The 71896-nt window shown below is 45.6% G+C and overlaps 2 protein-coding genes across 2 annotated transcripts; both read right to left on the minus strand.

Annotated features, from left to right (window-relative positions):
* Window positions 1–18043: 18043 nt before the first annotated feature.
* On the minus strand, window positions 18044–25838 carry LOC136653267 (vomeronasal type-2 receptor 26-like). The gene is made up of 5 exons (XM_066630176.1): window positions 25407–25838; window positions 24352–24579; window positions 20617–20691; window positions 20132–20258; window positions 18044–18942 (listed from the first exon to the last, which is right to left on the minus strand). The coding sequence occupies exons 1-5, from the start codon at window positions 25836–25838 to the stop codon at window positions 18044–18046; spliced, it is 1761 nt and encodes a 586-aa protein (XP_066486273.1).
* Window positions 25839–32313: 6475 nt separating this feature from the next.
* On the minus strand, window positions 32314–39049 carry LOC136653268 (vomeronasal type-2 receptor 26-like). The gene is made up of 5 exons (XM_066630178.1): window positions 39030–39049; window positions 37838–38129; window positions 34603–34830; window positions 33886–33949; window positions 32314–33212 (listed from the first exon to the last, which is right to left on the minus strand). Exons 1-5 carry the CDS (start codon window positions 39047–39049, stop codon window positions 32314–32316), a joined length of 1503 nt encoding a protein of 500 aa, XP_066486275.1.
* Between the last annotated feature and the right edge of the window lie 32847 nt (window positions 39050–71896).

Here is a 71896-nt window from a genome sequence, read left to right on the forward strand (position 1 = left end):
TCTATCACATGTGTCTTATCTCCTATTGTCTAAATAGGGTATGTAAACTTCTCTAATTCCTCTAGTTGCAATTAGTGCTTCTAGTTGACTAGTGAAGTCAGCTAACGGCAGTGATTTTTTTTACAGTGGAGTGAAGTCACTCCAGTTTTCAGCCTGGCCAGGCGAGGGAAATCTGAGTTTCCCTAGTTTATATATGTGTTTAGGACTTTAAAAGTCACTTTCCTTTACAGTTTCTTTTACAGTTTCCTTAAAACTTTCCTGAGTTTTTTCAGTTTAAATGTTAAAAGAAAGAAATTCCTGCTTGTGCTTGTGCTTGTGGTAAAATTGTCTGTCTGGGAGTTCACCAGTTGTTTAGCAATTTCCCAGACTAGTTGCGTAAGCTCCCTGTTGCAGCTATTTTTAACTATGGTCTGCTCAGTTCGGGTAAGAATTTTTCTTTTCTGCGCAGTCTATAATTTATTCAATGTTTAATCTTGAATGTACGCCAGTGTGCGTGTCATAAGTAATGCTGTCCAGCCATAACTTTGTACTCAAAAAATTGAAAGGATTTTACTTGCAAGTAAAATAATGCTTGAAATGATTTTTTAAAGGCTGCACCTCAAGTTGCTAGTCCACAAAGAGGATTTTAGTAGCTTGCTGAACAGCAAGGCAAGAGTCTGAACTTTTGTTCCCAATAGACAATGAACCAACATGGTAAAGGGATTTTTACTTGTTGAGTACCTGAGTTGCAAGAAGTTGTAAGAGCAGCAGATGATAGGGGTGTCTGAAACCTTTAAGAACAGAGTCTTGGGTGGGAAGTGTCAGTGTTACTTAGCTATGTTGCTAGGTGAGTACTGGTGCTGGTTTCCTTTCTTCCTATGCTAGATATATCTTTGTACCTTTGATGAGATTTAGAGCTGCAGTGCATGCCAGTGAGTCTGTATTCTGGGAGAGCCTGATGTGCAATTGCGCACCTCTCTGCAGTGAAGTATCTACATTTTGATGGGAGAAAAAATGCTAGTCCCCTAAAGTTGGTTGGCTTGGCTAGCTCAGCTGATGTTTCTCAGTCCCAACCTCTGCCCTGTTATTTCTGTGCCAGAACTGTCCCCTCATACCCCGGTCCTCAGACCCAGATTTTTCTACAGCGTCGCTGTTATGGGTGCAGCAGCAGCCAGAGCTGTGGTAGTGGATTGCTGGCAAGTTCTTGTAGAGGGCCTTGCTGTAAGGATGAGGCAGTAGCCCAGCTAGAGTGCGATTAATGTAACATTGTGCAAGTGGGCTGAACAGTAATATGCCTGAGTGTGCAGAAACTCGGAATGACATAGGAATCCAAAATCCCAACAAGATCCCTGCAAAGAGCAGGATGGCCCCAAAGGTGACCCCACCAAAAGGAGGTTGAAGAGTCCCACCAGTAGATTCTGGACTGGGACCATCATCGCACATGCCCAGCTGTCCAGAGACCCTTGTAGCTCCAAAGCCCTTTCTTAGCATAAGGAGGAAGTGGCAGCGAGGAGACCTCTGGAACGCCTTTGTGCTCCAGGAACCCTGAATCGATCCTTTCAGAGCGTGTGTCTAATTCCATGGCAGCTTCTTTTTTAGCTGCACTCCGAACCTGAGTTCTGTACCCAGTCCCCAAGGATAGTCCAACTTTCTTTCTTATCCCTTGGAATTTTTATCCCTTAATTTCTAGGCTGTGTCTCTATTGTGTGTATCCTTGTCAAATCAGCCCCACATCTAGTCTTTGCCAGTTTCGCAGGTGCTGATTTTGAGAAAGGGTGAATTAATTTGTGTGCATTTGAATGTGTAAAGCTAATGTTGCGAAAATGCAAGGCTCAAATAGTTTGTATGTTTAGTTACTACTATGGCAACCTTCAGTCTTGAAAGACTATGATATCTCATTCTGAAGGGTGGTTCTAGAACAGTGTCTAGTGTGACCAAGAAGCCAATTCGGGAGTGGCTGTCCCTTTCACACTAGGAGCAAGTGTAGTCTGTCCTTGGTCTGTCTCCCTGACTATAGGTCTTCCTTCTTTGTCTCTTTGCCTCAGTCTGTTGGCAAGGTGTCTCTTCAAACTGGGAAAGACCATGCTAGGTAGCCTGTCTCCAAGCGGGCCACTTGGAGGCCAGGGTTTCCCATGTATTAAGGTCTATTCCTAAAGTTTTAAATCCCTTTTGCAATTTCTATCAAAAGTTACCTTTGTGTTAAAAGTACACAACAGTATAAATATGTGTTAACAGTGTCTGTGTAAGCTAACTACAGGAAATTTTTTGAACCACATTCAAATTGTGAATTGAAATAATAATTGGAAAGGTGATAATCTCTTGAAGAAAAAATTTCCTTGCTATGCTACTTTATTGTCATCTTAAAGTTCAAATTGTAACCCCTTCCAGTTCTCTTCTGGTACCGGGGTGGCCTATTCTATTAGTGTGCCACTGTGCTGTTATGTTGTTCATGATGCTGCCATCAGAAGGACGCTTCTGCTGGCAGTATAGAGTTGATTAAGTATAAAGTTAATTAAGTATTACATGAAGTAATTAATTTTGCTGTGTTTTGCCATTTGGCATATGTGTGTTTTCGTTTGTATTTTCTTTTATTTTCTACCATGTATAGTAACCTGCTTATCAAGTATGTACAGGAAAGTTAAAGAAATTTGCAAATGCAGGAGCAAGGTGATTTAAGTGAATAATTTTTAAAATAATGGAAAAATAATAACCTCAATGTGCCAAAGTCAAACAAGCAGCACTATGCATTCACAAAGTACAAAAAGAATAAGTTTTGTTGAGTTTGTTTTAATTTGTATGTTTTATTTCTTATAAGTTCATTTTGTATGCTCGCAATAACAGATGCTTGAATGTAAAACAAAGTTTTATGATCTAAGTTCTGTGCTGAAGTTCTAGGAAATAAGCCAAAAGTTTCTAGGAAGTTGACCAAGATCATTCAAAGAAAAGAAAAAAAAATGAGTTCCTTTTCGTTTCAAGGTTTAAACTGAAGCCTGCAAAGCCAGCCATATGGAAAAGAGTGAAATGTTTTCAGTTTTTGATATCTTGTTAGAGTATTCTTTTTCAGGTAAACCAAGTGCTTATGTTTGAGGAAATAATCATAAAGCGTGGGAGCTATCCATTTGCAATGAACTACTACCTGCACACAAGGAAAAAAATAAAATGGACTTTGTGACTTTGTTTGGAAAGAAGAATTACTAAAACAGTTAATGTCCTATGGAGCATTACTTTGAACTTTTCTAACGGACTATTTCAAAACATGGACTTTTCCAAATGATTTCTTAATGGACTCTTTCTTTAATGATTACAACTGTGTTTGTAGTCTGTTGTGATGTGATGTTTTGAAATGTTTTTTACTGTTCCAACATTTTTCACATTTCATATTTCATAATTGTTCATTATGTTGATTTGTATTATGTTTTACAATGTTGTTGTTTTCTTATTGATAGATGAATGTGTAAGAATTAAGCTGTATGTAGAATGCCTGAAGTGTAACCAAACTGTTATTGTTTAATTCTAATCGCTCAAAAAAGCAATGAGAGGAAATAAGCGAAGAAGACATAAACGTGGTTAACCTATTGCACACCTATCACACCTAAGTTGAAAGAGGTGGTAAAATCCAAAGACACTGCAAGTGTGGGTAAATGTAGGTAAAGAAGAAGCTCTTAAGACGTGTTTCCCTATTTCCCAGAGAGAAGTGTTTTGCAGGACATTCCTTATTAGTTGAGTGTGAGTAAAGTAATAAAGGTCTAGCCGTAGTAAGACGTAACTAGTATAACCTAAGTTTTAAAAGGTTAAGCTATACAAAGGTATAAGTTTCTTTTCATAAAGTCCTATAAGGTTTTTTCTAAGGTTAGTAAACACAAAGTATCTCTACATAAGAAAGCATTTTCATATAGCTTTAGTTAGGTACACTATTCACAAATAAAGTGGTCTGTCCTTAGTATTATTTAAAGTTAAAAAATGGATTTGCAAAGTCTAAAGTACTTCTTTTACAGAATATTACTCTTTAAAGAGTTGTATAGTGTGCATTTGAACATTGTGTCGGCCATAAAATGAGCTAGCTTCTAACTAAGGCACTAGTCTAAAGACAACTTATGTCTGAAGAGACTTGGGTTGGCTTAGATAACAAGGCCTTTAAAGTATAAGCAGCCATAGATGCACAGCATCAGGTGACACGGATGCTCGTTGCATAAGCAAAATCTGCATAGTCTGACAAATGTAGAAGTACTACGAACTCAAATATTAAAATTACATATTGATTCACTAAGGATATTGCACTTTATGCAAGGAAACATGTGTTTAAACATATATCTCAGTTACTGCTATCAATAGCAGCTTTGCTGTTACAAGAGACTTCCTAAAAGTTGCGTTGTATTCTTTAAGTTACACCATTAATATAGCAACTCTCTTTCTTGCTATAGTTTCTGTCATCATGACCAGTTCTCTTTCACAGTTAGTCTCCCAAGTATCAAGAATATATCTTTCCAAGGCAATGCAAGACACTAGAGTTAGTAAGGCTTCAATGCCAAGGAGTTAAGGTGTACTTAGGAAAGTGTAGTTAAAACTCATTGTTTTAGTTAAATATACATACAGCTGCATACAAAGGCCTAGCAAAGGAGTTCAACCAAACACGTATGTCCCTAAATCAGTAGTATAAAAGTGTGACCAAGATAAACACCGAGATGTTTATTTTGGTCAAGAAAAAAACGAAGGATTGTTAGAAATTTTAGGGGTTAACCTAACTTCTCTCAGAGGAGGAACATTAGGAAAAAACATGACTCATGTTTTCTGTTAAAAACAAGGTAGAAAATGTCAAGATGCCCTGCAGAGAAAAACATGTGTGTCATAGCTTTCCCAAAAGGAACATTCCAGGGTGTTGTGAAATCAAAGTTGCAGGCCAGAACTTCCATACATGGCTCCCAGTGAGGGCTAGAACCATGCACCAGTATGCCAAATAAGGAGAGGGAAGTGACATGTATATCACATGGGTCACTTGTTGTCCATAGAGTACAAGTACTGGAGTTTTAGGTGTGGTTCGGAGAGAAATCCAAGATCCACCATAGGATAACTTAGAACCTGTATCCCTCCAAATCTATTCTTAATCTGTAAACAGCATGTAAATAAATTTTCTATATGCTTATAAAGAAGTCTATGTCTGCTTAGCAATTTGACCCAGAGACCAAGTCCCAGGAATCTCTCTATCAATTTCCACTATGTCTTTTTTGAGATGCGGCGACCAGAACTGGACACAATTCTCCAGGTGTGGCCTTACCATCAATTTGTACAACCGCATTATAATATTAGCTGTTTTGTTCTCAATAACTTTTCTAATGATCCCAAGCATTGAATTGGCCTTCTTCACTGCCGCCACACACTGGGTCGACACTTTCATCGACCTGTCCACCACCACCCCAAGATCTCTCTCCTGATCTGTCACAGACAGCTTAGAACCCATCAGCCTATATCTAAAGTTTTGATTTTTTGCCCCAATGTGCATGACTTTACACTTACTGACATTGAAACACATCTGCCATTTTGCTGCCCATTCTGCCAGTCTGGAGAGATCCTTCTGGAGCTCCTCACAATCACTTCTGGTCTTCACCACTCAGAAAATTTTGGTGTCATTCACAAACTTAGCCACCTCACTGCTCAACCCTGTCTCCAGGTCATTTATGAAGAGGTTGAAGAGCACTAGTCCCTGGGCAGATGCTTGGGGCACACCACTTTTTACTTCTCTCCATTGTGAAAATTGTCCATTGACACCCACTCTCTGTTTCCTGGTCTTCAACCAGTTCTCAATCCATGAGAGGACCTGTCCTCTAATTCCCTGACTGTGGAGTTTTTTTAGTAGCCTTTGGTGAGGCTACTGAATGCCTTCTGAAAGTCCAGATATATAATGTCTACGGGTTCTCCCACATCCACATGCCTGTTGACCTTTTCAAAGAATTCTAAAAGGTTTGTGAGGCAAGACCTACCATTACAGAAGTCATGCTGATTCTCCCTCAGCAAGGCCTGTTCGTCTATGTGTTCTGAGATTCTATCTTTGATGAGGCATACCACCATCTTACCCAGTATAGATGTTACCGGGTGACATCTTTTGTAAGCTCACCTGGGAAGACCAGCCCCCCTTTCAATCAGCGAGGAGGGAGGGAGGAGGAGCCAGCTAGGAGTATAAAGGAGTATATAGGAGTATATAGGAGGAGCCAGCTAGGAGTATAAAGCTAGGGCCTGCCATCGCGTGAGCCTCTCTGCAGTAGCGCGTGGCCTCTGGGAACCCAAGTGCCTCTGGGAACTAAGTGCCAGGTAAGGCACCATGAGTTTAGCCTCAGTGCAAGTTCAGCAGCAGGGCGAGGAGGCCAGGGCCCCAGACACTGCTCTTTCTCTTCCCTTGAGAAGAGGGCTGCTAACCAGTGAAGGGTTTTTTATAGTACCCCTAAATAAAACAACAACAAAAAAGCTATGCAGTCAGACAGCCAGCAGCAGGGTGGGGGCTATCCAGTTTTTGGCATTGAGTGCCACATTTATGATTATTTGCCTCTGGGGCATAAGTCATGGGTGTGTCCTCGGTGCAAGGAGCTCCAGGGTCTCAGGGAACGTGTCCGCTCCCTTGAAGCCTTGCTGGGTGACCTGGAGAAGCAAAGGCAGGCAGAGAAGGACCATGGGGAGACTTCCGGGGACGATCAGGCTTCGTCCCAACCTCAGGCGTGCAGCTCCTCAGCTGCCCGGGTGGGATGTCTCAGGGCTGGAGGCAAGCCCATGGGCAGGCGATGGATAAAGGGGTAGTGCCATGATCCAGCACTTATACAGAATTCTATTCCCATTCCCAGGCAGCCTAACAACATAGGAACATAAGAACAGCCCCACTGGATCAGGCCGTAGGCCCATCTAGTCCAGCTTCCTGTGTCTCACAGCGGCCTTATAAGGGCATAAAAACATCACTTTTGGTTTCCCCCAAGAAACTTGAAATAACCTTTTTTGCCCGAAACGGGCATTCTGAGGATTGGAGGGGCCTCATTGGTGCCACAGCATTGCTACACAGGAAGTTAGGGTTGGGCTCCTCATGTGTCACTGTGAGGGTTAAAAACACCTTAGTTCATTACGATATATTCTTTGGATGAAGCTATCAGGGTAGTACGTGGCCGTGGCCTTGGCGCCCTCATGGCCAAGGCGGATATTGTGTCTACAGTCAGACTCTTGCCCGTCCACCCTGATTATTTTTGTTTGCTTGGTTTTCAGTTTAATGGTTAAGAACATAAGAACATAAGAACAGCCACACTGGATCAGCCCATAGGCCCATCTAGTCCAGCTTCCTGTATCTCACAGCGGCCCACCAAATGCCCCAGGGAGCACACCAGATAACAAGAGACCTCATCCTGGTGTCCTCCCTTGCATCTGGCATTCTGACATAATCCATTTCTAAAATCAGGAGGTTGCGCATACACATCATGGCTTGTACCCCATAATGGATTTTTCCTCCAGTAACTTGTCCAATCCCCTTTTAAAGGCGTCCAGGCCAGTTTCCATCACCACATCCTGCGGCAAAGAGTTCCACAGACCAACCACACGCTGAGTAAAGAAATATTTTCTTTTGTCTGTCCTAACCCGCCCAACACTCAATTTCAGTGGATGTCCCCTGGTTCTGGTGTTATGTGAGAGTGTAAAGAGCATCTCCCTATCCACTCTGTCCATCCCCTGCATAATTTTGTATGTGTCAATCATGTCCCCCCTCAGGCGTCTCTTTTCTATGCTGAAGAGGCCCAGGAGACCGCCGAGCCGTGAACCTGAGCTACCGCACGGCGCTAACCCGGCACCGGTAACGCGGGAGGCACAGGATCTGGCAGGAGCCCTCTGTGGAGCGACTGAGCCTGGGAGCTCTGGGCAACTCAGGATTGGGCTGCCAGTAAATTAGAAGTTTACAATGAATATAGGCTTAAAATGTATTTAAAATAAAGAAAGACCCTCCAAACTCTCCCAAACAGTTGATGATTTGTTTAAAAAAATGATAAGGCATATACTTACCCCTGCTAACTGGGAAAGAGGCACTTTTTCAAGTGGGTGCTCCTCTTTTTAGCAGGGGAGAGTAACTGGCCAGCCTCACCCCAGCAGTGTTTTTTCTAGTGGCTGTCCGCTGGTGTTGTTTTGCGGACATGTGATGATGTGATTTAGATCACTTTTTAGAATGTGATGATGATGATGATGATGATGATGATGATAATAACAATAATAATAAAGTAGTAGTAGTAGTAGTAGTAGTAGTAGTAGTAGTAGTCTGTTAAAAGAACTGATCTGTAACATTTCCCCAAATGCAATCACATACCATCCAGTCTAATATATTAAAAATAAAATACACATTGAAATGAGTGGGTCCCACCTGAATTGGTTCACGGCCCACCTAGTGGGTCATGACCGACAGTTTGAGATAAAGAAAGGCACCATTTGGAGTTGGTTAGTATACTTCTTTCATCACATGCTTAAATATAAAAGACTACCCAGGACAATACAAGTCTTCTTGATTTGAAATATTACCTGCCAAGATTGTAAATTCAGATGATCCCGTCTATGTTGATCACTAATTGTGTTGCGTTTTGAACTGGAAGTGAACGTCTTATGTAAAGTGTGTGCTATGGCATAGACTGCATTGTAGATGCTGTAGCTTTGACTCATTATACTCATTTCAAAAAGAGTCCCAGGGAGGCTCTCCAGCTTCTCTTGACCAGTGCAAGGAACAGTTTCTTCCTTGCCTTCATTGGTATCAGAAAATAAGCAGTCAAATGCCTTTTCCCAGAACACCTGGAGTAAACCATCTCCTTTTGGGGAGTTAGGATGCAGGCTTTGGAGGAATTGCATAAACCCAAGAATTTCATTGGAGTGAATTGCAAAAGACAAGGCGCCATCAAAGGGTTGTATTTCGAGTGCCCTCTGCAGCGTCATCACTGAGAAATCCCATTGGGCTGTCAAAATCAACACTTTACTAACATTCTTAGTGCCTTCAAGTAAGGAAAGCACATATATCAGCCATATCAAACATGATGTAGTCCGATAACTTGTGTTTACAACGTATACATTGATATTGTTGTTCATTAGTGAAGCGGACTGGGACTGGATGGATTCAAATGTAGTAGTCAAGTCTATCACTCGAAGTATGGCTGGTGTTTTTTCAATGAGAGCTGGACAGATGCCATTCTGGGCAAGCACGGACATCAGCGTCTGCAAGAAATTTTCTCCATTCTCATCATCTGCTGTTACGAGTCCAACCCAAGTCCAATAGAAATGCAGAAGTAAACGTACAATCCCTCGGTACTGATGTTTTTCATTGGGGACCTTCCGGTAGAAGGAAGGAAACTGGGTTTTAACATCCATCAGTGGTGCTAATATACAATAAGAAATCTTAGCAAAAAGGAACAAAAAATAAATAAAAGAGGATGCAAAATTAGTGCTAAATTACAATCATTTATGCCCCAAACCCACTGTTGAAATTCTGGTGAAATTTTGGAAGTGGAAAAACAGAATGTGTTTCTACCTGAAATGTACTTCATATGTTTTCTTACTGCCAAATATGTTGTGTTTTTTTTTTTTGTGTGTGTGTGTGGAAGGAACAATTTCTTTAGCTTCTTGCCACTGTAAGAGTTCATTTGTGCTGGCTTTAAAATTAAACAGTGAACAGTCAAATATGTCTTTTTTCCCCTCATTTTGTGTGCACATGAAAAATGATTCTTTAAATTATTTTGCAGAGAATTCCTTTTTCAATCATATGTGTTTTCTTCAGCCAGAAGCACTCAATCTCAACCTCAATGACCTTTTTTGGCAATCATTATGGAAAACTGTACCAAAATGCTCACATCTTAAGCATTTAAGGGCCTGATCCTGTGCTTCGCGCAGCAGCTGACCACCATGCACACTGTTGTGAGCTGTACCACGGGCCCAGCGCTGGAGCTAACCCAGCATGAGCCCAGCGCTGGGCCCACATTCTGCTGCCTAGTGCTCACCTGGACCACCAGGTGGTGGAGAGGTGAGTGGGGGTGCGGGGGAGTTAGGGGGAGGCACTCCAGGGCAGGGGGAGGACACACAGAGGCCTTCTGGGGGAAGGGAGTTTGGTGGGAGAGGGACGAGACTGGCAGAGCTCAGCTCTGCCAGATCCAGAGCCGTGTCAGGCCTTGTGGTGCAACATGAGGCTTCTTGATTCTGGGCCAGCTCCAAAGCCACCACAGAATTGAGTAGCTACTTCCCTTACTCAGGGAATCTACCTTCTCCCAAGGAGCCAGTGGCGGCTGCCCTGTGTACGCAGGATACTGCTGCAGCCATTTTTTGTGCCACAGCAGTCCTGCGCAACGGGCAGTTCAGGATTGGGCTGCCCAGCCCTTATATTCAACTATACATGATATAATGGATGGGAAAAAACACGACAACTCCCTAAGGATTTAACACACCACAGGTTCTGAACGTGTGGAGGTCTTCTGAGGCTTGCAGAGGCTTCAGAAGACCTCCAGGTGCGACAGGACAGCATCACTGATTGCATCCGGAAGTAATAATGGACCTGTTAAGGTTAAGGAGGATATAGTGGTGGTGGTGGAACCTTGGTTTCTTCCCAGTGTGAGCAGGGTGCACAAAACAGCATACACAGCTGAGTACTTTAAATGCAGCAGTTGTATTTTAGAGCATGACCAGTGTTTTCTTAAGGCTGATCGTCAGTCCAAAATCTTGGCAGGCCTTGCTAAAACGATCCATGAGCTGCTGGAGATCTTTGGCAGAGTGGTTAATGACAGCTGCATCGTCGGCAAAGAGGAAGTCACGCAAACATTTCAGCTGAACTTTGGACTTTGCTCTCAGTCTGGAGAGGTTGAAGAGCTTTCCGTCTGATCTGGTCCGGAGATAGATGCCTTCTGTTGCAGTTCCAAAGGCATGCTTCAGCAGGACAGCGAAGAAGATCCCAAACAAGGTTGGTGCAAGAACACAGCCCTGCTTCACTCCACTTCGGATGTCAAAGGGGTCTGATGTGGAGCCATTGAAGACAACAGTGCCTTTCATGTCCTTGTGGAAAGATCTGATGATGCTGAGGAGCCTGGGTGGACATCCAATCTTAAGGAGAATCTTGAAGAGGCCGTCCCTGCTGACCAGGTCAAAAGCTTTCGTGAGATCTATGAAGGCTACAAAGAGTGGCTGTCGTTGTTCCCTGCATTTCTCCTGCAGTTGTCTAAGGGAGAATACCATATCAGTGGTGGACCTGTTGGCTCGGAATCCGCACTGCGATTCTGGATAAACGCTCTCTGCAAGTACCTGGAGCCTCTTTAGTGCAACACGAGCAAACAGCTTTCCTACTACGCTAAGGAGAGAGATGCCGCAATAGTTGTTGCAGTCACCCCGTCGCCTTTGTTCTTGTACAGCGTGATGATGTTTGCATCCCTCATGTCTTGAGGTACTCCACCTTCTCTCCAGCAAAGACAGAGGATTTCATGCAGCTCAGTGACGATGATCTCTTTGCAGCACTTTAGGACTTCAGCAGGGCTGCTGTCTTTTCCAGGTGCCTTGCCAAAGGCAAGGGAGTCCAGGGCCACGTGAAGTTCTTCTAGAGTTGGTTCACTGTCAAGCTCCTCCAACACAGGCAGGCACTCAATGTTGTTCAGCGCTTCTTCAGTGACTACATTTTCTCTGGAATATAGCTCAGAGTAGTGCTGCACCCAGCGTTCCATCTGCTGTGCCTGATCCTGCATGACCTCGCCTGCTGCAGACTTCAGAGGGGCAATTTTCTTCTGTGTTGGACCTAGGGCCTGCTTGATACCGTCACACATCCCCTTGATGTTGCCTGTGTCAGCTGCTATCTGTATCTGGAAGCAGAGCTGAAGCCAAAGTCCTCTTTGCCGATGATGCACTACCCACTCTGTGGGTAGTGTCACTACCCACTCTGCCAAAGATCTCCAGCAGCTCATGGATCGTTTTAGCAAGGACTGCCAACATTTTGGACTGACAATCAGCCTGAAGAAAACACAGGTCTTGGTTCAAGATGTGGACTCACCTCCCTGCATTACAATCTCTTCACACGAACTGGAGGTTGTCCATGACTTTGTGTACCTTGGCTCAACGATCTCCAACACTCTTTCTCTCGATACCGAGCTAAACAAACGCATCGGTAAAGCAGCTACCATGTTTTCCAGACTCACAAAGAGAGTCTGGTCCAACAAGAAGCTGACGGAACATACCAAGATCCAGGTCTACAGAGCTTGCATCCTGAGTACACTTCTGTACTGCAGTGAGTCATGGACTCTTTGCACAACAGGAGAGGAAACTGAATGCATTCCACGTGCGCTGCCTCCGACGCATCGTCGGCATCACCTGGCAGGACAAAGTTCCAAACAACGCAGTCCTGGAACGAGCTGGAATCCCTAGCATGTATGCACTGCTGAAACAGAGACACCTGCATTGGCTCGGTCATGTCGTGAGAATGGATGATGGCTGGATCCCAAAGGATCTCCTCTATGGAGAACTTGTGTAAGGAAAGCGCCCTACAGGTAGACCACAGCTGCGATACAAGGACATCTGCAAGAGGGATCTGAAGGCCTTAGGAGTGGACCTCAACAAGTGGGAAACCCTGGCCTCTGAGCGGCCCGCTTGGAGGCAGGCTGTGCAGCATGGCCTTTCCCAGTTTGAAGAGACACTTTGCCAACAGTCTGAGGCAAAGAGGCAAAGAAGGAAGGCCCATAGCCAGGGAGACAGACCAGGGACAGACTGCACTTGCTCCCAGTGTAGAAGGGATTGTCACTCCCGAATCGGCCTTTTCAGCCACACTAGACGCTGTGCCAGAACAACCATCCAGAGCGCGATACCATAGTCTTTCGAGACTGAAGGTTGCCAACATTTTAGAGCAAGGGATATCACAAGTAGAGTAGTCATTAAACAGTCCAAGTCAGCATGATGAGCAAGCAGTCCAGTGATAACAAATCCAAATCAGCTTCCCACAATACACAGTCAAAGTTCAGTCCACGGTCAGTAACAACACATATACCTACATATATCCAGCCTCCGCAGTCTCTGGCAGCAGTTCCACAGTTGTCTCCAACTACACTCCTACTGCTCCACTGGAGGTTCAGCATACTAACCCTTAAGTAGTTTGGACAGCCAATCAGTGTAGTCTTGGTTACACCCAGGGTGTGGCAGTCACAGGTGCTGGTTGATTCAGCTGACTCAGCAGCCTGCACCTGTCCCTGAACCAATTCGTTAGCTGTGTTTCTGGCTCTCACAGAACACAGAGCTAACCCACAGATTTGCCAATCCAGGGGTCTCAGTATCTGAGGGAGTCTGTAAAAGGATCCCAAGCAGGTACTGAGGTCCGACTGTACTGGATACGGAAAAGCATTTGTGGTTTATTTTTTTAAAAACATGTTTATTTTTTCCCTGAGATTCTGTGTTTCCTTTTTTCTGTTCATTGCACATCCTCCCAAATTCCTTACCCTCATTCACAAAAAGGATAAAAATAAAGACACGCCAGGATCTCTGTGAAAAGGAGCAACACTGTATTTCTTGCCAAAGCTTTTTGTCCCAAACTCACATTCTACCTGAGGAATCTTGTAGATGTCTAAGATAGTAGCCATGTGAAGGGAAATTTCAGAGTCAATTCCTCCAATTACAGCTATCAAATTCTTTTGCTTGTCACATTTGAAGCTGGGGGTGATCCTTTCCTGGGTGGAAAGAAGCTTCAAGGTATCCTGATAAGTCATTCGTTCACTTGCGTAGCTGTCGTAAATATGGAAGCCCAGGCTGGCATTGGGCAAGATCTTGAGATTCTTATTGATCTCCTTCACAGCAAATACCATGGACAGAACATGCTGGTAGACCTTTGGCTTTGCACTAAAGGAAGAGTTATAATATGCATAAGATAGATACATGAAGGATATGTTGGAGAGTATGACACTGTGGGCAAAGGGCTTAGGTTTATATTCAGGGTTATGAGGTACAATGGGGGACAGTGTCTGTATCTTTTGCCAGTGTATAGAAGAGGAAATTTGGGCAGGTGCAGCTTTATAAACACTTCCATGTTGACCTGCTCTTGCCAAAATTCCTTCTTCTATACCATGATTAATACAACGGTTGAAGGTACAGGCATTTTGTCTGCTTTTTGTATCTGGTAACCCTATTTATATCCCTTCACACTTACAGAAATAAAGGAAGAGGCATTTTAAGTGGTGTAACAGAAGGATCTTTGCCAAAAAACGGTGACATCTCCTTGTCCAGGGTAAGCCCAGCAGCCACAACAGGTCAACTTGGACCTGTCATATCGCTGGTGCGAGTCTGGGTTGATCCATTTGGGAGATCAGGCCCAGGAAGGGGGTCGGATATGGTGGATTCTGGTGCTGCAGATCCTGCCCCCTTTGCTTAGCCCTGCCCAATGTGCCTGCCCCCGTCACTGCTGTAGCCCTTTCCCCACTCCATTTGACCCTTCCCTGCTCTCCCCACCCTACCTGCCTCTGTGCTGGGTTTACCTGCTGCAGCAGGCGTCCCTCCAGTCGTCCACCTGCACAGGAAGGCTCTGGCCTTCTTGCACACCTGGAGCGAACGTTTTGGCAAAGCACATTACAGTACTTTTGCAATTGCGTACACTGGAGGAATACACATTTTTGCGGAAGCTACTAGTCAATGAGTCAACAATCACATCGGTTATTTATGCTTTCCGAGCTCTTATCACATGGGAGTGCTTTGCAACTTTTCTATTCCGCACCCACACAGCATTTTTAAAAATCTAAATATTAAAATGTGTCTCATTCTGTTCTTCACCATTTTTTCAAATTCATAGGCATATTTCCATGTAAACCAGACCAATGTAATTAGCTTCAATGAGATAAGAAAGTAACTGGATTTTCCCTCACTCCACTGCCATTGAAATCAATTACTGTTTCTGGATTGTGTCCAATCACCCCCCCCCCCACACACACACACACATACATGGAGCTAAAAAACCTCTTCTTGGTTGGTGTAAAAATGTACATTTGCATAAAGTAACCATCCAATTACTAGGTCCAAGGTTGGAAAATGTGGCAACAGGGCGGTTAACGAAGGGAGTCAAAGTTTCCCACCCCCCACTTCCTGAATTGTGTGTTGCAGTTGTGATGGAACAGCTGTTATCCACTCCTTTTATTTCCTTCATCTTGACAAGCATAACACAAAGTGCACAATGAAAGGACATCGACTTTGAATATTTCTTTGGGAATTGCAAAAACAACTTGGAAGAGGGAAGGTGTGATGTTTCTACAGCACATTCGCGGAATCATCTTTGCGTGCTTCTATCCCAGCCCAGTGCATACCGAAAACAGGAAAAAGAAAATTTCTTACAGAAGTTCAATTAAAGCTTTTCCTATTGGATTTTAAGTGAAAGATATGTCATCAAATATGCAAGGAAACATATTGGTAATTGCTCCAACGATCAGGTCCCCTTCCTGATAATACTCATAAGGGATATCAAACAGATCAGTCATGGAACACATAGCATTGAGGACCTTGCCCTCCATTTGAGGTGGCCTTAGGACATGAAGAAGCACCAGTAGCAACCCTGCCATCTCAGGAGAAACCTTGACGCAAAATCTCTCATCCAGTATCAGACAGTTTGCACCGCCATTTGTTTAGCCAGCATGTAATCGGTCTGTGGAACTCCTAGTCACGGGATGTGGTGATGGTGTCTGACCGGGATGCCTTTAAAAGGGGATAGGACAAATTTCTGGAGGAAAAGTTCATCACAGGTTATAAGCCATGAAGGGTATGCACAACCTCCTGATTTTAGAAGTGGGTTACCTCAGAATGCAAGGTCTTCTGTTCTTGTGTGCTCCCTGGCTGGAGTAGATCCACCATGGTTTGTGGATAAGTGTTGATAATTATGCAAAATACATGTGGAATTTGTCAGGGGAAACAGGAGCTTGGGCAGCTTGCTGTAATTACAGGTTTCAAAATCATGTCATGTTCAAGACTCCACTTGAAGCAGAAAAGACAGTATATTTGTCAATTCTTTGCAAAGCTTAGTGGGAACACATTTGAAACATGTAAGCCCTAGAGGACCCAGAAGAAGAAATTTGAGGGGTCAAAAAGGGCAATGTGATGGAGGAAGAGCGTAAACTCAAACTTTGGGATAGAAATGGCACTGATATTGCAGTATCTCTTTAGTAGAGCAGTGGCATTGCTAGGAAGGTGCAGGGAGTGCAGGCCACACTGGGCGACACATACGGGGCAGTGTCACCACTACTGGCCAAAATTTTTGAAATTTTTGGTATTTTTGAATAATACAGTCATGTTATATATCATTCAATGCGTATTTCCATACAGAATGCAGTGGAACAAACTGTGTTGAAATATCTCTATTCTATCAAATGTTATAGACAGCACGGGGCAGGGTAGTGGTGCGTCCCCCTGCCTACCGCCCAGAGCATTGCCCCACGCACTGCTTGGGAGCAAGTCCATCATGGGGGTGATGTGCTGGTCTCCTGCACGGGGTGATGCAAACCCTAATGATGCCACTGCTGTAGAGTAAAGGAGTAACAGCCCAATCCTAATTAAACCCCTGCTGATACAGCTGCGTCAAAGGAGCATTTCTGTGTCTGCTAGACCTATGTCACTTGCTTAGGTCAGTTCGGCACTGGAAAGATGAATGAAAATGGCCAACGCCTGCTAGAGTTTTGCTGTCATCACGGTCTCTGTGTCAGCAACACGTTCTTCAACACGAAGCCCCAACATAGAGTCTCTTGGAGATACCCAAGATCTAAGCACTAGCACCAGCTCGACCTGATTCTCACCAGACGCTCCAGCCTTCCCAGCATCAAGATCACACGCAGCTATCAGGGTGCTGCCTGCGACACCGACCACTCCCTGGTGTGCAGCAGAGTGAAACTGCAAACAAAGCGACTGTACCACACGAAAAAGGAAGGAAGACCTCGCATTGATACCAGCAAGACCCGGGATCAGAGAAAAGTGGAGGAATTTGCACGAGCGCTTGAGGAATCTCTTCCAGGCCCAGTCGATTCAAACGCATCCAACAGATGGGAACATTTCAAGAATGCCGTTTACAACACCGCCTTGTCCATATTTGGCAAGAAGACCAACAAGACGGCAGACTGGTTTGAAGCCCACTCTGAGGAGTTGACACCAGTCATTGAGGAAAAGAGGAGAGCTCAAGCAGCATACAAGGCCTGTCCCAGTGAGCGCAACCTGCAGGTCCTCCGAGCTGCTCGCAGCAAAGTCCAGCAGATTGCCAGGAGATGTGCTAACGACTACTGGCTCCAGCTCTGTTCTGGGATACAGATAGCAGCTGACACGGGCAACATCAAGGGGATGTATGATGGTATCAAGCAGGCCCTAGGTCCAACACAGAAGAAAATTGCCCCTCTGAAGTCTGCCACAGGCGAGGTCATCCAGGATCGGACGCAGCAGATGGAACGCTGGGTGCAGCACTATTCTGAGCTATACTCCAGAGAAAATGTAGTCACCGAAGAAGCGCTGAACAACATTGAGTGCCTGCCTGTGTTGGAGGAGCTTGACAGTGAACCAACCCTAGAAGAACTTCACGTGGCCCTGGACTCCCTTGCCTTTGGCAAGGCACCTGGAAAAGACAGCATCCCTGCTGAAGTCCTAAAGTGCTGCAAAGAGATCATCGTCACTGAGCTGCATGAAATCCTCTGTCTCTGCTGGAGAGAAGGTGGAGTACCTCAAGACATGAGGGATGCAAACATCATCACGCTGTACAAGAACAAAGGCGACAGGGGTGACTGCAACAACTACCGTGGCATCTCTCTCCTTAGCGTTGTAGGAAAGTTGTTTGCCCGAGTTGCACTAAAGAGGCTCCAGGTACTTGCAGAGAGCGTCTATCCAGAATCACAGTGCGGATTCCGAGCCAACAGGTCCACCACTGATATGGTATTCTCCCTTAGACAACTGCAGGAGAAATGCAGGGAACAACGACAGCCACTCTTTATAGCCTTCATAGATCTCACGAAGGCCTTCGACCTGGTAAGCAGGGATGGCCTCTTCAAGATTCTCCCCAAGATTGGATGTCCACCCAGGCTCCTCAGCATCATCAGATCCTTCCACTTTCAGATCACTTTCTCTTAATTAGTTGGTCCTTGCTGTTCAGCTCTGGCCTCAATATAAGTATGTAGCACTTGGGGAAAAAGATAAAAACTAGCAATCCAGCACTAGAGGACAAAATGGAGAAGATCTCCACAGCCACTACATATTTTCCCTTTGTACTTAGGTAAGAGGGAACAAAAGACAACCAAACACTGCAAAAGACCAACATGCTGAAAGTGATGAACTTGGCTTCATTGAAACTGTCAGGTAGTTTCCTGGCGAGGAAAGCCACAGTGAAGCTGATAGCAGCAAGAAATCCCAGATAACCCAGAACACAATAGAACATGTTGAGCGACCCTTCATTGCATTCCACTATGATTGCTTCATCCAGAGAATGCATGTCCAAATCTGGGAATGGGGGAGCTGTAGCTAGCCACACAGCACACAGACCGGCTTGAATCATGGAGCAGGTAAGGACAATGGAGCTGGTCAGTTGTCTCCCCACCCATTTCCTCATCCTGGATCCTGGTTTGGTGGCCATGAAAGCCAGAACCACAGTGATGGTCTTGGCCAAGACACAAGAAACAGCCACCGCAAAGATGACACCAAAAGAAGTTTGTCTGAAATAACACACAGCTGTCTGAGGCTGGCCAATAAATAGCAAGGAGCAGAGGAAACAAAGCAATAGGGAAATGAGGAGAGAATATGTGAGTTCCCGATTGTTGGCTTTGACAATGGGAGTATTCTGACTCTTAATGAAAAGAGCCAGCACCAAAGCTGTGAGCAAAGAGAAAGAGAGAGCTAAGGAAGTCATAATCATTCCCAGGTTCTCTGAGAAGGAGAGGAAGGTGAGCTGCTTGGGAAGGCATTGGTCTTTGTGCTTGTTTGGAAATTGATCATCTGCACATTTGAAACAGTCATCCATATCTGAAAAAGAAAGCACATGGTATGTTAGTGTCTTAGGGCACATTCCTAACCAGGTCTACTCAGAAGTAAGTTATATTTTGTTCAATATGGCTTACTCTCAGGAAAGTGTGGTTAGGATTGCAGCCTTCTTTTTCCTTCATCTCTCATCTTGTACCCAAAGGAATCACAGTATCTCTTTTAGCTCTTGGTGTTCTCTCCAGAAAGTACGTGGCACTCCTATTTACCAAATCCAATCTAAGGTCCCAATCCTATTCAACTTTCCAGCACTGATATAGCTGCAATGCAGCCTGCAGATAAGGGAAAAGACATTCCTTTAACATGACTGCCCCTCCCCCACCACAGGATGCTGTGTGTACCCTATTGACATGGCTGCATCAGTGCTGGAATGGTGGATAGGATTGGGCCCTAAGTCATTATATAGTAGAAATAGAATTTTACAGGTAGCTGAAAACCAATGATCTCGGGGGCGTCGGAACTGTGCTTGGATCATCAATCATCCTATCCATTCTTTTTCATGACTTTTGACCCATGACCTATGTACGACAGCGGATTTTGTGATCCACTGTCATAAATGCTATAGGGGCATTATAAAACATGTGCCACTCTCATGCACTCTGGGGTCACCAGTGCAGATTTCTGGAGGCCCCACACATGTGCCAGTGGCTGCAGGACAATGATACTGGAAAGGTAAGGTGGAAGAGGGGTTCATTCTTTAGAGGATTGAGATGGTGCTATACCAGTGGGCAGGTTTAGTGTCGGTTGGAGTGGATCTCAGCAAGTATCACTCACTCTGGATCATATAATGTTTTCCTGGTCTGGACCCTCCCCCTTCCTCTCCACAAATGTACACCAGCAAAATAGTTGGTGTAGGTCCAAGGAGACCCCTTGGCAAACAATTCAACTTGACCATCTCACCTTTAACCAACTTTTGCCTGGAGCAATTGGAATATTGGGGTCAAGTGAAGTAATCTCTCTCTCTCTCTCTCTCTCTCTCTCTCTCTCTCTCTCTCTCTCTCTCTCTCTGGCCAACATTAAAGAAAACTTGTCCATGGTCATGAGAATCTGCAGCAGATTCAGTTGTCATGGACACAGGGTTTTGAGTTCTAGCTGCTAAGATCTCTTGTTAGCCTGTCAGCATTCATCATGGTACCTCCTTTAAGAATGCCTCAAAAGGACTTGTGTCTCCTACCCTTCTGATCTGAAATCTTCCCATGTGCACATGGAACACAATCATAGCAACAAAATGGTTGCCCCTCCTTGGCTTTCCTGATGTAACCTGGACGGCAGTAGTCATTGCACACAGCAAAAGGCAAGACCTATTCGCAGCAAGAAGAAAACAAACGGTTCAATTATAGATGGTTTGATTATAACCTACCAACAATTCTGTGATGGCTTAACAACAAAGTTCACACCACATTCCTTCTGATATACAAGATGGTAGGGTGATGGTTATAACTAGAGGTGTTTGTTTCCGGTAAGATAGGTTTACAGCCTAAGGGTGTGGTCCTAACCCTCTTTCCAGCACCGACATAAGGGCAATGCAGCTCCGAGGTAAAGGGAACGAACTGCAGGATGCAGCACTTGCCCCATTGGCACAGCTATGTCAGTGCTGGAAAGTTGGTTGGGATTTGGGCCGGGGGGGTGGAGCCAACACTCGGCGAAGTAGCTACGAACCTCGAGAGTTCCCGGGGGAATTGCTAAATAGACGTGTTTTTCATGTGCCTCAACAACTAAGGAATGCTTCGGTGCCTGGAAGACGGTACAAAGAGCTTAGAGCTCGACGGGGGAGTCTTTTGAAACAGGCAATTTCAAGGATTTTTCTCTGTTTGATCTGTAAGGTGAATCACATCTATCCCGGTCGCCATATTGGAGATACGGAAAGCCGAGAGCTTCCCCTCCCATGGCCTAGATACAACAACATAACAGCGAAAAAAGCTTTAAACTGTGTGTAAACTTGCTTATTAAAAGGCTTTAACGAGAACTGCAATCAAGGCATCAGAAGGAGGCAGAGCTAAATTTTAAGATTATTTACATTGGCCGGTAGCCACCCAGAGGGGAAAGAAGCAAATTTGGATTTCCCCTACTGGAGTAAGACAAGATTATTTTGATGGTATGCACTGAAGAGAAATAAATAAGAGGAAAAGAAATGACTAATTAATATTCAACGGGAAAAAAAGAAAAAAAAGGAAAGCACTTTTACTTTCACTTTCCCAGCAACAGGCTTGCAATCTGTTCTGCTGTCCTGCTCATTTAAAGGCATACTAACCTACTTTGACTCTGTTATTGTTCTGGATTATTGATATACCCTTTTTGGAAAAAGGCAGCCAAGATAAAGATTTGGATGACTCTTTAATGTTTTGACTGATTTGATATTGAGGATTTGGAATATTGACTTCTATTTTTGGGATATAAAAATTGGAAAGTAGCCCTATAACAAGCGGCTGGAGTTGATGCTGACAAAAATGGCATTTCAAAATCTAAAGGATGTTGGTAACAGCCAGAACATATTAAGGGATTTCTTGATGGACTTTAGAAGAGAAATGGAACAACAGGTCAGAAAATTATCTAAACAAATTAAGCAAACAAGCTCCTCTCTTATAAGCACACAGGAGGGTGAAATTAAAGAAGTGGATTATTTTGAAATCAGACAGGAGATGGAAGAAGTAATTGTTCCTATAACAATTAAGAGTCTTAAGGAAGAAAAAAGAGGAAATGTGCAGGGAGCAAGCTGTCTCAAGAAGAGGAAGAATTTATGGATCAAAAACAGAATGAACAACAGAATGAAGAAGAAGAAAGAAAAACAGGGAGGAGCCAAGAAATTTGAGAGATTCAGGAAGAAAAAGAAAAAGAAAAAGAAGTGGAAGAAACAGTGGGAGGAATAAAAAGGAGCACTGATAAGACAGAGAACAAAGCAAGCATTAAGACAGAAAGTTAAAATGGTTGAACAAGTAAAAAAAAATTTTTTTAATCATATTAAGTCAAAATAGATGTAAATGAAAATTTGAAATATTAATTTGGTTTAAATTAAGTGGTATTAAGATAAATAAGGGGTATTTTTAAAAAAAAAGAATTCTAGACAGAGAACAAAGTAAGCACTAAGACAGAAAGTTAAAATGGTTTAATAATAAGTAGAATTTTTTTTAACTATATTAAGTCAAAATAGATGTAATTGAAAATTGGAAATATAAATATTGTGAAAATTAAGTGGGATTAAGATAAATAAGGGATATTTTTTGAAAAAGAATTGTAATTGGAGATTTTTTTTTTTAGATGTGATTTTAGAAACTAAGAGTTTATTTTAGATGTTAGTTTAGTGGTAAGAAGAGTTTATAAGTGAAATTTTGAAGCCTTTTTATGATTGGATAGATAAGGGAAATGATATGGAAAATGATATATAATATGTTATAAGAGACATTGAAGTGTGTAATACCATGGTAATTGAAGGTATTCCTTTTAGATGCGATATTAGATATTAAGAATTAGATAAGAAAGATTTTATTTTAGAGATTAGGTCAGTGGTAAGAAGTTTGTATAAGTAAAAATTTGAAGCCTTTTTATGATGAGTTAGATAATGTTAGAGGAAAAATATTGATTGTTTAATTAAACTATTAATCAGCAGATTAATTAATATGATAATCTTTGTATTGATGAATAATGTCGTTTGGATTAATGTATGTTGTAATCGATGGCCACCACCTTGTGTGTAACCTATGTAGTCCCAACCCTAAGTCTATCCAATTTTCCTTACCCGTATCTGTAATAAATAAATAAAACATTATATTTTTAAAAAAAGAAAAAAGGATTTGGGCTTAAGTCTTACTTAACACAATGGGCTTACTTCTGAGTAAAATAATTAACACCATTTTCAAACACCGGTAGTTATGACTGTATGGAGGGTCCAGTGGATATTCAGTACAGGGCAGCAGAACCTAGCTTCTGAAAGTGTTAACACGGATTTGTATAGAAAGTGAAATAGTAATTAAAAAAATTCAAAATAAATACTCAGAACACACTTTAGCTTCAGTGAAACGCTCTACTCATCAGTGGCGTCACTAGAAAGTGCAAAGTGTGTGGACTGTGCTAAGGGACACCATCAGGGGGGTGACAACACTAGTTGTCAAAAAATATGGAAACCCTTTGGAAAATTTGTATTTATGAATTATACCATCATATTATGTGCCATTGGAAAGGTAATTTCATGCAGAATGTAATGAAACAAAACATGCTGAATTATCTGCATTCTGTCAAAATGTACGGCTGGTTAACCAGAAAAAGGAAACACAATTGCTTTATGTAACAAAAAGTGGATTTCTTTGACTCAAAACTGACCAGTGAGACTGATTGTTCCAAGATCCAATGAGGTGTTATTATGACACAGCAGGGAACCAATAAGCAGGAGTGAGCTCTCATTTCCATGTCTCTGAGCTAATACTAGAACTCTTTTTCAGTTTTGTGTGTGTCATCAAGTTGGCCTGTGGCTTTTTGTTGGTTAATGATTTGTTGACGGACCTGTTCTGTTATCTATTGGAATAAGTAAAGTTAAAGGGGGTGACAGCGACCTTAGTGATGCCGCTGCATTTAGGCAGTGTGTATGATATTGAATTTATTCTTTATGGTCTGGTATGGGAAGAGGTCCATAATGGGAGTGACACAATGAGCTCTCGCACAGGGTGACACTAACCCAATGACGCCTCTGCTGCTCATTGTGATTCCTGCATATCAAAGTGAGCAATGGTGGATCCATTCTGATATCACTGTACTGAGGACACTGGACTGAGATTTTCCTTTGCTTCCTGAAATTTAATGGCATTTAATGCAAAATGTAGGCTGATAAATCACTCTGAAAGTCTATCTTCCTTTAAAGTGAACACCCTTAAATGTTCACAGCCCAATCCCAACTGAATACCCCCTGGAACAATGCAGTCGTGCCCCTGGAGTACATATTGCATCCCGAAGGGGGAGGTAATCACGGAGGTCTCCTTGAGATCAAGGAACATTTGTTCCCTTGCCTCAGGGTGAGCCTCCACTGCCATGATGGATCTACTCTGATCTACACTAGCAATTTTGCTGGTGCAAAACTGAATGGACCTGGGAAGGTATATAAAGGCTGGCAAGAGGGGTAGGATACAGCTCTGACAACAATACTGCTCCCTTCCCAGCCTTGACTCACCCCTCCTCACTCCAGTCTCCACCCCGTTTGTCCCCTTTCCACCCTGTTTTAAGGATCACATTACCAGACCCCCCCAAAACAAACAAAGAAACCAACCAACCAACCAACCAACCAACCACTAAGCTTTGGCAGTATCCCTAAAACAAATTCTGCATGCAGAGTGGCAGGGATGGTCAAGTGTCACTATTCAAGCACTTTTCTACTGAAGTTTGTATCTCACACTTCCAGTTGAATCCCACCTGATTGAACATGCTGTGCCATGTGATGGCCTCCTCATTGATGAACAACTCTTTGCCTGGAAGAGCCTGAGGATCCATCCATCCTATTTTCACTTTTACTAAGCTTTGGTTTGGGAAAGTCACCCAGTTGATGACATCAAACCCAGCAACCAATTCACCATTCTCATTAAAGAGGACAGTGTCCCCAGCGCTGTTGTTAAATGAGATGCTCCTCAGGAAAGGGTGAAGCTAGATTGCAAGAAGCAAGGGCACATTTTAGAAAGCATTAAAGTCTGAGCTATGAATCAGGGCGAGCCCAGTTAAAGACTTCCCTCTGCCATGAATTCCATCAGGATCCAACCGTATCTAACTTTCCAGCACCAATGCAGCTGCAGTGCAGTCCCATGTCAAGAGAACAAAAGTTCCCTCATCTTGAGGAGGCCTCCTTGGCTGCCCCCACTAACACAGGATGCAGTGCATGGCCAATAGGCATGGCTACATCAGTGCTGGAAAACCGGATTGGATTGGGACCTAAATGATACTAGGAAACCCGTACTCACCCCCCAGCTGCGAAATGGGGATAATAACACTGAATGTAGAAGATTCTTATGTGGATTACCTCAGGATAATACATATAATTACTGAGGAATGAAGGTATCTCTGCAAGGAAGTTTATGAAGAGAAGGATTACTATGTGCACATCTAGTGCAATTCTAGTCTACTAGACACTTCCGGTTTTCAGGAGGTGCCTTGTGCCCATTTTCTATGCCTCTTCTAAGCCTCTGGGATCCCTGAGGAGGGCTGCACAGGGCTCCCCACAACTCCTGCAGCCTCCAGCATCCCTACTTAGTTACAAGTTGAAAGCGCTCCCCCTTGCCCCCTTTAGTGACGCGATCCTGGGAATCACATTGTTGCCTCTCCCCTTCTCCCGCCCCTTAAAGGGACGAGGGAAGCATTACATGAACTGGTGGGTTACGACCCACCTGTTTGAGAACCACTGCGCTAGTGCAATTCTGTCGTCACGTCCAAGAAACAGTATCCATGAGAAGATCACTGTTCCAGATGTGAAATTTTACCTGCCATGCTTGTACGTTCAATTGACTGTGTCTTCCTCTACTAATCTTTGCAGTGAGTTTTGTCTTCGATGTGTACGTCTTATGCAAAGAATAAGCTATGGCATAGATAGCATTGTAGATGCTGTAGCTCTGACCCAACATGCTCATTTCAAAAAGAGTTGGCGGGATACTTTCCAGCTTCTCTTGCCCAGTGCAGATATTCATGCCCTCTTTGTCTTCACTGGAATAAGGAAATAAGCAATTGAAAGCCTGTTTCCAGAAGATCCTGAGGAAGCCGTCTCCTTCAGGAGAGTCGGGATGTAAAGCCTGGAGGAACTGTGCAAAACCCAGAACCTTGTTGGAGTGAATAGCAAAAGACAAGGCGCCATCAAAGATCTGTATATCATAAGTCCTGTACAGTGTGTGCGCAGCAAAATTCCAGTGGGCTGTCATTATCCACACGATACCAACTGAAAACTGTGTAATATCCTCTAATAGAGAATACATATATATCAACCATGTCAAAAATACTATGGTCTGAAGACTTGCATTCACAATGTGCACTCTGACATTGGAACTCATTATTGAAGTAGCCTTGACCTTGAAGGACCCAAATGAACCAAATGCATCTATCGCTCGAGAGATAACTGGTATCCTTTCACTGAATGCTGCACAGATGCCATTCTGGGCAAGCATGGACATCAGGGTCTGCACAAACTTTTCTCCATTCTCATCATCTGCTGTTATGAGCCCAACCCATGTCCACTGGAAATGCAGAAGTAAATGCACTATCCCTCTGTACTGATGTTCTTCACTGGGGACCATCCGGTAGAAGGAAGGGAACTGGGTTTTAACATTGAGTACTGGAGCTGTTACACAATAAGCAATCTAACGAAAACAAAACCACAATTACAGCACAATCCCAAGCAGTCTATCAGCTGACGCAAGTTCCTTGCACTGGTGGAGGAGTGTCGCAAATATGCTGGAAGGCACGTCTGCCATGAGCAGTTGGGAGGCCGTTGCAAGGGTGCACACCAATCTCCCTGCGCTTGGAGGAAGGTTGGACCTCTTTTGCTCCCCGGAGCAAGTCCCGAACCCAGTGAGTTCTTGCTGGCTGATTCAGGTCAGCATGGCAGGTTGGGAAGGACAAAACTGGGGTGTTATGGGGCAGGGGGTGGCAGGTGGTGGTTGGTGGGCCTGTAGGTGGGCCGGATCGAGGAGGGGGATGGTGCCAGGTTCCAGCACTTAGGCTGGATCCTAACCACATTCCCTGGAGGCCCAACCTCGTGCCAGGCTGCTTGGATCTGTGCCACCTCTGCATTACCCAGAGTAAGGGAAATAGATTCCCCTTGCCCCAGATTGCATCACAGCCAGCTCCAACACCACACTGGATACAGGGCAGGCCAACTGGCCTGCCTGATCCAGCGCAGGTTAGGATTGGGTTGTCAGAAACATACTTAGGGCCCAATCCTATGTATGCCTACTCAGAAGTAAGCCCCATTATAGTCAATAAGACTTTCTCCCAGATAACTGTGGATAAGATTGCAGCCTTAACAGTAAGTTACAATGATTCCTTTCCAATATCTGCTGCTTTGAGGCACTAGAGAAAATCCTGAGGTTTCTTAAATATGAATTTGAAATAATGTTTCCTGCATAATCCTATACATGTTTATTCAAAAGTAAGGCCTGCTATACTTCCTCCTCCATATACAGTAAGAAAAATATTCTCCTCACTTAGCATATCATTCTTTTCACTGCTACTTGTACATAACTCTTTTTTGCTTATCCTCTTTTCAAGGGAAAAAAAAAAAGATATTAAGGGCCCAATCCTAACCAATTTTCCAGTACTGGTGCAGCTGTGCCAATGGGGCATGCACTGCATCCTGTGATGGGGAGGCAGTAACAGAGGCTTCCTCAGGATAAGGGAATGTTTGTTGCCTTACCTTGGGGCTGCATTGTGGCTGCACTGGTGCTGGAAAGTTGGATAGGATTGGGCCCTAAGACAGCAATGAAGGTATTATAAAAGTTTAATATACATTCAAATGGAAAAGCTTCATGGCCCACACAGTCATCCTACCTGCGGTATCTTGAAGTTCTCTAAGACAGTAGCCATGTGACGGGAGATTTCAGAGTCGTGCCCCCCAACGATAGCTATCAAATTCTTACGCTTGTCACATCTGAAGTTAGGAATGATCTTATTCCAGGTGGAAAGAATTTTTAGGGTGTTCTGATAAGTCATTCTTTCACTTCCATAACTGTTGTAAATTTGGAACCCCAGGCTGACATTGGGTAAGATCTCGGGGTTGGCATTGATCTCTTTCACAGCAAATACCAGGGACACAACATGCTGGTAGAACTTTGGTATTCCACTGGAAAAAAAATTAAATTATTTTTCAGGCAGATATTGAGTCAGATATGAAGGAGCTATTTGTGAGCATGGCATTGTGTTTGCTGGATTGAAATGGATGTAATTTCAACAAGATAGGAAACAGAAAATGCATAATTATCATTGTAGTAGTTCAGTGTTCTAAATGTCTAAATACAAGAACATATTTAGTGAAATGTCTAATATAAGAACACGACTCAGGCTGCAATCCTATACACACTTTCCTGGGAGTAAACCTCGCTGAGTATAAAGGAACTTACTTAAGATGAGACATACAAAGGATTGCCCAGTCAGTCTAAACTACGTGTAAGTCATTACCCCCTCCCCAGAAAAAAGGGAAGTAAGACACAGGCTTGGACATTAGGGCCACTTGATTACAATATAACAAACTGCAGCAGGGATTAAACTCAACCACTAAGGCTGGGGAAGAGCTCTCAGTTATCCCAATGGAATGAAGGGCGTAGCCATCTAAGGTCAAGCCAAGCTCAGGCTATGCCCGAGTGACTTGTCACCGTCAACCCCAATGGGTCAAAATGGTAGGATATCATCAATGCCCCTCAGGTAAACCCTAAGGGCAGGGTGACCAGATGTCCTCTTTCTCCAGGACATGTCCTCTCTTTTGGCCTTGTGTGCTGGAGAAGAACTTAAATGTCTTCCTTTTCCCTGTGAGCGGGCCACTGCCCTGCAGGCAGTGCATAGGCTTCTTGTAATTAATAAATCATATGTAATAAATTCTATATCAAATAGTTTTAAATTTATTATCAAGTAATATAGTATTTAACTAGCCACATGAAATCAATATACACGTGTTTTTAGCTTTTATTTTGTCGTGTCCTACATTTTTCTTGGATGTCCTACATTTTGGGGTTCCTTGTTCTCTTTTGTGGTTATGACATCTGGTCACCCTGCCCAAGGGAATAGAGCTTATTCATTCCAAGGAACTTCTAGCCAGCCTCACCAACCTGCTGGGAATCATGTATGAGCGGTCCTGGCACTTCCCCTGACTTTGTTCATCTTAGCATGGACACCACTGAGATAAATCTACCTACCCAGCATGCATGATACCTGCCAAAGTGACCCAACCCACAGCAATTCTGGGGCAGGCAAAAAAGCTGCTCACACAATGCCATCCTGCTAACAGTAAAAAATTCCTACCTAGCCCCTAAGAGAAATAGTTATTTTGTACAAATGCACAAACATATAAAAGAAACACAAGAGACATTATCTGCTATTTAAAACTGACATTTATACTCCATAGGTAGAAGCAGTCTAAAGTGATTTTATTTTGGGGGGACCATAGGATTTCTAAATCAGTATTTTCTCTATGGCTGATTGGGTAAAATGACAGGGAGTTGAACCTTGGTTGGAAAGGTGTCCCCATAGTATGGAGAAGAAGTGCATTGAAGGCTACAGGAAGAGAAGAAAGTAGGATGGAAATGATAAAAACAAAACAAAACATGGACTTCTGTGATGTGATAGGGAAACAAGTAGGAATACAGAATTGGCAAGAGAAGGTAAACCAAATGATGCAATTGCTCTACAATCATGCAATAGGTGATTCATATACAATATTTAACAACCTTGGATGATTGCTATTAAAACAAGACATCTGCACAAAGTTTTCTGAAAATGCCACTGCTTCCGGCCCAAATCCTAACCAACTTTCTAGCACTGACACAACTGTGCCAATGGGGCATGTGCTGCATCCTGCAGTTGGGTGGCAGTCATGGAGGCCACCTCAAGCTAAAGGGAATGTTTGTTCCCCTACTTTGGAGCTGCATTGCCCTTATCTCAGTGCTGGAAAGCTGGTTAGGATTGTGCCCTCTGTCACATACCTATAGAATCACCTCCTTCTGTTCCTATTTGAGCATAGTGAATGTCAAGGAAGAAAGAATTCTATTTCCTTACATAAATTCATTCACAGTCACGTTGTCTGGGTTGGCAGTGAAAGGTACTTCATCAAATAAGCAGCCAAACAGAGTAATAATTGCTCCAATGATTAGGTCTCCTGCTTTGTAATACTCATAGGGCAGCTGGAAGGGATCGATCCTGGTACACATATCACTGTGTGGCTTGCCTTCAGTTTGAGGTAGCCACAGTGAGAGCAACAGAAGCATCACTGACATTTTGGGGCTAATCTTGATTTAGAGAACCCAAACATCAGCTGTGCCATCCATCTCTGGGAATGATGTGGACGAAAGAAAAATGACTCATCAGAGTCAACTTATGCATGTCACTGAGTAAAGCTGGGCGCTTTTTCTATTGCCTCAGAAATGTTGTGTTGGGTTTGGCCAAATGAAGGAGGAATCCTAACATTTAGAGGTGATTATGGGTATCAAGTCAAGTCCCTGGAGTACTGCGCTGTTCAAGGCCACACTTGAAGCAGAATGGAAATGAAAACAAGTTCATCAGACCTCATCAAAACACACTGGAGAAGCAGATGAGACATGTCTAATCAAGACAACCATAGAGAAAATGGCAAGAGTATAGTAAGATGATAGAATTGAGATAAGGAAGATAAGGAAATAACCTAAATATTTGGGTTAAAAGTGGCCCTTATATCATTTCTCCCCTCCCCCCATATTGTAAGCCAAAAGACCCAAGTAGTCCTCAATGGGGCAAAGCAACAATAACAATCAAACCAAGATTTATTATGGCATCATAAAATATAGCCTATATTTTGGAATGCAATGTTTGTGCCTTGAGTGTGCTTGGTCAGGTTTATAAAATATTATTCCTTGCTGGCGCACACTCTCATGCGCACACATGCTAAAATATGTTAGTGGTGTCTTCTTGGTCCTTAATAGAAATCCTGACTCCTAACTGCAACACAGTGGCATACCTAGGGAGACTGGGGAGCAAATGTCCCAGGGCACCACCTCGGGGCAGTGTCATGACCCCCCCACTGCCCCCCTTTTGAAAAAAGTCAGGGCCTTCTGGAGGACCTAAAAATCAGTTCTGACTCCTGGTGGGGGGTGGGGCAGGATGGGGGCAGCATTTTGTGGTCATGGCCGCAGGCATCACAGGGGCCAGGATTGCAACTGCTGCAATATGAACATTGTGAAATTCATATGGGCTTACATAGATGGAGATATATTTCATGAGGAATGAGGGGGGATTCACATGAAACCAGGCCCTCTCCCTCTCCGTCCCCCATTTCCTTATTTTGCTTTAACAAAAGATGGAGTGCCATTAAAATTACTTCTTTATTCACTTGCTTTACTTCTTAAATTTACTTCTTTGTTAGTTTGGGGACAAATATTCACCTGTTAGTTAGTTAGTTAGTTAGTTAGTTAGTTAGTTAGTTAGTTAGTTAGTTAGTTACTTACTTACTTACTTACTTACTTACTTAGGAAGGAAGGAAGGAAGGAAGGAAGGAAGGAAGGAAGGAAGGAAGGAAGGAAGGAAGGAGCCATGAACTATTTGAAATTGGGGGTGTCACTTGTGTATGCAGTCTGTATGTGCACAGGTCCCAGAATGTATGTCTGAGAAACTAGACATCGGCATGAGCTGATCTCTGGTTGGTGCCAGGGTGCTAAAGCCCAATGAGAGGACAGTTGCTTCTGTCTCCCACAGTGTAGGTCGACTAAAATGAGGAGGAGCTCCGTAGTCAGGATCTGCTGCAAGATGTAAGTGAAATGAATGATAAAGTCAAGAAAGGGTGCAATCCTAAAGGCACTCTAGGCTGACACAAGTCCCTTGCGCCTGCCCAGGAGGGTTGCAAATGTGCCATGAAGCACAAGAAGGGGGCAGTAGGGAGGCATTATGGGGCGGGGGGAGGGTGGGCAGAGAGCGGTCCTGAGGCAGGCAAGCGGGGAGCGGGAGGCGGGGCTGGGACCCAGCTGTTATGCTGGAGCCAATCCCGTTCCTTGAGCAGTGCGGAACAGCTTGAAGACATTCTGTTCTCCTCTGACTTGTGCCACCTCTAAAGAGGTGCAATTTTGAGGAGACCCATTGGGGCTAAGGTGGTTTACCCAGGGGTAAGGGGAAGAGTTTCTTCTTATCTCCAGCTGAGCCACTTCTGGCCCCAATCTTGCTTTGGATGCAGCACAGTCATCCTAATCTGCCTGTTCCAGCACAATTGCTGAAAGTGACCCAATTTATACCAGCAATATTGTCTCGTATGATATGTGGTGGGTGCGAGACCAAAATAGATTTTTAGGTGGATTATAATTAAATTAAGAATCAATTTAATGTTAATTTTCGAACGAGTTCAGCAATTTATTTGTAAATGAAATGTACAGTAGACTACAGATAATAGGACACCTTTGGGAACAAGATGATCAGATACCTGGGCTATTAGGAGTCCTATTCCACACTGAAGTGCCATTGCTCTAGCTCAGGCAGCTGTAGCTCAAAGCAATCATCCCTCACACTTCCCACAGCCCACCCATGCCCAGCCTCTGTGGGCACCTCATCTGAGCTGGTGAACTATCGGTGTGTGCCTAGCATTCATGCCATTACACATGACAGTGATGCGGCTTTCACACAGTACAATGGGTACATCAGATCTTCTGTCATAGGTCCTTCATATGTTATTTATCACTTTCTCCTAATCAGCTGCTCCTTGCTATTCAGCTCTGGCCTCAAAATAATTATGTAGCATTTGGGAAGAAAGATAAAACCCAATAACCCCGCACTGGAGGCCAAGATGGAGAAGATCTCCACGACCACAACATATTTGCCCTTGGTGCTTAGGTAAGAGGGAACAAAAGACAACCAAACACTGCAAAAGACCAGCATGCTGAAAGTGATGAACTTGGCTTCATTGAAACTGTCTGGCAGCTTCCTGGCTAGGAAAGCCACTGTGAAGCTGATAGTAGCCAGAAATCCCAGGTAGCCTAGAACACAACAGAACATGGTGAGTGACCCTTCATTGCATTCCACTATGATTTCTTCAGCCAGAGAATGCATGTCCAAATCTGGGAATGGGGGAGCGGTAGCTAGCCACACAGCACACAGACTGGCTTGAATCAGGGCGCAGGTAAGAACTATGGAGCTGGTCAGTCGTCTCCCCACCCATTTCCGCATCCTGGACCCTGGCTTGGTGGCCATGAAAGCCAGAACCACAGTGATGGTTTTGGCCAAGACACAAGAAACAGCCACTGAGAAGATGATGCCAAAAGATGTTTGGCGAAAATAGCAGGTCATTGTCTGTGGTCGACCAACAAATAGCAAGGAGCAGAGGAAACAAAGCATTAAGGAGAGAAGGAGAAAGTAGGTGAGGTCCCGATTGTTGGCTTTGACAATCGGAGTATTCTTGTTCTTGATGAAGATAATCAGCACCAAAGATGTAATCAGAGAAAAAGAGAGAGCCAAGGAAACCAATATTATTCCCAACATTTCTGAGAAGGAGAGGAAGTTGATTCCCTTGGGCAGGCATTGATCTTTGTTCTTGTTTGGGAATTGATCTGCTGAGCATTTGACACAATCGTCCATGTCTGAAAAATACAACAGATTGTATGCTGATTTCAGTGTTCTTGTGTCTATTACCCTGTATTCCATGAAATTATAATACCCATCTGCAATCCTCGATATTCCCTACAGAAACTACCAGTCTTGGAAATATTTAAATTCTCAAACCACTGTATTTTATAAAGGAAATACTAAAGATAAGTCAAAACAATTGAAATCTTCAACATTAAAACAGTGTTGTAGTCACCGACTAACCTATCAATGGCCATCTTTTAATCTTTCTAATGATAGCCTCTCTCCACCAACCAAGTTTTCAGTCAGAGTATGAAAAGAGACACATGCTTAAAATGAGGAGCTCAGTTCTCCCTTCATAGCAATGGGAAAATCTGATTGGCCATTGCAGTAGAACTGGATAGAGTAGTGTCTCTTTGACCTCACTGCCCTGTCCTGAGATCTCCTCATTGGCCAGAGTGAAACAGAACATACCCAGTTTGATGGGAGGCTGCAGTTCTCTCCTGTCGCCATTGGCTCATTGTATCAAATGCTGCCTCCATAGGAGGACAAGTCGCCTTATGACCTGTCACGTAGTCCCACCCCCCCATCGTAAAATTCCTCAATAGGACTTATGTCTCCTACCCTTCTGGTATGAAATCTTCCCATCCGCACATGGAACACAATCGTAGCAACAAAATGGCTGACCATCCTTGGTTTTTTTGCAGAAGCCTGGGTGGCAGTTTTCATTGCACTTAGCAAGGGGCATCACCTAATTGAGAAGAGAGGAGAAATTATGTCCTTCATACCCCAAGAACAAAGTTCTTTGGAGAGTAAATACTAAATTTCCTTCTCATGGACAAGACGGTAGGGTGATTCATGTAAATGATGGAGAGATTAGAACATGGATGGTTTTGGACTGTCAACACTGGGAAGGGGTGACTCTGTCTTCCCACAGACCACTATGTTGTTATGCAGTTCAGAAATGAAAACAATATGGGAATATGGTGGTGGAGAGGTAAAAGTTTACCCTTCTACCTTAGTTATGGTGACAAAATAACTTGAGCATGTTCTGAGCGATAACACAGGCCAAGATATATTTTGCTGTCTTAAGTTATACATATTCCTAGGTATATTTGGGGTATATTTGGAGTACTGATTCAAAAAAAGGCATCAGTTTTACCCTGTCATGTTTAGTTTTGGAGATATGGCATAGCCTCACTAGTGAATGGGTCAAGCATCTTACACATGAGGAAATCTTAGCCATGGCATACAAAATCCATATAAAACCACAATAAATTTTGGGGAAAAATGTTTTTCTGACCCTCAAACTCACAGGCCTATGTAATGGTTCTCCATCAACAGGACAAGACCTCCAAATGAGAGTTTGGGCCCAATCCTATCCATATCATAGTTGAATCCTACCTGGTTGAACATGTTGTGCCATTTGATGGCCTCAGCATTAATGCTGAACTCCTTGCCTTCTAGAGCCTGTGGGTCCATCCATCCTAATTTCACTTTTAAGAAGCTTTGGTTGGGGAAAGTAACCCAGTTGATGATATCAAACCCAGCAGCCAATTCACCCTTCTCATTAAAGTAGACTGTGTCCCCAGCAGTATTGTTAAATATGATGCTTTTCAGGAAAGTGTGAAGCTAGATTGGAAGATGAAAGCACAATAAAAAGGAGATAGGGAGTTCAGCATCAATTAATCCTCAATTCTAATATTTACACTGCTGTTTTATCTGTTTTTCTATCCCAAGAGAAAAAAAACAAAAACAAATTCTGTCCCAAGAGGGGAAAAAAAAAAAAGGAGAGGCAGACCTCCCCACGCCCAGGGCAAAGGTTTGCGATGGCGCCCCTCCTGCAGGCTGTTGCCACACACCCCAAAAAAAGCTCCCCCCCACACTCACCTGAGGCTTATGGAGACTTGCACATCCTCTGCCCATGTCAGGGAACCTCAGAGAGGCTTCCTTGAGGCTATAAACTGTGCTTCCGGGAAACCAGAAGCACAGTTTCCACTCCCATCGGGAGCCTCAGAGAGGCTTCTGCGGGGTCCTAGCGGCATGTGCCCAGGGCTCTTGCCCCATCGAAGCTAATGGCAGGTCCACAACTGAAAGCATAGTATGCAAGAGTTCATACAATAGATGCCTGTTGAAAAGTTAATACTCCTAGAAGATCTCCATTCCTTAAGCAAGCCCATGGGGCTTTTCAAACAGCAGTGTGAGTTCTTTGACCAGTGATGGTTCAAAGATTGCACCACAGCTGGGGTAGTCTGAACTGTTGCCACAATGCAGCAGCAGTTCCAATCTCATGTTGCCGTGGACCTTGGGCTCCAATGCTCACAGTACATTGGCAGTGGGGGTTGTGTGTGGCATGTGTGGGAATGGGGAAGGAAGGGAGAGTTCAGGGCAGAGAGGGGGGAGGCAGGGATGGATCTTGGAAGGGATCCTGGAACCTGGTGGTAGCAACTTGCACTTGGATCCTATTCTCTTTTTCATGCCCAGTCCCCACTTTCTTAACAAGTATTAACACCAGCTATGCAGCTGGCATATCTAGACCCATACGTCAGCAGGAGGCATATGGAGAGTTCCTCTCCCAGGCCTTCTGAACACCCTCTCACCACAGAATAAAGCTAACACCTCCTTGGCACGACGATGTACCATAAAACAGCAGAGGATAGAACTGGGCTGTTATTTACATATCATACATTCTCATGCCACTTAAATCACTGGTCTTTCATTTTCTCATTTTCTTCTTATTTATTTCTCAGCCAATAGAATCCAACATAACCTAGAATTAAAACCAATTTGCTCCAATGATTTTAGCTACCAATTGAACTCAATTTAAGGTTCTCAGGTTGAGCATTATCACTGACACAGGTCCAAATTGACCATTGTGGCTGCTGGAGCTTACCCAGAGGCAAGGAGAAAAATCTTTCCTTACCTTGTGGAGACTTCCAGCAGCCAAAACTCACCCAAATTATGTAGCATTGCTGCACAGGAGTTTATTTAGGATTGGCCTGCCCATTAAGACTGAGCTGTGAATCAGTTGGTATAATCCAGGGCCACTTCCGACGGTGGGAGAGATCAATGCATCTCATTTGGCAGTTACCGACTGCACTTGCTCCCGGTGAGGAAGGGATTTTCACTCCCAAATCGGCCTTTTCAGCCACACTAGATGCTGTTCCAGAACCACCATTCAGAGCGCAATACCATAGTCTTTTGAGACTGAAGGTTGCCATAGTCTATAGTCTAATCCCCTCATCAAATGCTAACATTCAATAGAGGAGATAGGAGAAGATGATTGTTCTTGATGTGAAATAGTACCTGCCAAGGTTGCACATTCAGATGATCTGGTCTTCCTCTCTCAGCTCTTCTACTGAGTTTTAGCTTGGATGGGTGCATCTTGTGAACAGCATGAACTATGGCATAGATGGCATTGTAGATGCTGTAACTTTGCCCCATTATGCTTGCCTCAAAAAGAGTGGTGGGAAGGTTCTCCAGTTTCTCTTGCCCGGTACATAGATCAGTGGTGTCTTCAGGTTTGTCAGAATTGGAAAATAAACAGTTGAATGCCTGTTCCCAGAAGACCTTTAGGAAGCCATCTCCTTTTGGAGAATGAGGATGTAAGCTCTGGAGGAACTGCGCAAACCCCAGAAGCTCATTGGAGTGAACAGCAAAAGACAAGGCACCATCAAATATTTGTATATCATTATTCCTGTACAGCGAATCTGTTGCAAGAAACCACTGAGCAGTCATGATCCACACTTTACCAGTCAAAACCTTTGTAACATCTTCAAATAAGGAATGCAGATATATCAAATTCATCAGAAACATTGTGGTCTGATGACTTGCATTTACAATATTTACTATGACATTGGAGCTCATGATTGAAATAGCCTGTGCACGGAGGGAGTCAATTGAACTCAATGTGTCTATAGCTTGGGATACAGTGGATGTTTTTGCACTGAAGGCTGAACAGATGCCATTCTGGGCAAGCATGGAAGTCAACGTCTGCAAGAAATTTTCCCCGTTATCGTCATCTGCTGTTATGAGGCCAACCCAGGTCCATAGGAAATGGAGAAGTAAATGCACAATCCCCCTGTATTGATGTTCTTCATTGGGGACCATTCGGTAGAAGGAAGGGAACTGGGTTTTAACATCCCTCACTGGAGCTAATATACAATATGCAATCTAAACAAACAAATAATGTAAGAATAAAACAGATCACATTAATGATGAATGAGACCATTCTCTTCCAAATATCTGCTGCTGTGAAATTCATGAGGTTTAAGGGAAATTAAGGAACTGGAGAAAAGGTTCACAATGCTTTTTGTGCATACGTAGAAAACCTTTTTGTAGAATTGTATCACTTATAACAAAATCTTACACTTTTTTTTGACCCAGTCAGATATTTTATTCAATCAAATCAGAGTGATCATGCTTCAGGTACCCACAAAGAGGAAGAATGCAAAAACATTTTTCTTATTTGAACATATCTTTCACTTTAGTGTTCTTTGCATATTTCTCATTTCCGCTTACTCTCCTTACCAGAAAAAAACAGAAGTGATAAAGAAAACAAAGGGAGGCAGGAGGATATTCTGAAAGGATAAACATTAGTTCAAGTGGGGAAGCTTCATAATCCAGACTGGCATTCTACCTGTGGGTACTTGTAGATTCCTAAGACAGTGGCCATGTGACGGGAGACCTCAGAATCAAGTCCTCCAATGACAGCTACCATATTCTTCTGCTGGTCACATTTGAAGTTGGGGACTGTGTGTTTCCGGGTGGAAAGAAGATTCAGGGTGTTCTGATAAGTCATTCTTTCATTGAGGTAACTGTTATAAATTTGGAAACCCAGGCTGACATTGGGCAAGATCTCAGGGTTGTCATTGATCTCCTTGACAGCATATACCAAGGACAGGACATGTTGGTAGATTTTTGGCTTTCCACTAAAAGAAAAAATTAAACAATGTGTAAGACAAATATTGAATTCTGCATGGAGGAGTTGATTGAGAGCATGACATAGTGTTCTGAAGGCGCACCTCTCTTCACACTTATAGAAAATGGTAAACACAGAATGACATAAATAATTGATGGCTGTGCCATGTTTACTCTCAGTTTTTTTTTTAGACAGATCTACATAGTAAGGAACATGGAGTTTGAGTGTCCAGGCGATCAGGAAATTCATGGACACAAGTCAGTCTAAACTATTGGCCCAATACTATTCCTCTTTAACACCAGTGTACTGTGAGGTTCACCAGCACAATGAGAGCTTTGCTGGCATGTTGGTCACACTATCAGCGTGTGCCATGCTGCTGTTGGTGCAGCAGTCAAAAGCAGTGCAGGAGCACAGACTGGGTTATGCTGGCAGAGGAGAAGATCAGGGTGGGTATCAGAATGGGCTGTGGTGGCTGTTGGGGCAAACTGGGGGTGGGTGGTAGAGCTGATGGCCTCCGTATCATGAATCCCCATCCCAGAGCTGACGTAGATTTGAGGAGTTCTATGGGATACCTTGCAGCTTATTTTAAGATAAGGTGGGTATTTCACCTCATCTCTTTATCAACTGGCCTGGCCCACAAAAGTCCCATAGGATGCAGCAGCCAGTCTTCAGGCAGACGTGCATGCTCTGTGTCAGCTGGACTGGCTTGTAAGTGTAAGTCAATCCCATTAATTTTCATAAGAGCCCATTCATGTCCAACTTTCCAGTGCTGATGCAGCCATGCCAACAGGGCTGTGCTTCATTGTCAGACATGGAGGCCTCCTCAAGGTAAGGCAACATTTGTATCACCAGTTTGTGTTCCTTTTCTGGCCTAGTGAATGTCATGTAGGAAAGAAAATAGTTTCCTTACATAAATTCATTCACAGTCATCGTGTTTGGGTTTTGGGTGAAAGAGAGCTCATCAAATAGGCAGCCAAACAGAGTCACAGTCGCTCCAATGGATAAGTCTCCTGCCTTATAATACTCATGGGGCAACTGGAAGGGATCGATCCTGGCACACAGAGCGCTCTTGCCTTCAGTTTGAGGCAGCCACAGAAAGAGCAACAGGAGTGGAAACATCCCTGCAATCCTGAAGCTAATCTGAATTCAGATTACTCAAACTGTCTCTTGTCCAGCATCAGTCGTTCCTTCAATCTCTGTGGATTTTCTGGATGAAGGGGAATGGACTTTGTTCAGACTGGTGCAGTACCGCCTGCCTGGCATCCCTCAACTCATATCTGAATGTCTTAGGGATACTTTATATCATTTTTCAGGCTCTGCTATTCATCCTGTCAGTTGCCTCAAACATCCAAGTGGGTTTTGGCAAAGTGAAGGATGAATTCGAAAATCTGGTGTTAATTACATGGTTCTAAGTTGTGTCCCTGGAGTATTGTGATGCTCGAGGCACCACTTGAAACAAAATGGAGATGAAAACATGTTTGATTGATCTCAGTAGAATTTGCTGGGAAAACAAGGATATGATCCAGATGAATGAGAGAGAAATGGGGAAGCATGTTGATGGGATGGAGAAACACACACACACACACACACACACACACACACACACACACAGAGAGAGAGAGAGAGAGAGAGAGAGAGAGAGAGAGAGAGAGAGAGAGATCACATATTTGAGACTGAAATGGCCCTGCATTACTTACTTGTCTCTTTTTCCTTGCATTACTACCAGTGCTTCTCAAACTGTGACCCACTTGGTGGATTGTGGCCTGATGCTGGTGGTTTACAACTTCAGGAATCTCATGTTATTCACCCACCTGACACTAATCATACATGGGGGTTCCATGTGTGCATCCGCTGACTCTGACCTGAATTGAGTGAGTTGACCAATACTATTGGCCCAATACTATTCCTCTTTGAGACCAGTGTACTGTGGTCTTTACCACTCGGAAAAGTTTGGTGTCGTCTGCAAACTTAGCCACTTCACTGCTCAACCCTGTCTCCAGGTCATTTATGAAGAGGTTGAAAAGCACCGGTCCCAGGACAGATCCTTGGGGCACACCGCTTTTCACCTCTCTCCATTGTGAAAATTGCCCATTGGCACCCACTCTCTGCTTCCTGGCCTCCAACCAGTTCTCAATCCACGAGAGGACCTGTCCTCTAATTCCCTGACTGTGGAGTTTTTTCAGTAGCCTTTGGTGAGGGACCGTGTCAAACGCCTTCTGAAAGTCCAGATATATAATGTCCACGGGTTCTCCCGCATCCACATGCCTGTTGACCTTTTCAAAGAATTCTATAAGGTTCGTGAGGCAAGACTTACCCTTACAGAAGCCATGCTGACTCTCCCTCAGCAAGGCCTGTTCGTCTATGTGTTTTGAGATTCTATCTTTGATGAGGCATTTCACCATCTTACCCGGTATGGATGTTAGGCTGACCGGCCTATAGTTTCCCGGGTCCCCCCTCTTTCCCTTTTAAAAAATAGGCGTGACATTTGCTATCCTCCAATCTTCTGGCACCGTGGCCGTTTTGAGGGACAAGTTGCATACCTTAGTCAAGAGATCTGCAACTTCATTCTTCAATTCCTTAATAACCCTTGGGTGGATGCCATCAGGGCCCGGTGACTTATTGATCTTTAATTTATCAGTGAGGTCTGAAACATCTTCTCTTTTAACCTCTATCTGACTTAACTCCTCGGTCAGGAGGGGCTGTTCGGGCAGCGGTATCTGCTCGAGGTCTTCTGCAGTGAAGACAGATGCAAAGAACTCATTTAATTTCTCTGCCATCTCTAAGTCTCCTTTTATCTCCCCTTTCCCTCCCTCACCATCCAGAGGGCCAACCGCTTCTCTGGCGGGTTTCCTGCTTCTAACATATTTGAAGAAGCTTTTATTATTCCCCTTAATGTTGCCGGCCATGCGTTCCTCATAGTCTCTCTTGGCCTCCCATATCACCTTCTTACATTTCTTTTGCCACAGTTTATGTTCCTTTTTATTCTCCTCATTAGGGCAAGACTTCCATTTACGGAAGGAAGCTTCCTTGCCCTTCACAGCCTCTCTAACTTGGCTGGTTAGCCATGCGGGCACCCTCCTGGATTTAGTGGAACCCTTCTTTCTTTGCGGTATACACCTCTGCTGGGCCTCTATTACTGTTGTTTTAAGCAGCCTCCATGCACTCTGGAGAGATTGGACTCTTTTTACCCTCCCTTTCAGCCTCCTTCTAACCAGCCTCCTCATTTGAGGGAAGTCTGCCCGACGGAAGTCAAGGGTTTTTGTTAGAGATTTGCCTGGTAATCTTCCCCCAACGTGCACGTCAAAACGGATCGCAGCATGATCACTGTTCCCCAATGGCTCAGTAACGTTTACTTCTCTAACCAGGTCCTGCGTACCGCACAAAATTAAATCCAGAGTCACCTGTCCTCTGGTGGGCTCCGTGACTAGCTGATCTAAGCCACAGTCATTTAGCACATCAAGAAATCCGGTTTCCTTATCGTGACCAGAACACAAATTGACTCAGTCAATATGAGGATAATTGAAGTCCCCCATGATTACAACCCTGTCCCTCCTTGTCACCTCCCTGATCTGTTTCCTCATTTCAAGGTCCCCATCAGATTTCTGGTCTGGAGGACGATAGCACGCCCCCAGTATTACATCGCTGCACAAGCCTGGTAATTTAACCCACAGAGATTCTACGGTGGAGTCGCACCCACCTTCAATCTCTACTTTGCTGGATTCTATCCCTTCCTTAACATAAAGGGCCACCCCACCTCCAACACGCCCCTGCCTGTCCCTCCTGTAGAGTTTATAGCCCGGGATTGCGGTATCCCACTGATTCTCCGCATTCCACCAGGTTTCCGTTATGCCCACTATGTCAATATTTTCCCTTGTCACCAGACATTCCAGTTCTCCCACCTTTGCTCGTAGACTTCGGGCATTTGCATAAAAGCATTTATACACGGAATGCCCCAGGATGGGCTGCTTATTTGCTCCTTTGTCCCCGCATCCTCTCATTGTGCCAAACCGTCTATCACATCCCATCACCCTACCTTTCCCAATTTCTTCTCCTACCCTGCCTTTGTCTTGTTGTTCTCTAACCTCCCCATCCTCATCCAATAGGGATGAGGAGTCCCGAACCGGATGCCCCTCGGCTCCTGTCAGCCTTCCCCCAGGGATCAGTTTAAAAGCTGCTCTGCCACCTTTTTAATGTTATGCGCCAGCAGTCTGGTTCCATTCTGGTTCAAATGGAGCCCGTCCCTCTTGTACAGGCCCCGCTTGTCCCAAAACGTTCCCCAGTGCCTAACGAATCTAAACCCCTCCTCCCTACACCACCGTCTCATCCACGCATTGAGACCCCTGATCTCCGCCTGCCTAGCTGGCCCTGCGCGTGGAACAGGTAGCACTTCAGAGAACGCTACCTTTGAGGTCCTGGCTTTCAGCTTCCTGCCTAAAAGCCTAAATTTGGCCTCCAGGACCTCCCAGCTACACTTGCCCACGTCTTTGGTGCCGACATGCACCACAGCCGCTACCTCTCCCCCAGCACTGTCTACTAGCCTGTCTAGACGAGAAGTGACGTCCGCAACCTTCGCACCAGGCAGGCAAGTCACCATGCGGTCCTCTACACATGCGGTGATACACTGTGGTGGATACACTATCAGTCTGTGCCATGCTGCTGTTGGTGTAGCAGCTACAAGCAGTGCAGCTGCAGAGACCAGGTTATTCTGGGAAAGGGCAGGATCAGGATGGGGATCAGGGTACCTTGTGATAGGGATTGGGGCAGATGGGGAGAGATGGACGAGGGTTGTAGCAGAACCAGTGGCCACTGTGTCAGGAATCCCCATACCAGCACTGGCATAGATTTACAGTGTCAAAGACCTGCATGCTTTGTGTAAGAAACACTTATTCCAGTCACATAAAGACCCTTTAGGATTGGCCAAAAGTTTTCAACAGCATATTGAGGATTAAGCCTAAAGCAGGAGATAGGTCTTTCACGAAGTCAGCCTTATGTTATGAAAAATTATCATAAAGCAGCAGAATAGGGAACAGAAGCAGGACTCCCTCTGAGCTTGAGAAAGGCTACAGCAGACTGAATTAGAGTCATTCGCCTCCCCCATGCCCCCACCTGCTTCTCTGCTGACTGGCAGTCTGCATGACCACTGAGCAGCAGAACTCCGGTGTCCAACGCTGGCCAGCGATGGGTTAGCAGCAGTGCTCCACCAGCCCTGGGGCCCGCAAACTTGCTTTACAGCATGTTTGCAGCAGTGCTCGCCAGCGATGAAATGTATTGGATTGGGCCTGGCATCATTGATCATTGTATTAGACAGTCATCAATAAAATAGTGGAGGAAGAAAACCCTAAACTGGGAAACATGGGTGTGTTTTTGGATACAATTTCAAAACTTTGCTTCAAGGTCAAAATCCCAATGTGAAAAGGTTGGACTAGGAGTCAACTGAAGTATGAATCCTGCAATATTATGTACATTGATTAATAATAAATCATTTTTTCCTTAGATAAAAAAGAACTCTAACAACCCAATCATATAAACACAACACTATAGCATGCAGCCATATCAAGGGAGTGTGCACTGCATGCTGTGGTGGATGGCATGACCAGAAGGCCAATGAGAAGCAAGTAAACACCTACTGGATTCTGGTCATTATGGGCACCTGATCTGGGCTGGTGAACTATCAGGGCATGTTTCGTACTCACGTGGCACCACTGCACATGACAGTGGTATGACTTTCATGCTGCTGCATGAAGGCAGTGGGTTGCAAGATCCAATGCGATAGGTCCTCCATATATTTTTTATCACATTCTCCTAATTAGCTGCTCCTTGCTGTTCAGCTCAGGCCTCAGAATAATTATATAGCATTTGGGGGAAAAGATAAAAAACAGTAATCCAGCACTAGAGACCAAGATGGAGAAGATCTCCACAGCCGCCACAGATTTGCCCTTGGTGCTCAGGTACGATGGAACAAAAGACAGCCACACACTGCAAAAGACCAACATGCTGAAAGTGATGAACTTGGCTTCATTGAAACTGTCTGGCAACTTCCTGGCTTGGAAAGCCACAGTGAAGCTGACAATGGCCAGAAATCCCAGGTAGCCCAGAATACAATAAAACATGGCGTGTGACCCTTCATTGCATTCCGCTATGATTTCTTCAGTCAGAGAATGCACATCAGAATCAGGGAATGGAGGAGCAGTGCAGAGCCACACTGCACAAATGTTTGCTTGAATCAGGGAGCAGGAAAAAATAATGGAGTTGGCCAGCCTTTTCCCCACCCATTTCCGCATCCTGGATCCTGGCTTTGTGGCCATGAAAGCCAGAACCACAGTGATGGTTTTGGCCAATATGCAAGAAACAGCCACTGAGAAGATGATTGCAAAAGATGTTTGGCGTAAATAACATGTCACTGTCTGAGGCCGACCAATGAATAGCAAGGAGCAGAGGAAGCAAAGCAATAGGGAAAAGAGGAGAGAGTAGGTGAGGTCCCGATTGTTGGCTTTGACGATGGGAGTGTTCTGATTTTTAATGAAAATTCCCAGCACCAAAGCTGTGAGCAGAGATAAAGAGAGAGCGAAGCATGACAAAATCATTCCCAAAGGTTCTGAGTAGGAGAGGAAGTTGATTCTCTTGGGAAGGCACTGGTCTTTGTTCTTGTTTGGAAAGCGATCTTCTGAGCATGTGAAACAATCATCCATGTCTGAAAAATAAAACAGATGATTAAAAAAAAAAAGATCTAAAACAATTGAAATCTTCAACACTGAAACAGTGCTGCAAGCATTCATTAGCACATTTGTGGGGGGAAAAGGAGGCAGCAACACAGTTGCCATGATCTCTCCCCATTACTGGGAAGAAAAGGGGTTTTTTAAACTTACCTGGGTGTCGCTATGGCTTTCCTGAGGGTCTGGGGAACATGTGATCCACTCGCCAGGCCTTCCCACCCGTGCAAACTACTGTAAAATGCTGTATAAGCTACTTCTGCTTAAATAAGATTCCCCCAATAACTTTATCCTTAATATTTCTTCATGGATTATCTTGTATTCAGTGGTGTTTCCTGGGGAAACTACTAACTATGTTGTTTGGAAACTACTTTTCTCTGGCATATACTTCTAATAATTCACAGATTGGCCATTTTTTGTCACTGACGTACTTGTAAAAGTGAAGGATTCCTACAGAGTACATCTCGAGTGAGTACATTTTTCCATTGTATTTCCCATCTCTCTTTTACCCAACTCTCTGTCAAGAGCAAGTGGATACTGATAGTAGCATCCCTTTGACCCCACTGCACTGTGTTGAGAACTCCCTGGAGAGAAAGAAACACATCCAGGTTGATGCAGTAGTCTCCTGTTGCCATTGGCACATTGCATCAAATCTGCCCCCATAAGAGGACAACAGCTCAATCCTAAATTGCCTGGTGCCCACAACTCAAAAGGTGCCAAAGTGGTGACCACCATATCCACTGTGCATCAGGCTGGTGCCAGGAGTCTCCTTGGATAAGGAAACATTTTCCTTTTTTCCCTGGATAACACAGTCATGGCACCAATGGATCTTCTTGAATCTACACCCGCTTTGGTGCCAGACTGCCCATATTGGGCTGTCCAGGCTGGGAGAGAGGTTAGGATTCAGTGCAGGTTCTGCTGTCATCTCTACCTCCTGGGACTGCTCCTCCCCTCCCCCACCCTCCATACACCCTTCTCAGCCCACTCCCTGCTTCCCCCCACCCTGAAAATACTACAGCTGACTGGTGCTGCAGAAGCGTCTTCTATTCACGCAGCACTGGGGCTCAGCTGAGGCTGACTGACACTGGCCTCCTCTTGAGTGCCACAAACGTGCTTTCCCCCTTTGATAATGCCTCAGGAGGACTTGTGTCTCCTACCTTTCTGGTCTGAAATCTTCCCATCTGCACATGGAACACAATCGTAGCAACAAAACTGCTGTCCCTCCTTCGTTTTTTTGCGGAAGCCTGGATGGCAGTTGTCATTACACACAGCAAGAGGCATCACCTATTCAGAAGGGAGGATAAATTATGCCCCCTGTACTCTAACAACATACTTCAGACAGCAAATACAAAATTTCTTTCTCATGGACAATGTGCATTTAAATTCACAAGAAGATTAGAACATGGAGGGTTTAGGACTTTCAACAATGGGCATTTTTTTAAGTGTTGCTCCTCTTATATTAAGCATGGGAAGAGGAAGAGTCACTATTCACCCTGGCACAGTGACTTTTCTAGAGGCTGCTGGTGTTCTTCTCCATCTTTTTCAGGATGTGAGCTCTTTTGTGACAGGGAACCATTTATTTATTTGATTTTCTCTCCAATCCGCACTGTGAAATGATTTATTGAAAAGTGGTATATAACAATTATTTACAACAACAACATCAACTGAATAAAATTATACCAATTGTTGTTGGCACTCTAATCCAGGCCAAATTCAGCCATCAACTTCTGGAAGGTTATGCATATTTTTCATTGAAAAAAGTCCCCCCAGAAATGGAAGAAGATCTCCTTTCATTTTATGCTCCATTTCTTTCATCCGGATCTCGACTGCCTGCATCCCAATGTTTCCGTCAAACTTCTGTGCATGTTCAGAAAGATGGTTTATTGCCAGGATGATAGAATTTGAGGCATGGCACTTAACTGAAAATCAAAATTAAGTCAAAAGCATCTGGCAGCATGCCGGATGCCAGAGTGTGGAGTAGAATGAAGCAAAATGGGAAAGGAGTGGCAGAAAAGGATAGGAAGACTAGGCATTTGATGTCCCAGATTAAAATCTGTTTGGGAGAAAAATTACGCTCATTGTGTGCAGTGGCCCACTTCAAAAAGTGCTTCTTCTGATATGAGACCAGTATTTATTGCATTCTGTGATCACTTTAAAGTATCATTCGGCATTTTAGCGAAATCACTAAAACAAATTATCCTAGGCAGATCAGATCTTTTATCATAGGTCATTATCGAAGCACATTTCTATGGAGCATGGCAAATTATACTCATAGATGATTGCCACCTGATTAAACATGTTGTGCCATTTGATGGCCTCGTCATAAATGCCGAACGCCTTGCCTCCGGGAGCCCAGGGATCCATCCACCCTAGTTTCACTTTTGCGAAGCTTTGGTTGGGGAAAGTAATCCAGTTGATGATATCAAACCCAGCAGCCAGCTCACCCTTTTCGTTAAAGTAGACGGTGTCCCCAGCAGTATTGTTAAATGTGATGCTTCTCAGGAAAGAGTGAAGCTAGATTGGAAGAAGCAAACATACTAGAAAAGCAATAGCAATTTCAGCATTAATTGATCTTTGATTCTATTTATATGTTGTTTAGTTTTGTCTCTCATGAGGAAAAAAAAAAAAGAGAAAAAAGGAGAGAAAGAGAAAACATTTTTAAGAGAAAAAAATCACACTAAAAGCCTGGTATACAAGAGGTCATACAATAGGTGCTTGACAAAAAAAATAATAATAATACTCTTAGAGAACTGCTCTTTTCCTTTCTCAAACCCATGGGCCTTTTTTTGAAGAAAAGACTATAAACAGGCATTCCCTGATGTCCACAGTAGACATTTTGCCACACCCCCCCCCCCGTGGTTCCCTGAAACTGGGAATACTGGGGACTCACCTGCACTCTGGAGGTGAGCTATGTTCCCCTTGCCTCCAGAAGGTCTTCTGTGCCTTGAAGAGGCCATGAGTGTCTGCCTGTGGCTTCTGCAGGTCTAAGAATGACTGCTTCAATTAGAAAAAAATGACTTCAGGTTTTTCAGCAAAACTGGAAGTGATATTCTTGCTCCTTTAAAAGGAATTATGAGGGGTGGCGAAGCCAATGAGGGCTTCCAGAGAGTGCATAGAAGGAGTGCGGAGAGTCCGGATACATGAAACTATGAAGATAGGATATGCAAATACAGGGCCCTCCCTGTACTATTCCCTGTGGGGCGATGAAGCTGCACAGTTACGGTTTCTGCTGTGCGCTGTGAGATATTTTTAGCTGCTGAAGGTCTCGTCAGGGAAAGGGGACACATTCCCTCTTGCCCCAGATAAACCTGAGGAGCTGCTATGGGGAAACTCAAACCTGTGCCTGCTCAATTCCTGGCGCAAGTTCACATTGCTCCATGAAGGTGGAACAGGCCCAGCAAGGGTCTTGGGATTTGACAAGTTCTTCCATTGCTGAACTAACTCATTCCAGGGCCTGATCCATCCAACCCCCACCCCATCATCTCACTGTTCCACCATCCCCTGCCCCATTCCACCCTCTGCGCTGGGGTTACCTGCTCCTGCGGGCCTTCCAATGTTCAACAGCATATGCGGGAAGGTAGGAACCTTCCCTCCAGGAACCTGATGGAGTGCAGGAGCCTTTCCTCCAGCAGTCCAGCAGCTTGTACCTCTGCAAAACACTTCATAGCTCCTTTTCAGCAGCCTGCAGCAGGGGAACTCACGTTCCTCTGGTGCTACCCTTAGATAGAATTGGGCCATGAATCTGTCAGTATAATCCCCTTATAAATACTAACAGCCAGTAGTATTTATGAGGTATTTATAAGTAACAGAACAGCAATGAGAATGACATTGTTCAGGATGTAAATAGTACCTGCCAAGGTTGCGCATTCAGATGATCCCCTCTTCCTCTCTCAATTCTTCCAGTGACTTTTGGCTTGAATGTGTGCATCTTATGGACAGCATGTGCAATGGCATAGATGGCATTGTAGATGCTGTAACTTTGGCCCATTATGCTTGCCTCAAAAAGAGTGGTGGGAAGGTTCTCCAGTTTCTCTTGCCCGGTACATAGATCAGTGGTGTCTTCAGGTTTGTCAGAATTGGAAAATAAACAGTTGAATGCCTGTTCCCAGAAGACCTTGAGAAAGCCATCCCCTTTTAGAGACTGAGGGTGTAAACTCTGGAGGAACTGTGCAAAACCCAGAAGCTCATTGGAGTGAACAGCAAAAGACAAGGCACCATCAAAGGTTTGTATGTCATTATCCCTGTACAACGTATCTGCTGCGAGATACCACTGAGCAGTCATGATCCACACTTTACCACTCAAAACCTTTGTAACACCTTCAAATAAGAAATGCAGATATATCAACGTCATCAGAAATAATGTGGTCTGATGACTTGCATTTACAATATGTACTTTGACATTGGAGCTCATGATTGAATTAGCCTGTGAGCGGAGAGTTTCAAATGAAGTCAATGTGTCTATTGCTTGGGCTCCAGTGGATGTTTTTTCACTGAAGGCTGAACAGATGCCATTCTGAGCAAGCATGGAAGTCAATGCCTGCAGAAATGTTTCCCCATTCTCATCATCTGCTGTTATGAGGCCAACCCAGATCCATTGGAAATGCAGAAGTAAATGCACAATCCCCTTGTATTGATGTTCTTCATTAGGAACCATTCGGTAGAAGGAAGGGAACTGAGTTTTAACATCCCTCACTGGAGCCAATATACAATATGCAATCTAAACAAACAAAAAATAGCAAAAAATGATCACATTAATGCTGAATGAGCATGTTTCCTTCCAAATATCAACAGTTGTGAAATTCTTGAGGTTAAAGAACAAAAGAATTTGACAAAAAATGTCCACAATGTTTTGATAGACAGAAAACCACTTTGTAGCATTACACTATAAATTGATAAAAAACACTTTATTGCATCCATCAGATATTGTATTTAATCAAATCACAGACTGATTCTGCTTCACGTGAACAAAGTGGAAGGAAATGCAAATTCTTATTCCAAACTATCTTTCAGTTTAGTATTCTTTGCACATGTCTCTTTTTTGCTTACACTCCTATCCAAGTAAATTGATATAAAATAAGAAAGGCAGGCGTGAAGATTTTCTGAAAGGATAAGCATTAGTTCAAGTGGGGAAGCTTCATAGTCCACACTGTCATTCTACCTGTGGGAACTTGTAGATTCCTAAGACAGTAGCCATGTGATGGGAGATCTCAGAATCAATTCCTCCAATGATAGCTACCATATTCTTCTGCTTGTCACATTTGAAGTTGGGGACTGTGCGTTTCTGGGTGGAAAGAAGATTCAGGGTGTTCTGATAAGTCATTCTTTCATCACGGTAACTGTTGTAAATTTGGAAACCAAGGCTGACATTGGGTAAGATCTCAGGTTTTTCATTGATCTCCTTGACAGCATATACCAAGGACAGGACATGTTGGTAGATTTTTGGCTTTACCACGCATTCCCCAATAAATACAGCCGACAGCAGGTATGGGATTAAATGGGCCACTTTATTAACTTACAACAAGCGCAACAAGGCAAAATAGGCAACAATACCCAAACTAAGTGCGGGGTTCTAAATGGGGGAAACGGCCTAGCCGTCTACGTCCCCCAGTCTCATGGGGCGTCCACCCAACTCCAGGCGTAGCTCAATTGTTCTTAAGCCCGCCTTTCACTGTCGCCCAAAGAGGGTAAGCCAGCCGAACTACTCTGCCTTCAGGTCACCCCTGCAAGGCCCCAAAGTTCAGACCAGGGGCTAGCCAGCCTGCCTCCTCGAGCCGGACAAGCATCCAAAGAGCGGTTCTGGCTCACCCCTGCCCTTGCTGGCTTAGATTGGACGCCGGAGAAGGTCTTCTGTCTACCCACCCCGCACTTCTACCGCCAGTGACCAGGACAGTAAGAGATATATGCAGACCCAAACACGCTCCATAGCCAGTCTGAGGTAGGCGAAAACAAAGCACCATCATATTGCCAATCAGATGATGCTCAAAAATTCCTACCCGGTCCTCCGTAGAACGACCAGCTAATCCCAGACTAGCTAACAGGGCGGGTGGGAGGGGGTCGCTTCCAGGAACGGAACTGAGCCGGGTCTAGCGCCTGCGCGCTAGATCAGGCTCAGTTGTCCCGCCCCCCAAGGCCAGCCAGCCAATCAGCTGGCAGCAAAGCCCTGCTGCCGGCTGATAGGGGGTTTAGCGTGTCAATCAGCGCTAGCGTGCCCATGCAGGCACGCTAGCTGCCTTTACCACGCATTCCCCAATAAATACAGCCGACAGCAGGTATGGGATTAAATGGGCCACTTTATTAACTTACAACAAGCGCAACAAGGCAAAATAGGCAACAATACCCAAACTAAGTGCGGGGTTCTAAATGGGGGAAACGGCCTAGCTGTCTACGTCCCCCAGTCTCATGGGGCGTCCACCCAACTCCAGGCGTAGCTCAATTGTTCTTAAGCCCGCCTTTCACTGTCGCCCAAAGAGGGTAAGCCAGCCGAACTACTCTGCCTTCAGGTCACCCCTGCAAGGCCCCAAAGTTCAGACCAGGGGCTAGCCAGCCTGCCTCCTCGAGCCGGACAAGCATCCAAAGAGCGGTTCTGGCTCACCCCTGCCCTTGCTGGCTTAGATTGGACGCCGGAGAAGGTCTTCTGTCTACCCACCCCGCACTTCTACCGCCACAAGGGAAGGTCAGCCTCGCGCTTGGCCTTCCCTACACCCAAAAAGAGGGCCAAGCCTTGTTGCAACTCAGAAAGAAAACGCCCATAACCCATAGGAGAAAGGTGAACCCCATCGCCACGGTAAAGAGCAGGCTCCTCAAAAGCAATGCTGGGATGATGGATAGCCGCTCCACCAAGCTCCGTGACGACCCTGCCCAGGTAAGCGTTGACCCTCTTTCGTGCTACCTCAATTCTTTTTACACAACTCGCCCAGCGCCAAATTCTCCTAGGCAGCATGTCAGACCACAGGATAGTGATCCCGGGAAACTGACGAACTAATGAGTCAAAATCCTTGCGGGCCTGGAGCCTCAAGGACATGGACGTCCTCTGACCCAAGTCATTTTCGCCCAAGTGCACCACGATTACCTGCGGCAGGGAGTTAACAGCAATGTACTCCAAAATGGCTGGGAAAAATTGGCCCCAACACATACCCCTCTTGGCCAACCAATCAATGTGCGCAACATCACCCAGCGCCAGCTGAGAGCCGAAACTGGATGACATGGCATGCTTCCGGGCCCAAAAAACTATGGAGTGTCCGCAGATCAAGACCCTGGCTGGGCAGCTCCTTCGCGGACCTGTGGGAAAAGGAAGCACATTGTGAGATAAGCTCACTGGACAGGCCAAGAAAAAGGAGGAATCCTTCCCCCGCTCTAATACTCACTCCCGTGGCCAGTCACGGACAGTGACCTGGTCCGCCTTAACTTACAGGACCCCACCTACCCCTAGCGCCGACACTGGCGCGGCAGACGCCCTCCAAGCGCTGCCAACAGAGCCTACGCGGCTCTGACACATCTCGCCAACACTGGCGCGGCACACGCCCTCCAAGCGCTGCCAGCAGAGCCTATGCGGCTCTGACACATCGTGCCACATGGCACTACACACGTTGCGCCCTCCTGGCGCTGCACACGCCCACTGGCGTTGCACACGGAGCCCTTGCGGCACCTTAACGGACGTAGTATTTAAAGGCACCAGAGCGCCATCTACCGATGCGCCTGATGCCCTGGGGGGAGAAACCCATGCTGGCTGCCGTGGATGCTGCCCCAATCCTAAATGAATGCAGGCCGAACAATTCAGGCCTCAGGCCTAATTGACCCAGCGCTCTTTTAAAAATGACCCGAAGCTGGTAAAGGGTAAGGGGGGAATGGTCCTCATGGCGAAAAAGCGGGCCCACTCCCGCAGGCGCCGTTGAACAGTACTGTTCCATGACAGATACTGGACAAAGACACCGGCTCGTAGCCTGTTTCAAATGAATCCACTGCCCACACCCTAACTGGTCCGTTTTGGACACTCGCAAATGGAGGGATAAACTCCCAGGCCTTAACACACAGTCCCCCCACTGAAGGACTCTGTCAGTGGGGGCAAACCGAGACCGTACCAAAACCTCACCAGGGCGAAACGCCCCATAAAACAGTACCAGAGTCACTGCCCTAAACAACAGCGACTCGTAGGTTGGGGAACACATGGCCATAAACTGTATGTGTAACCCCTGTAAAATGGTGGGCGTGATGGGCAGGCGCTTGTCTGCACCTGTGGGGAATTGCCTGCCAAAACCAGCCACCATCTTACGCACCCTAAAATCCTTGGTAGGATCCTGGATACCACAGGCCTGGGACTGGAAGGAAATGGCTGCCAAATAAACTGACATAGATTTGCTGGATAACCCCCTATTATGCAGACCCAAAATGAACTGCATAAGAGTGTGGGCCGGAAATGTTCCCTGCTCTAGAGCCCCAGCCGACCTGCAAAAGGCACCAAATTCAAGGGACTTACTCAAATAACTGGCGCGGGTGGATGGAGCCAACGATGCCCATATGGCCTCCTGGGCCTCATCATACCAAGTCCCCAGAGCCATGGGGGCATGGGATCCGGATCCAGCCTTGCCTCGGGGGCTAGCATCCGAAAGCGCTCCTCCTGAAAACGAGAGAGAGCGTCGGCAATGCTATTCTCAATCCCAGGCACATGTCTGGCTGAGAAAACAGTGTTGATAGCAAGGCACTGTTTGACAAAGACTCTAACCAGATTCATGACCCGGGGGGATTTGGAGGTCTGCATGTTTACTATGTGGACCACGGCCAGATTATCGCACCAAAAGCGAACTGAAGAGTTGGCAAACTCCCCAGCCCACAAATGGACAGCCACGACAATCGGGAAGAGCTCCAGAAATGTCAAGTCCCTGGTGATCCCCTCCTGGGCCCATGCCCTTGGCCAGGGGGCAGCACACCAGTGTCCTCGAAAAAACACACCAAATCCCAAACCTCCCGCGGCATCAGAATGAACCTGGAGCTCGGCTTCAATCAACTGTACAGATCTCCAAAAGGAGATCCCGTTGAAATCTTTCAAAAACTCCAGCCACAGCTCCAGGTCCTCCCTCATACCAAGTGTCACACGTAGTCTGTGAGTCGGGCGCCGTAGCCCCGCCATGGCATCACATAACCTGCGCACAAAGGCCCTGCCGGGGGCAATGACCTTACATGCAAAGTTAAGATGCCCCACTAGACTTTGTAATTCCCTCAATGTCAACTTGCTAGACCCTAGGGCGCTAGTCAGCATTGCGATAAGATTATCTAATTTGTCCCTTGGCAGGCGGCTGGTCTGCGTAACCGAGTCCAACTCGATACCTAAAAAGGTGAGCTTGCTAAGGGGGCCCTCAGTCTTCTCGTGTGCCAGGGGGACCCCCAGCTGCTCGCACAGCGCTGTAAAGTCACCCAGGAGCCGAGCACAGACACCTGACCCAGATGGTCCCATAAACAGGAAATCATCCAAGTAGTGGGCAGTGGATTGCAACCCAGTTCTGAAACGCACAGTCCATTCCAAAAATGTGCTGAACGCCTCAAAAACCGAACAGGAAATAGAACACCCCATAGGCAATGCTCTATCGACATAATAACCGCCCTCAAACTGGAAACCCAACTGACAGAAATCCTGGGGGTGCACAGGAAGCAATCTAAAGGCGGACTGAATATCCGCCTTGGCCATCAAGGCCCCAGGGCCACACTTCTTGAGGCGGGCAACCGCCTCATCCAAAGAAGTATATCTGACTGAACACAAGTGGGACGGTATCCCGTCGTTTACAGAGGAACCCTCTGGAAAGGACAGGTGGTGAATCAGTCTAAATTGGCCCTGGGCTTTCTTAGGCACCACACCCAGGGGGGAAACCTGCAAGTTCCTCAACGGAGGAACAGCAAACGGTCCAACTACTCTACCCGCTTGTACCTCCTTGGCTATTTTTACTCGCACCACCTCCTCCATGCCAGTCACTGACCGGAGGTTGTGTGCGAACGTGGGCCTAACTGGAGGCGGGGCTTGGATCCTGAAACCAAACTGGAAACCCTCAAACAACAATCTGGCTGCAGAACGATCCGAATAAAATTGCAGCCAGTAAACCAAGGAGGGAATCTTAATTGGTGTTGGGCCCCTTGCCAACACCAGCTGAGGGTCCACCACCAGGCTTTTTTCCACGGAAGGGGCGAAAACCTTGCCTGGGACCACTGATTCGTGGACATTTTGCCACGGGATGTCCAGCCCCACACATGGGGCAGCCATGGGAAAAGGAACATCCTGGCCTGTTGCATTTTCCCGTGGCATTAAATTGAAAGCATGCGCGGGGGGATTGAACCCACTGCGCACCCTCAGGTGCCAAAGGCTGTTCGGGTCTGGAACGAGCAATCAAATGCCCGCTATCCGCCCTATCCCCCAACGTTGCCCGAGCCGGCAGGACTAACTGTACCCAGAGTTCCCACTGGGGTATAGTCCAGTCCAAAGATGGATCCTGCGCGGCTCTGATGCGGAATTGCCGGTCATAAGCCATCCAAGCCGCACCCGCATGATCGCGCAAGGCGCGATGGATGATGTCCAGATATTTGAATAGCTTCCCCGCCTTTTTGGGGTGCAACTGGACAGTGACCCCAGCATAGACAATGAACCCATTCAGCCAATTGGTCCAGTTCTTGTCTATTTTTCTCTGCCTGACGGTTTCCTCGTCACGCACAGGGTCTCCCACTTTGGGGGTAGGCTCAGGCTCGATGTGAAGGAGACTGAACATGTCCACAAAGTCCCCCCGCCATATCTGCTCCTTGACAGACATAGCGAGGTGAGAGCCCAGAGGGATGGCGATGATGCCATACGAAACCGTAGGCTTCTCCCTCTTCATCACCAACCCAAAGGAATCATCCTCCCAGTCCCCATCCTGTTGGCCCAACTCAGTGTCGGCCGTAGCAGGACAATGACCACACTGGGGGGCTGCCCTATTGGCCCTGGGCCGAGATTTGTGACATGGATATGTCCAACCCAGGGCCCAGGGGTATTGTGGGTAATTGGGACCCTGCCAGAAGGAAGGAGGCCCCCACGGAGACCAGGGCTGGTCTGGTGCAGGCCTGCTGGATGCCCAAGGAATGCCCTCCTTATCCTCCCACGCAGACTCCGTATCATGGACAAAGCCCGCCCACGGCTCACCTTGCCCACCGCAGCCACTATAAGCCTGTGGCCGGGGCCTTTTAACAGGACAGACGACCTCCTCCTGCGCTTCTAGGGTGTTTCCGTCCTGCTCCTCGCCCTCCTCGACAGTAACGTGCTTGTCCTCCAGAACATGAGCCTGTCGGGGAGGGAGAGAGGCCCCTTTATGCATCCGACCTGATCTACGGGGCACGGGGTCCGCCTTTGAGCTGGAGCCCCCATCACCCCGCCCTGCCTTGCGAAGGGCCTTCTCCTTTCTGCGTGCATCATATCGAGCCATTAAGGCACGCAGCTCAGCCATTTGATCTTCCTCATCTGATGATGAGGGAGGGGAGTGAATAGGCCAAGCTGGAGCTGCCTTTTTGGTGGCCTTGCCACCCGACTTCTGGGCTTTCTTCCCCATGTCCACCCCCCAAGTGAAGGAATATCCCTAGTGGGGCCCCCCGCCCCCTGTGCTCTAAGTTTTAACTGGATACGATACGCCTCAGCAGTCCGGAATCTTGGCCTTCCGCGCTGTGTCAGCAGACCGCTGTGACTGGAAGTTGCCCAACTCTGAAAATAAGAGCCCCTTTTGGCAGTTGGGGCCCACAAAATGGCCGACAGGCTGTATTTAAATAATCAAAATGGCGGAGCACCATGAGGCAGGGCCCAAAATGGCGCCCAGACACGAGGCACCCCCCCAATGGCCGCCAAATTGCGCCCCAACAGGCAGGCCCGCCCCAGGAGGAACGCGGGGCGGCCGCCCACCACAGGCGCCCGCCGCCCCACCGGACCCCCCAAATTGCACCCGCAGCCGCGGGGTGCGCAGATCAGCGAAGCGCTGCAGCCCCGCGGTCGGCAGAGCGCGCAGCGGGCCGCCCCCTACCGCTGCCGCTCGGACAGAGCGCGCAGCGGGCCGCCCCCTACCGCTGCCGCTCGGACAGAGCGCACAGCGGGCCGCCCCCTTCGTTAGCACCCTGCAGAGCGCACAGCGGGTCACCCCCCCTGACGCCGTCTGCAGAGCGCGCAGCGGGATGCCCCCTCAAGCTCTCAAGGGGCCGCTCCGACGCTGCGCCCCAGAGCCAACGTCGCAGAGCGCGCAGCTCAAGAGAGGCTACCCACTGCCCGAAGTGACGGGAGCCTGCAAGCGCGGATCTCCGCGCCTCAAGCCCCGTCGTGGGGCAGCCTCTCTCCGCTCCTGGATAAGCGACCTGCTCGGTCGCTTCCAGGAACGGAACTGAGCCGGGTCTAGCGCCTGCGCGCTAGATCAGGCTCAGTTGTCCCGCCCCCCAAGGCCAGCCAGCCAATCAGCTGGCAGCAAAGCCCTGCTGCCGGCTGATAGGGGGTTTAGCGTGTCAATCAGCGCTAGCGTGCCCATGCAGGCACGCTAGCTGCCTTTCCACTAAAAGAAGAATTGAACGATGTGTAAGACAAATATTGAATTCTGCATGGAGGAGTTGATTGAGAGCACGACATAGTGTTCTGAAGGTGTATCTGTCTTCACACTTATAGAAAATGGTAAACACAGAATGACATAAATAATCCCTTTGGTTTCCCACTAAAAGGAGGAATTAAATAACGTGTAAGACAAATATTGGACTCTGCATGGAGGAGTTTTTTGAGAGCATGACATTGTGTTCAGAAGATTTGCATATTTGCACACTTAGAGAAAACAGTAAAAGCAGAATGACATAAATAATTTAAATAGTATTTTCAAAAAAAAAAAAAAATCCACATGGCTATTTTTAATGACTCTGTCATATGTCTTCCCAGTTTTCTTTTGTTAAATCTACAGAATAAGGAACATACTCCACTCAGGTGATTGGAAATAAAATTCATGGACACAAGTCAGTCTAAAGTAACGGCCCAATTCTATTCCTTTTTAAAACCAGTGTACTGCGGGGTTCACTAGCACAGTGATACACTGTGGTGGATACACTATCAGTCTGTGCCATGCTGCTGTTGGTGTAGCAGCTACAAGTAGTGCAGCTGCGGAGACCAGGTTATTCAGAGAAAGGGCAGGATCAGGATGGGGACCAGGGTATACTGTGTTAAGGATTGGGGCAGATGGGGAGAGATGGAGAAGGGTTGTAGCAGAACCAGTGGCCACTGTGTCAGGAATCCCCATACCAGCACTGGCATAGATTTACGGTGTCGAAGACCTGCAGGCTTTGTGTCAGCTGTAATAAACTGTGTAAGTGTAAGTAGCTCTGATTAACTTTAATAAAAGCCTAATCCTATCCAACTTGCATATTGGCAAGGCAGGATGGAGGGGGAAAGAATGGAGAAGCTGAAGACCTAGTTATAAACTAGCATATGCTGATGCAGCCAAGCCAAGAGGGCTGTGCTTCATTCTGTAGGCAGAATGAAGGCATACACAGAGGCCTCAACAAGGTAAGGGAACATTTGCATCACCAGTTTGTGTTCCTGTTCTGTCCGAGTGAATGTCAGGTAGGAAAGAAAAGAGTTTCCTTACATAAATTCATTCGCAGTCATCGTGTTTGGGTTTTGGGTGAAAGATATCTCATCAAATATGCAGCCAAACAGAGTCACAATCGCACCAATGGATAAGTCTCCTGCCTTATAATACTCATGGGGCAACTGGAAGGGATCGATCCTGGCACACAGAGCGCTCTTGCCTTCAGTTTGAGGCAGCCACAGAAAGAGCAACAGGAGTGGAAACATCCCTGCAATCCTGAAGCTAATCTGAATTCAGATCACTCAAACTGTCTCTCATTCAGCATCAGTCATTCCTTCCATCTCTGTGGATTTTCTGGATGAAGGGAAAAGGACTTTATTCAGACTGGTGCAGTACCGCCTGCCTGGCGTCCCTCAACTCATATCTGAATGTCTTAGGGATACTTTATATCATTTGTCAGGCTCTGCTATTCATCCTGTCAGTTGCCTCAAACATCCAAGTGGGTTTTTGGCAAAGTGAAGGATGAATTCGAAAAACTGGCGTTAATTACATGGTTCTAAGTTGTGTCCCTGGAGTATTGTGATGCTCGAGGCACCACTTGAAACAAAATGGAGATGAAAACATGTTTGTTTGATCTCACCAGAATTTGCTGGGAAATTATGTATGCTCCAGATGACTGCAGGGGGGGGGGGAGTATTGTAAGACATTGGAGGAGACAGAGAGAGAAAGTTCAAGTATTTGAGACTGAAATGTCCCTGCATTACTTGCTTGTCTCTTTTCCTTGCATTGCAGCCAGTGCTTCTCAAACTGTTGGTCACTATCCACTTGGCGGGCTATGGCCCGATGCTGGAGGCTTACAAATTCAGGATTCTCAAGTAATTCACCCACCTGACACTAATCATACATTCGGGTTCCTTTAACGTTTGTTATTTTTGGTGTTTCCCTACCTCTTAACGGGGTTTTCAGTCAGCTGAGGCAGTGATGCAGTCATCAGCTGACTCTGACGTGAATCGAGTGAATTGACCAGCTCCGTTTTATTACTTTCACGCAGTCTGTTTTCTTAATCACTGCAGCAGTGATATCGCTGGCATGAGCCAGCACTGACCCGTAATCTGTGAAGGTGGATCAGGCACAGGAAGGGGAATCGGATTCCTCAGATGCCACTGCTGATGAACCTGTCCCATTGCCAGGTCAATCTGCCCTCTTTCCCATCACATCTCCTTCCCTTTCTCCCGCGCTTACACTCCTCCCACCCTATTGCACCCCCTACAGTTACTTAACCGTATTAGTGGGCATCCCCTATCTGTTGTCACAGCTTGAGGCAGCAGCCAGGTCACAGCTGAGTCGCTTTTGTTTATGCTGCTAGAACACTCCTTCAGTGGCATAGAGGCCCGCTAGGATTGGGCCTGCCACCCTCCTCCCACCCTGCTCCCTCCCCTGTCACACTTTCCCCATGCCCTAGAACACCTTCCCCCACACTGACTGAGCCAGCTCCAGCGTCCGCCTGGCGCAGGCTGTCGCAGATGATCCTTATGGCACATTTGCCACAATGCGTGCCAGAGCTGGGTTAGCGCACGGGCCAATGGATCAGGCCCTTACTCAGAGTTTACCGTGATTCCTGCTCTGCAGTCCTGGACACCAGTGGGGGTCCACAGCACCTTTGCTAGATTCTCACCCTACGCGACACCAGCAAGGCTACCCCCAACTCCAAGCTAATGGAGTCCCTCTGCCTTACGAAGACAAGAAAATATTTTCATGCTGCTCTCGTGGAGTAGGTTAAATAAGAAGACTCCAGGTGATTGTAGTGAAGCATCAGTTAAATTGTGGAGGAAAGAAACCGTAAACTGGGAAACATGGAAGCATCGTTGGATACAATTTCATAACTTTAATATGAGTAAAAGGGAACTAAAATTTAAAACCTGCAATCCTATGCATATTTATTCATAATAAATCCCATTTCCCTTAGATAAGAATGATCAGAGACCAGTCGTATCAACAGTACGCTATAGCATGCATCCATAACAATGGAGTGTGTGGGCAGCATGACAAGAAAGCCAACAAGAGGTTAAAAAAACAAAACACTGAATTTTGGTCACTGGGGGCTTCCTCAGACACACAACAGCTGTATAGCTGGCAAAGATCTGCAGAGAAGAAGGGGGTGGGTGAGGCAGGATGGAAAATGGGGGATAGGATCCGGTGTGCACTTTTTCTGACAAAATCAACCTCTTTCAGACTGCTCCATACCTCCTGCCAAACCTCATACTTCTAACAGCCCACCCTTGCCCTGTACCTCTAAGCAACTTACCTGGACTGGTGAACTATCAGGGAGTGTCTGGCATTCACACGGCTTCATGGTACATGACAGTGGTGTGACTTCCATGCTGCTGCAGGAAGGCTGGGCCTATGGCAGTGGATTGTGAGATCCCCTGCCGTAGGCCTTGAAGGATTTTTTTCTCCTAATCAGCTGCTCCTTGCTGTTCAGCTCAGGCCTCATAATAATTATATAGCATTTGGGGGGAAAGATAAAAACCAATAACCCAACAGCAGATGCCAAGATGGAGAAGATCTCCACAGCTACAACATACTTGCCCTCGGTGCTCAAGTAAGATAGGACAAAAGACAACCAAACACTGCAGAAGACCAACATGCTGAAAGCGATGAACTTGGCTTCATTGAAACTGTCTGGCAATTTCCTGGCTAGGAAAGCCACAGTGAAACTGACAACAGCCAGAAATCCCAGGTAGCCCAGAACACAATAGAACATGGTCAGTGACCCTTCATTGCATTCCAATATGTTTTCTTCAGCCAGAGATCGCATGTTAGGGAATGGAGGAGCAATAAGTAACCACACAGCACAAATACTGGCTTGAATCAGGGAGCAGGAAAGAACAATGGAGTTGGCCAGTCTTTTTCACACCCATTTCCTCATCCTGGATCCTGGCTTTATAGCCATGAAAGCCAGAACCACAGTGATGGTTTTGGCCAAGACACAGGAAACAGCTGCTGAAAAAATGATGCCAAAAGCAGTTTGTCGTAAATAACATGTGACTGTCTGTGGTCGACCAACAAATAGTAAGGAGCAGAGGAAGCAAAGCAATAGGGAGAGGAGGAGAGAGTAGGTGAGGTCTCGATTGTTGGCTTTGACAATGGGAGTGTTCTGATTCTTGATGAAAATTCCCAGCACCAAAGCTGTGAGCAGAGAGCAAGAGAGAGCTAAAGAAACCAAAACCATTCCCAATGTTTCTGAGTAGGAGAGGAAATGGATTATCTTAGGAAGGCACTGGTCTTTGTTCTTGTTTGGAAAGTGATCTTCAGAGCATTTCACGCAATCATCCAAGTCTAAAAAATCAAACAGATTTTTTTAAAAAAGATAAAACAATTGACATTTTCCACACTGAAACAGTGATGCAATCATTGTTCAGCCCAGCAGTTCCCAAACGCAGCCACAGGCTGCTTGGCCCAGGTGGTCAGTTAGGATTCAGTGGCAGAATCTGCTGTCATCTCTGTCCTCTTCCTAGGACTGCTCCTCCCGTCCCCAACTCTCCCTACGTTCTTTTCCACCCACTCCTTGCTTCCCCCCACCCTGAAAATACTCACTGCACACTGGTGCTGCCGGACCACCATCCGTCCAAGCAGAGCTGAGGCTCAGTGCTGATTGACACGGGGCTCTTCTTGGGTGCCACAAATGTGCTTTATGGCACATTTGCAATACCTAGCGCCGGCACTGAGCAGCAGCACCAACACTCCAAGCCTTCAGGACTTGGCTTCAAGCCTCCTCAAGGCCTGTCAGCACCACTCACTCCCCCCTCATCAAATGCCTCAAGAGAACATGTGTCTCCTACCTTTCTGGTCTGAAATCTTCCCATCTGCACATGGAACACAATCGTAGCAACAAAACTGCTGTCCCTCCTTTGTTTTTTTGTGGAAGCCTGGATGGCAGTTGTCATTACACACAGCAAGAGGCATCACCTATTCAGAAGAGAGGAGAAGTTATGCCCCTCCTATTCTAACATGCTTCAGATAGCAAATACAAAGTTTCTTTCTCATGGACAATGCAGTAGGGTAATGCATATAAAGTAACAAGAAGATCAGAACATGGATGATTTTGGACTTTCAACTCTGGGAAGGGGTGACTCTGTCTTATTCATTCATTCATTCATTCATTTATTAGATTTGTATTCCGCCTTTCTCCCCGAAGGGCACCCAAGGCGGCTAACAATCAAGTTAAAATGCAAGGCAACAGATAAACATTAAAAATACAAAACACTTAAAAACAATTAAAACAAGATAAAATACATAACAGCAGACTGAAAGCATGCAGTAAAAGTCATAATTTGTAAATTTATAAAAACAGCCCTTATAGTGCCTCAAATTCTTTCCTGAATAAAAAAGTCTTAAAGCCCCGCTGGAATTTTAATAATGAGGAAGCTGCTCTCAATTCAAAGGGGGGGGGGAATTCCATAGTGTAGGTGCCAACACCGAAAAGGCCCTGTTTCTGGCCACCATTCCCTTCACCACTCTCAATGATGGCACAACCAACAGGGCCCCTTCTGATGACTTTAGAAAACGGACTGGATTATACAGAAGAAGGCGGTCTCTCAATACGCTGCTCCCAAGCCGTTTAGGCCTTTAAAGTCATAACCAGCACCTTGAATTCAGCCCGGAAATGAATGGGCAGCCAGTGCAGCCACCGGAGTAGCGGCATAACAGAGTCAAACCGCCGACCCCCAGCAACTACCCGAGCCGCCACATTCTGCACTATTTGTAGCTTCTGGACCGTCTTCAGGGGCAGCCCCACGTAGAGCGCATTACAATAATCTAATCTTGATGTCACTATGGCATGGACCACCGTGGCCAGATCCTCCTGAGACAAGTATGGCCGTAGCTGGCACACCAGCCGAAGCTGAGCAAAGGCACCCCTGACCACATTTGACACCTAGACATCCAGGAGGAGCTGCGAGTCCAGGAGAACCGCCAAGCTGCGAACCTGCTCTTTCAGGGGGAGTGCAGCCCCATTCAGAGCAGGACGATAGTCCAGCATCCAGCATCATGGATTTCTGCAGCAGGAGGACCTCTGTCTTCTCCGGATTTAATCTCAGCTTGTTCGCCCTCATCCAGATCCCAACTGCCTCCAGGCAACGCTCCAGGACAGAGACAGCCACTCTGGAGTGCTGTAGAAAGGAGAGCTAGAGCTGGGTGTCATCAGCATACTGATGGAACTCATCTCCAAAACCTCGGATGACCTCTCCCAGCGGTTTCATGTAGATGTTAAACAACATGAGGGACAATATAGAACCCTGTGGCACCCCACACCTCAAGGGCCAGGGTGCCGAACAGGAGTCCCCCAATACCACCATCTGGGACCTGTCCGCCAAGAAGGACTGGAACCACTGCAAAACAGTGCCCCAAATCCCCACCTCGGCCAACCATCCCAGAAGGACACCATGGTCAATAGTGTCGAAAGTTGCTGAGAGGTCCAAAAGGACAATCAAGGATGCACTCCCTCCATCCAGCCCTTGGCGTAGGTCATCCACCAAGGTGACCAAAGCTGTCTCTGTCCCGAAGCCAGGCCTGAAGCCAGAATGAAAGGGATCCAGATAATCCTCTGGAGCTGAGACACCACCACCCACTCGATCACTTTGCCCAGAAATGGGAGGTTTGAGACTGGCTGATAATTATCCAACATAGAGGGGTCCAGAGAGAGCTTTTTCAGGAGGGGGTGAACCACTGCTTGCTTTAATGCCAGAGGCATCACCCCCTCCCTCAAAGATGAATTATAGTAAAACTGTTTAGAGCATAGAGTAAAACTGTTAAAGGGTAGTTTAAAGGACCTTGCTTAACACAGGTTGGCAGAGAGCCCTACAGTGTTTTGCTGAGAAGGAATGCAGGAGAGATAAGACAGATGGCTCAAGGAAGGCCATCCTAATCAGGAAGGCAGATGTATGCCAAGAAATAGGTCTGAAGTTCTGCCAAGAAGGTCAGTTCTGAATAAAATAAGGTTATAGCACACTCTACTGGTTTTGCCTGGGGGCTGGGGATAAGAATAGGCCCTCAGTTTGGCTGTACTTGTTGTAATAGGCGACTAAACAGCCACCGGGTAGATGGGACTCATCAGCCTGGGAAGGCAGCTCATCTGAGAGAAGGAAAACTCTGATCCCAAACCTCCACTGCCTTGTGGCTACATCCAGTTATGGAAAAGGCTTCAGGAGTCAACCTCGAGGCAAAATCCAGAGCCAGAGTCCCTGAGGCAGTTCATGGCTGAACACAGTCACGTTCTGGCAACTCCTGCGACGCCACTGGAACAAACTGTACTGGCTTCTGCCTTTCCATTGGACCATTTCAGCAACATGAAGAGGGGGGGATTTGCTGCATGGGTAACAGTCTATCCTCCATATCTACTTTACCCAGGCTTTGCACACTGGAGAAGACACTGTTCCAGAACCACTTTTCAGAGTGCGATACCATGGTCTTCCGAAACTGAAAGATGCCAATGTATGATGGTTCTTGAAAAATTTGTATTCAATAAGTTTAATTGTATAATTTTACTTTATTTGGAAACCTCTAACCTGAAGCTCATCTATCAAGTGTCTCTAAGGCTATCTACAGCCTATTAAGAGTTAGCCGCATCTATGATGTCAAATGTCAGCCAATGGGAAGTTCGAATCTTCAAACAAAGGACCCAAAATGTTATAAAGGGTCTGGTTAAGATTGATACTCACTCTCGATGCTCTGGACAGGAGTCCCATGAGATGCCCATTGCTAGCAATGAAGTAAAGGCTTGTAGACGATCACCCTTGACTACCGAGTCTTGCTTTTCAACCTTGCAACACCAGTACTAAAGGAGTGAGAACCACTGCTCTATAACCCTTATCCTAACTCTTTAAAACAGGGGTGTCAAACATAAGGCCCGGGGCCGGCCTTATTTCTTTTTATTTTAAGAAATAAAATTCATAGACACAAGTCCTATCCTATCCCTCGTTATCAACAGTATGCTGTGAGGTTCTCCAGCACAATGAGATCCTTGCTGGCATGGCAACCAAACTATCGGCACAGGGGTGGATCAGGGTTGGGGTCAATTTGGATTATGGTGGGGATTAGGACAGATCATGGAGGGTTGGGGTTGGTTGTAGCAGAGCTGGTAGCCACTGGATCCCAAATCCCCATCCTAGGGTTGGCAAGGATTGAAGCAGTTCCATGGGGTACCATGCAGCTTCCTTTAAGATAAGGTAAATATTTGACTTCTCCTTTCTCCCAACTGTCCTGGTCTACCAGAAAATGCATAGGATCAGCGACTGGTGCTTGGGCAGAACTTCATGCTTTGTGCTGGCCAAAGATATGATTGGGCTGTGAGTGTCAGTAGCTTGAATTAATTTTAATCAAAACCCAAAACTAGTCAACTTTCCTACACTGATGCAGCCATGCCTACAGGCCATGGTGATGCATTCTGTAGGGAAGCAGTCACAGAGGCTTCCTCAAGGTAAGGGAACATTTGTACCACCAGTTTGCATTTCTGTTCTGGCCTAGTAGTAGTAGTAGTAGTAGTAGTAGTAGTAGTAGTAGTAGTAGTAACTTTATTGTCATTGTGCTACAGCACAACAAAATTTATGCACCTTTGAGATACAAGCATAAATATATACTACAATTCCAACAATCACCATACAATACAAAAAAAATAGTGAATGTCATGTAGGGAAGAAAAGAGTTTCCTTACATAAATTCATTCACAGTCATCCTGTTTGGGTTTTGGGTGAAAGAGAGTTCATCAAATATGCAGCCAAACAGAGTCACAATTGCGCCAATGGTAAGGTCTCCTGCTTTATAATACTCATAGGGCATCTGGAAGGGATTGATCCTGGCACACATAGTCGTCTTGCCTTCAGGATGAGGCAGCCAGCGAAAGAGCAACAGCAACAGAAGCATCCCTGCTATCTGGAAGCTAATCTGGAATGAAATTATGCAATTTGTCTCCTCAAACATCCATCATTCCTCTGTGGATTATCTGGCTGAAGGGAAAAGGACTTCGTTCAGACTGCTGCAGTTTCGCCTGCCTGGCGTTCCTCAACTCATATCTGAATGTCTTATGAATGTGTTATATCATTTGCCAGGCTCTGCTATTCATCCTGTCTGTGGCCTCAAACATTCCAAATGGGCTTTGGCAATGTGAAGGATGAATTTGAGGAACTGGAGTTAATTACATGGTACTAAATCATGTTCCTGGAGTATTGTGATGCTCAAGGCAGCACTTGACACAGAAGGAGATGAAAACATGTTTGTTCGGTCTCACCAGAATTTGCTGGGAAAATACATATGCTCCAGATGACTGAGAGAGAGGTGCAGTGGGGGTGGGGGGAGAATGTATTCTAAGATGATGGAGAAAGAGAGTTCACCTATTTGAGAATGAAATGGCCGTGCATTACTGCCAGTGCTTCTCAAACTGTGGGTCATGACCCACTTGGCTCACCATGTGCTTATTTGGCTACCTGTTCTTTCAATAACACCGGCCTCAAGTAGGGGGTGCCTCTTTGACCTCTGAATACCTTGTGAACATTGGTTCACCATTTGGTTAGCCGGCATTACAAGGTTATTGCAAGGTTATTCCTTGTAATTAGTAATTAGTAAGCATGTAATTATTTTGTGGAACTCTTTGCCACAAGAAGTAGTTATGGTATCTTGCCTGGATGCCATTAAGAGGGGATTGGACAAATTTCTGGAGGAGAAGTTCATTACGGGTTGCAAGTCATAGTAGGTATGTGCAGGCTCTTGGTTTTAAAGGCAGGCTGCCTCTGATTGCGAGATGCAGGGGAGGGCACCAGGATGCAGGTCATGCCTGTTGTCTTGTGTGCTCCCTGGGGCATTTGGTGGGCCACTGTGAGATACAGGAAGCTGGATTAGATGGGCCTTTGGCTTGATCCAGCGGGGCTCGTCTTATGTTCTTAGGTTCTTCTATTCCTTCAGTTCTACCAGCCTTGGGGAGGGGGTGCCTCTTTGACCTCTGAATATCTTCTTCATGGCTTGAGGAGGAAAAAGCCTCCTATCTCACACTGAGCTGCCTGCTGGAACAGGTACCTCATCTGTTTTGCAACCTCAGAACAAAAGCAGCAAATAACCTGTCAACACCATGTCACTTGCTGGAAAGACAAGTCTTCAATATCACAGATCTTGAGATAAACCTTGAGAAACCAGTGACACTGCTGGAAACATAAGTTTTCAATGAAAAATGACTGAGGGCGCAATCCTGGGGAGGGGGTGGTGGTGTCGCAAAAGTGGCTTAAAGCACTTCCATAGTACTGGGAGTGGAGGGAGGCTGGCCCAAGCCCTGTTGGGCTGGCACAAAAGGTCAGCCCGCACTGGCTAAGGTAGGCCGCGTGGAGATCTGAAGGGGGGTGTGGGGAGGGCATGGAGGATGCATCCTGGGCTGGGGAGAGCAGGTGGTGGGCAAGCCCATGGGCAGGCGGTGGGTGAAGGGGTGGTGCCATGATCCAGCACTTATACCGGATTCTATTCCCATTCCCAGGCAGCCTGGGGCAGTTCCAGTCTGCTAGGATCTGTGCCACTATTTTTCATTGCACAGATATGAGTAACCCCACTGGGGCTGCTGCAGCGTTACTTGGGGTAAGGGAAAGTGATTCCCCTTGCCCCTGGCTGAGCCACTTTCAGCCTCAACCCTGCCTTGGATGTGGGGCAGGTCCCCCAGCCTGCCTGCTCCAGGGCAGGTTAGGATTGGACTGTATGAATGCAATTCTATGAACACTTGCGTGGGGGTAAGCCCCAGTTATCTCAATGGGTCTTCCTTTTGAGTAATGCCCAAGATTGTACTGACAGTTTAGCAATGTTGAGAATGAAGGCGCCTGAAACTTTTAATAGCTATATTTTTTTCCCATCTGAATGACTGTAGAGGTGGGAATCTTCTCCTGACTGACTCAAGCGGATGCCTTAAACTTCAGCGGATGCCTTAAACTGTGGATTATGTTCCACAGAGAGAGATATGAATAAAACCCAACAGAATCCCCCCCATGTGATGAAATTACAAAGAGTGGTTGTAAAGTGAGAAATAGTCAAAGTAGGCCTATGGTTCCTACATTAAATGTATTAGCGCATCAGTGTGTTACACAGCTGATTAAAAGTATTTATCTGTATCTGAGGGGCTGCAAACCAAGTGGAATCCAAAGTCTAGTTCCTCACCCTAAACACTAAGCCAAAGTTTCATTTTTTTTATCACTGTGGGGGGAAGGATACCCTGCAAACAATTCCAGTGCCTCAGTTTCCCTAAAATAGTGATCTTTGACCTCTGGAGGCATAAAATGGGGTGACCCAAACACTCTGTAAATTGTGCAGAACAATCCTTTCACCTCTCCACTTTCAACAGAAAAAAACTTTTTTTCAGAAAAATTTTTGGGACAGTTTTTTTTGTTTTGTTTTTTTGTTTTGCACCGTTTACCAGTGTTGCACTAATGTATCTACTGTTGCATAGAGATTAAAGTCATATTCACTTTATGGTGGTGGTTTGGAACCTCACCTCACCCATATTAGTGAGGCATGCCTATATTCCAAATGCCTACTGTTCTGGTCTGTTTAAATAATGATGTCTGCCTAGAAAGAGATGCTTGAAAGCAAATTCACTTACGCATTTCCCCTAGTTTATTTTTTTTACCTTTCTTTGTTAATTTATTCATGTATGCATAACACTATAACTAACAACTGATTGTCTTCCTTCTGGTCAATAGTTAGGTGTGAAGCAGTCCTTTGTGTCCCATTGGAAATTATGTTCAAGATTTCTTTGGAAGATGTTACCGATGTACCCAAGGTATGTTGGATAGGGTATGACCTTATATAGAGATGTGTGTTTAAGGGGTTTTTAACCCTCACAGTGACACATGAGGAGCCCAACCCTAACTCCCTGTGTAGCAATGCTGTGGCACCAATGAGGCCCCTCCAATCCTAAGAATGCCTGTTTTGGGCAAAAAAGGTTATTTCAAGTTTCTTGGGGGAAACCAAAAGTGATGTTTTTATGCCCTTATAAGGCCGCTGTGAGACACAGGAAGCTGTACTAGATGGACCTATGGCCTGATCCAGTGGGGCTGTTCTTATGTTCTTGGACAAGGACCATAGGACCAGGTCATAGGCCTTGGAGACCAGGCTACAGGTGCTGGAGAAGTGAAAGGAGGTCGTACAGAAGCACAGTGACAAGACTTTAACATCCATCACTGGTGCTAATAATGGGTTGGATCCAACAATGATGTTTAAGGCAGGTGAGATAGGAACCATCAATCAAATTCCTAAACAAAGTAAAAAGAGTTTCACAGTAAGTTTCAAAGAGCAGAAAACAATGTCCAAAATAATGTCTCCATTTTGCCCCCATGTTGCCAAGAAAGTTTGGTTTGGAAAAGTCACCCAGTTGGTGATATCAAATCCAGCTGCTAGTTCACCATTCTCCTTAAAGAAGATGGTTTCCCCAGCACTGTTGTTAAATAAGATGCTCCTTAGGAAAGGGTGAAGCTACAGGAGAGTGAAATAGGAAAACAAACGGATGAAGAGAGATGATAATGGCATATTATGGATCATACTCCTGCCTGCCCCATGGCACGCCCCCTAGCAAGCCCTCTCTCCACCCCTGCCAGCCTCCCCCCTCCCCGGAATGCCTCTCCCATGCCCCCGTCCACACCCTTGCCTCCCATTCTGTTGCCCGGGAGTCCAGGAGACCGCCGAGCCACGAACCTGGGCAACCGCTTGGCGCTAAACCGGCACCGGCAACGCGGGAGGCACAGGATCTGGCGGGAGCCCTCTGTGGAGATGCCGAGCCTGGGAGCTCTGGGCAGCTCAGGATTGGGCTGCCAGTAAATTAGAAGTTTACAATGAATATCGTGAGAATGGATGATGGCCGGATCCCAAAGGATCTCCTCTATGGAGAACTCGTGCAAGGAAAGCGCCCTACAGGTAGACCACAGCTGCGATACAAGGACATCTGCAAGAGGGATCTGAAGGCCTTAGGGATGGACCTCAACAAGTGGGAAACCCTGGCCTCTGAGCGGCCCGCTTGGAGGCAGGCTGTGCAGCATGGCCTTTCCCAGTTTGAAGAGACACTTTGCCAACAGTCTGAGGCTAAGAGGCAAAGAAGGAAGGCCCATAGCCAGGGAGACAGACCAGGGACAGACTGCACTTGCTCCCGGTGTGGAAGGGATTGTCACTCCCGGATTGGCCTTTTCAGCCACACTAGACGCTGTGCCAGAACCACCTTTCAGAGCGCGATACCATAGTCTTTCGAGACTGAAGGTTGCCAATACAGGCTTAAAATGTATTTAAAATAAAGAAAGACCCTCCTAACTCTCCCAAACAGTTGATGATCTGTTTAAAAAAATGATAAGGCATATACTGACCCCTGCTAACTGGGAAAGAGGCACTTTTTCAAGTGGGTGCTCCTCTTTTTAGCAGGGGGAGAGTAACTGGCCAGCTTCACCCCAGCAGTGCTTTTTTCTAGTGGTTGTCTGCTGGTGTTGTTTTGCATCTTTTTAGAATGTGAGCCCTTTTGAGACAGGGAGCCATTGGTCATTTGATTTTCTTTGTAAACTGCTTTGTGAACTTTTTTGTTGAAAAGCGGTACAACAACTACAACTACAACAACAACAACAACAACAACAATAATGCTTAGTAGTCTGTTAAAGGTACAGATCTGTAACATTTCCCCAAATGCAGTCACATACCATCCAGTCTAATATATTACATAAAAAATACACATTGAAATGAGTGGGGTCCCACCTGAATTGGTTCACGGCCCACCTAGTGGGTCACGACCGACGGTTTGAGATAAAGAAAGGCACCATTTGGAGTCGGCTAGTATACTTCTTTCATCACATGCTTAAATATAAAAGACTACCCAGGACAATACAAGTCTTCTTGATTTGAAATATTACCTGCCAAGATTGTAAATTCAGATGATCCCGTCTATGTTGATCACTAATTGTGTTGCGTTTTGAACTGGAAGTGAACGTCTTATGTAAAGCGTGTGCTATGGCATAGACTGCATTGTAGATGCTGTAGCTTTGACTCATTATACTCATTTCAAAAAGAGTCCCAGGGAGGCTCTCCAGCTTCTCTTGACCAGTGCAAGGAACAGTTTTTTCCTTGCCTTCATTGGTATCAGAAAATAAGCAGTCAAATGCCTTTTCCCAGAACACCTGGAAAAAACCATCTCCTTTTGGAGAGTTAGGATGCAGGCTTTGGAGGAATTGCATAAACCCAAGAATTTCATTGGAGTGAATTGCAAAAGACAAGGCGCCATCAAAGGGTTGTATTTCGAGTGCCCTCTGCAGCGTCATCACTGAGAAATCCCATTGGGCTGTCAAAATCAACACTTTACTAACATTCTTAGTGCCTTCAAGTAAGGAAAGCACATATATCAGCCATATCAAACATGATGTAGTCCGATAACTTGTGTTTACAACGTATACATTGATATTGTTGTTCATTAGTGAAGCGGACTGGGACTGGATGGATTCAAATGTAGTAGTCAAGTCTAT

This window comes from Tiliqua scincoides, chromosome 5 (genome assembly GCF_035046505.1).
Source record: "Tiliqua scincoides isolate rTilSci1 chromosome 5, rTilSci1.hap2, whole genome shotgun sequence".
Classification (NCBI taxonomy): Eukaryota; Metazoa; Chordata; class Lepidosauria; order Squamata; family Scincidae; genus Tiliqua; species Tiliqua scincoides.

What these genes read in the sequence shown, in the direction of transcription:
- LOC136653268 (XM_066630178.1), bottom strand. Translation starts at nt 39,049, where the DNA reads ATGACTGTGAATGAATTTAT. An exon ending in ATGACTGTGAATGAATTTAT is followed by an intron (nt 38,130 to 39,029) that starts GTAAGGAAACTA and finishes TTTTTCTTTTAG; the next exon opens with TGGAAAGCCAAAAATCTACC. An exon ending in CTGCAAAAAAACCAAGGATG is followed by an intron (nt 33,213 to 33,885) that starts GTCAGCCATTTT and finishes TGTATTTTTCAG; the next exon opens with ACATGGACGATTGTGTCAAA.
- LOC136653267 (XM_066630176.1), bottom strand. Translation starts at nt 25,838, where the DNA reads ATGACAGCCCACTGGAATTTTGCTGCGCACACACTGTACAGGACTTAT. An exon ending in TTCCCCCGGGAACTCTCGAG is followed by an intron (nt 20,259 to 20,616) that starts GTTCGTAGCTAC and finishes TGCTGCGAATAG; the next exon opens with GTCTTGCCTTTTGCTGTGTG. An exon ending in GAAGATTTCAGATCAGAAGG is followed by an intron (nt 18,943 to 20,131) that starts GTAGGAGACACA and finishes TTTCTTTTTCAG; the next exon opens with ATATGGATGACTGTTTCAAA.